The 61079-nt window shown below is 41.6% G+C and overlaps 2 protein-coding genes across 3 annotated transcripts; both read left to right on the top strand.

Moving 5' to 3' along the window:
- The first annotated feature begins 4895 nt into the window (after positions 1 to 4895).
- On the top strand, positions 4896 to 20094 carry rabggta (Rab geranylgeranyltransferase subunit alpha). The gene is made up of 17 exons (XM_033620860.2): positions 4896 to 4991; positions 5579 to 5615; positions 5777 to 5887; positions 8249 to 8373; positions 8489 to 8676; positions 8814 to 9071; positions 9226 to 9309; positions 9453 to 9535; positions 12619 to 12714; positions 14273 to 14378; positions 14470 to 14521; positions 14599 to 14687; positions 14838 to 14926; positions 15006 to 15122; positions 18296 to 18409; positions 18523 to 18610; positions 19359 to 20094. Exons 2-17 carry the CDS (start codon positions 5613 to 5615, stop codon positions 19505 to 19507), a joined length of 1752 nt encoding a protein of 583 aa, XP_033476751.2. The 5' UTR covers positions 4896 to 4991; positions 5579 to 5612; the 3' UTR covers positions 19508 to 20094.
- Positions 20095 to 29510: 9416 nt separating this feature from the next.
- LOC117253543 (protein-glutamine gamma-glutamyltransferase K-like) lies at positions 29511 to 57114 on the top strand. Of its 2 annotated transcripts, XM_078168505.1 has the most exons (15): positions 29546 to 29623; positions 35124 to 35325; positions 38104 to 38393; positions 38500 to 38691; positions 43239 to 43490; positions 47041 to 47159; positions 47254 to 47361; positions 50077 to 50254; positions 50368 to 50506; positions 50600 to 50792; positions 51732 to 51885; positions 52010 to 52294; positions 55978 to 56138; positions 56232 to 56368; positions 56475 to 57114. In XM_078168505.1, exons 2-15 carry the CDS (start codon positions 35315 to 35317, stop codon positions 56632 to 56634), a joined length of 2379 nt encoding a protein of 792 aa, XP_078024631.1. In that variant the 5' UTR covers positions 29546 to 29623; positions 35124 to 35314; the 3' UTR covers positions 56635 to 57114. The 2 variants fall into 2 exon arrangements, with proteins under 2 accessions (XP_033476945.2, XP_078024631.1); XM_033621054.2 differs by lacking the exon at positions 35124 to 35325 and having other exon boundaries at positions 29511 to 29623.
- The last annotated feature ends 3965 nt before the right edge of the window (positions 57115 to 61079 follow it).

The following is a 61079-nucleotide window of genomic DNA, read 5'->3' as shown; positions in this document are numbered from 1 at the left end:
GATCGATGGGCATCTCTAATGCCGCAGTGTGTTCGGTTAATGAGTAGCCTAATTATCCCATTTCAGTGTCAGATGTGTCATGTCTACTTGTGACCGACAGAAAACTTGGCAGGCCAACATTATCAGCCGGTCTGAGCTAATCAGCACACACACACGTAGTCAGATTTGTGGCTCTATGGATGACCGTAGGTTGCACCTGACAGTTCAGGAGGTCTAGCTCTGATTTGGCGGTTAAATATCGGCCACTATTACACCGACTGTGGCCAGTGACACTGTTTGGATTTCAGCATCTCTTCCTAGCGTCTTAGCTCTATGGTCTTTATTAAACAAAATTAAAATTCTGTACTCATCAACCAGACACTCAGGAATGATCAGCCTCACGCGATCACTGATGTAAAAGTGTTTCTTGCTGAGAGACAGACTCTTCCCTACGTTTAATTGTATCAATAAAAAAAAGTTGATGAGGGAAATCTTTCTAATAAATGAAGAATGTTTGGGGTCCTTTTGTCGTTCATATTTTTAAGTAGATGGCGAATTAGAGAACAAATGAAACATAAAACTTGGGAGTGATACACTTGAGTTTGATCTCCTATGTGTCTTCCCTCTGGTATGAAACTCCAGTGGGTGTGTCGGTCGATAAAAGACTTCCGCAAAGGCTGCACTCATGTATCCTCGCTTCCCTCTCTTCTGAAAGCCTCTCTCAACGAGTCCTCCAAGCACATTAAATGAATTGAGATGTCCTTCAAGATGGCGGGTGTCAACCGATTTCTGGGTCAAGTGGTCGAGGATGGAGGACAGAGGAGTTGAGGAAGCATACTGGCATGAACCCTTTGTCTCTGTGTTTGCTGGGCATGGCCTCCTGGTTCCCTCCTCCTGCCAATCCTCCTGAGTGTGCTGAACCTTCACACCTAAACCTCATCTACAATCAAGTCACATGCAGTATAAAACCCCGGCTCTGACATCCAGACTCTGCCGGATTGTTCAGTCTCTTCTGCATCAATTCATACTTTGTTCTGTGGCTCAGTTTCACCACGTCAGCCTCAACCATAACCCGCCACGTCCAGCCTCGTTCTCATCTTCTGCCTCCGGATTTAGACTGCTCTGCCTTTAGCCTTCAGCCCCGCTTCTTTAAACTACAATAAACTGCCTTTAACCATTCCCTGTTTCCTGGTTGTGTTTGCATTTGGGTCCTAAGTTGAGCTGCCACAGCAGACACAGTGAGCGGTGCCATGGTCGGCCACAGTGTGCCCGTCTTTACCTTCAGAATGAACTGCACGTATGGCCTTACAGTGTCCTGTTCTGTCTTTCAACTTCACCATTTGCCTGAGGCCAGCATGTCGTGACACCACAGTGTGCAATGCCATTTTCCTTTGAGATATATTTTGAAGTCTTTTGAAAAAAACAGTGCCACTGTCAGTCACAATGCACTCTGGGATGCCGTGAGTTGCAAATGAACGTTTCAAACAATTTATTATGCTTACTGAAGTGGGCTTCCTGAGAATATCCACAGTCATCCACCTTTAATAGCAGCCAGTGAGCACTACTAAGTGGTGTCCTGATGGGAAAGGGCCACACATGTCAAGAGTGGAGCGTGTTCGCTACCTGTCAGGGTAAGAACTGTCAGGTGGAGGAAGGGGAAGTTGCTGGCAGACTGGTCACAGTGATTGACATCCTGGCTGGCAGATGGACAAAGACGTAGTCTGAGGTCTGTCGCTTCATTTTGTCCTGGTGGTTGTTCACTTGGACCTGAAGTTTAGAGAGGCTCAGCAGGTTGACATGCAGGAGCCTCTTTGAAGCCAGCGTCTGGAAACACACCATGGTTTTGTTCACACACGGAGACAAACTTGCAGATGAGCTCAGAAAACAGACACAAGCTTTTTGGGAAGATGGAAGAAATGGTGGCAGGGAAGCGCTGTTCTGCCCCGAGATGAGCGACGTCTACCTGAGAATTGTTGAAAGGTCGAAAGCGGCAGCTCAAACATGCGATGAAGCAGCGGCTGAGGAGGAACACAGAGGAGACAGCCGAGGTGATGACAGGCTTCAGTTAAAAACTCAGGGGAAATGTGACAGGCACAAATCACTGAGTGAGTATTACTCTGTGATGGGGGGTGGTTAATTAGTTTATTCCATCATAATATCAATATTTTGTCATTTTAACTGTTTTTTATGATAAATCAGTGGGTGACATGACCAAAATCAGGGTTGAGGGTTTTGGTCAGAGGAGGAAAGATGGGAAGGAAAAAGTAGACTCAGAAATTTGGCAGGAAATTGAAAAGCTGGATGAGGACATGATAATGATATCCTCATTTTTCGGAGCAGTGTGACCTTCTTGCTCCCAGACTTTATGTGTGATTAGGTGCATCATTTCTGGCATTCACAGTAGCACTGAGCATCACAGTCCACTTGTGTTTTGTGAAAGCACAGAGTCCTTCACCATCTATCGCTCAGTCTCTGTCAGAGGGGAAAAATCCATTTGATAAAGTACTAGTTTGGATGTCCACAGTGTAGAGAACCAGATGACTCTCAGATACAGATCTGTGCTGCCACATGATGACTTGGACTTGGACAGAGCAGAGTATTCCAGAATGAATCGTCTCAGTGGGCTGATGTGATTAAAAAAAAAATGCATTTTAGCATGGCAGAGTTTTCACTAAACATCAGGGAAGTGTCATTATCATGTAACTATAATATGATACAGCCATGGATGGATTACTGAACAAACTCACTGGGTACACGCCCAGGGGCCCAAAGTGTCGGGGCAGCCCTGGCATCCACCTACAAAATGTCACAATGACTACAAAGAGACACAAACTGACTTTAAAATAGGCAAAACAAACAAAAATGAGACACAAAATGACCTAAAAATGATTAGTGTATCACAATAGGTGTGTTATTTGATGCGTTCAACAGCTGTGATGGACAGAGGTGTCTGACTCTGACTGGAACTGAGACTGTTTTGCTGTTTTATTTCATTTGCCCAACAAAGTAATTTAAGGTGAAGGGCAGGCAATCCATCTTACTGGATTTGTATTCATGTGGAAGCGACAGAATTTCTCCACTGAGATGATAAAATTCAGCATATAATGTAATTCTTTTTCCTCCTCTATTTTGAAAACAAAAGATTACATCTTTGCAAATTAACATCAGAGTGTACTTGGAATTTTCTGTCGAATTAATAAAACAAATGAGGGATGCAGTCAGGCTCAGCGGCGCAAAAGTATAAAGGCTGCATGCAGTATTTATTCTCTTATTTATTTATTTATTTATTCATATTTTGAAATTAAAAACATCACTTGAGTACGTCATGCAGCGTTTTTAGACATGGCCTGCTTCTTTTACTTTTGTTACAGCAAAGAATGTTTTAATTATCATGAATGAAACACTGTTATCATTTTGCGAATACACTTTGCATTGTGTCAGCATTGGCTTATCATACATCGTAAACTGGACAGTAAAAGATGTGATTCAGGCGGCTCTTAATTAAAAGGCTTTTTATTTGAAAAGTAATTGGAGCCTGGACACTGCAGCTGATTTTAATACTTAAACTCCTGACAGGGAATGTTGCACTGCTGTATCTGTCATCTGTCAGAAACAGGATATGCCCTACAGTTAAACATATCAACTCTATCAACAGAAGACTTACTGTGCCCCAGAAAGCGTCTGTTCGTGTCACTGATTTCTTCCGCCAACAAATCATCCATTTCTAAGTTCAGGCTAAAGAACTGTTCTTCCTCTCATTACAAGGTATATAATCAGGTACAGCATTAAAGATACAAAAAAGTTGCATTCAGGGACACCAGAATATTCCATGCTCTGATCAAGTATTGGCACTTAGTGATGTCTGTATTCCTATAGCAAAACAGAAATGTAATATAGGAAGAAACTGATGTGTAAGACAGTAGATAGTATGACATAGGTTAATATGGTACAGTATAGTGTGCGGTATAACAAAGTAAGAAAGTAATAATAATAATGAGAATGTAATGTAATCCAGTATAACAAGGTATAATGTACGGCTATAATACAACATATCATCAGAATCAGAATCTGGTTTATTGCCAAGTAGGTTTTAAAATAAAAAGGAATTTGATTTGGAGCTTTTGTGCATAGACAAAAAAAAAAATCAACATGAAAAAAACAAACAGCAAAAAATAAACAAACAAACAAACAAAAAATAAAAATATATTTAAATATATAATATGTTCAGTGCAACTGTTTAAAATAAAAGATATAGGAAGAATTATGCAGAAATATATTTTAGGGGAAAATAATAAATAAAACAAAAATTAAAAAAAAGATATGCAATATACAATAGTAGTTGTCCAAAGATACTAAATTCTTCTAGAGAATGCAGGCAAAAATAGTAAAAAAAACAAAACAAAAAAAAACTTAAATATAACAGGCAATTGTTATTATTATTATTATTATTATTATTATTATTATTATTATCTTATTATCATTGGATGGAGGATGAAATACTAAGCAGGATTCAAAACCTCTGCCCACAAGCAAATATTATATAGTTTGCAAAGGAGAAAAACAAAAGATGTACAATGTACAATGAAAGTAGTCCAAATAAACTAAATTCTGCCAAACAATGTAGGCAATAATAGTAAAAAAAATGTATATAACAGGCTATAAATAACAATAATAATAATAATAATAATAATAATAATAATAATAATAATAATAATAATAATAACAACAATAATAATAATAATAATAATCTGGATTTAACACTTCCACCCACGAACTAATATCACATATAAATGTCCAGGTGCTTTCAAACTCTGGTCAGTTGAATGTTTCTAAGCCGCAGTTTTCTGTTTTCTCCACTAGAGGGCGACAAAGTGCCGCGATCAGGACTCTCTCCGTGACGTCAGTTTCATGAGACGGAAGTGGGGAATTGTAGTCGTTAGAGATCCTGGTAGTGACATGACAAATCAAACTGCATTCTGAAAAACACACAGCAAGCCGAGTCAAAAGAACAGGTGGGTGTTTTATGAGCTAGACCACGTCGCGTTCATTGAATACTTGTAAATGTAAATATATAATATGTCGCAGGTTGCTGTCATTCTGTTCTGGTTTGAATGAACCCAGCCCAGTGTTGTTTACTGGGGACGGAGCTAATTAGCAAGCTAACTGCAGACTCAGGGCTGTGTGTGTTCAGGGTTTAACATTAATGACGGATAAATGTATGTATGCTAACGATAAGGGAGCGGCTGAGCTCACGATTTAGACTTGTCATAACTTCCATTACATAAACGTCTTCATCTGTATCTGTATGTTACATTAACGTTCATGTATGTGACTCATGTCTCTGTACCTAACACACAGTCTCTTCATCCTCAATGCTGTGAACGTTTACACGTCACCTGGATCATATTTAGCACATTTCTGCACATAGCTACCACTTACAAAAAAACTGTACAGTGCTCTCATTTTAATTTGTCACATTTTTATTGTGCCTACTTGGCATGAACTGGATTCTGATTTCGTGCCAGCCTGTCAGCTCACTGTCTGCCATGTTACTCAGGCCTGACTCTGAATATCACTCCTCATTTTCCATCACAAACAGATTTATTGGGAGGTCTCCTGAACAAACACAAAGGATGGTAAGAGATTCATCATTTATTTACTTTGCTTTCAAATGCTGGTATATCCATTGCTTTGGTACAGTGTTAATATTGCACATGGAGCAATCAAATATAATCCTAATAACCTTTTACCAGCAGAGTGAGCTGTACTGTGCTATCCATTTTTGTTGTTTTGACAGCACGGTCGAGTGAAGATTAAATCTACAGCCCAGCAGGAGGAGGAGAGAAGAAAGGAGCGTGAGAAGAAACTGAAGATATATGTGGCTGCACGAGATGCCATATTTTCTAAGGTCCTTTAGAAATACACATTTATAGTACATTAAAACATATATTTTGATAATAACTATATACATAATATGTAGTACAATTCATGCATAAAATGCAATACAAAGTGCTGAACGTTAAAGACAAAACATTCCTGAAATAAAAGATAAAGTAAGATTCAGTTCAAACTGCAGGCTGAGACAAGATAAAACAACTATCAGTTAAAATACATTTCAGGAGTAAAGCAATGGTAAAAAGACGCACCTTAAGATGACGCTCAGCAGCCCCAAAGACCTTCAGGCAAACTGTTCCAGAGGTTAGAACTTAAAGGTAGGGAGAAGGAGCCCCTAGGTTTGAGACAGAGGATCTCAGGGGCCTAGCAGGTACAGGCATCCTGACCATGTCAGACAGATAAGATGGGGCAAGACCGTTTAGTGATTCAAACACCAATAAAAGAATTTAAAAATTAATTCTGTGACAGACAGGGAACCAATGTAATGATTTTAAGATTGGAGTAATGTCGGCTGTCTGTCTGCTGCATTCTGTACAAGCTGTAGCTTACCAATGGCTTTTTTAGACACACCAGACATAGGAGTGTTACAATAGTTTAGTCGGCTGGAGACAAAAAGCATATATCAGCGTATTTATATCTGCATGGGAGAGAGATGGTCGGACTCTGGCAACATTCCTCAAGTGATAAAGGGACACTTAAGTCATGTGTCTAATGTGATGTTCAAAGTTGAGGGTTTTAAGGGTTTTTACATGTTCAGTGCAAATAATTTTAGGTGGTTAGACAGTTTTGATTGCTGCTTTTGACAAGACAAGAATGACATCAAAAACAAGAATCTTGTTTTGTTTTTTTTTCTTGCCTTAACACATGCAAGACACACATGCAATCAGGTTATTGATAGTCTGAGTGGGCGGAAGTTCGCTGCATAGATCAGCCTCTCATTGGGCGGAACGAGCCACCCGCTGAAGTCCCGCCCTACCACCTCCAGTTGTGTAGCAGTTTTCAACCGTTTTCAACACATCCTTTACTAACTTTTGCAGTGTTTGATCTTGTGGGGATGTAGCCATTTTTCTGCCATGGTTCGCGTCCTGTAGGCGATATTTTTGTGGGCGTTACACCAAAACCTGTTTCCCCCTGGCAATATTTTTGCAAGCGCACTGTTGCTGTGGCACCGCCCAGAACGATTGTGATTGGATGGAAGAAATACAAGCAGCCGGGGCGTTTTTTCTTTCTCCAATCTTAAAGTGAGAGTCGGCCCAGCCAGACCTTTCTTTTCTTGAGAAAGGTCTGGTGAGCGAGACTAGGTTATTGACAGACCTCTAGTCATTTGAATTCACAGAGATATATCGCTGCGTATCGTCTGCGTAATTATGTAAATTGGGTAACACTTTACATGAAGGTATCTACATAAGAGTGACATGACACTGTCATAACTATGACATGACACTGTCGTGAACCTGTCATGAACATTATGTACATGTCATAAACCTTTATGACTGCTGTCATTAAGTGTCATTCGGTTTTTGTAATGACAAGTTGACATTGTTTGGGTTGTCTTGATTATGACAACTTGACATTAATCAAAGTGACATTACCAGAAGTTGTCTTTGTTTGGGATGTCCTTATTATGACAACTTGACATTAACCAGGATGACATTACCAGAAGATGTCTTTGTATCAATCAATCATTATGTCAACTTGTCATAAACACAAAAAGAGGTGCATTTCTTGTTAATGTCAAGTTGTTATGACAAAGACTGGTAATGTCATCCTGGTTAATGTCAGGTTGTCATAATAAGGACATCCCAATCAAAGTCAACTTGTTATGACAAAGAAAACTTCTGGTAATGTCACTTTGATTAATGTCAAGTTGTCATAATCAAGACACCCAAACAAAGTCAACTTGTCATTATAAAAGCCGAATGACACTTAATGACAGCATGACATGTACATAATGGTCATGACAGGTTCCTGACAGTGTCATGTCACTCTTATGTAGACACCTTCAAGTAAAGTGTTACTGTAAATCTTTGTGATTTCTGATATTATTGCCGAGTGGTAGTTTATACAGAGTGAAGAGAATTGGGCCTGAAACAGAGCCCAGTGGGAAATCCCATTAAAGAAAACTAAAACTGAAAATGAATTGACCCTGTTAATAAAGTAAGTATTATGGGGTTAGCTGCAGCCCGATAGAGCTTAGCATCTAACCGTGCACTATGTGGCATGTGTCTTCATTACCATGATCAAACATTTTAGTTTGGTGCATTAAGAGTTGAACCTGTTTATCAGTTTCAGGTTTGTTTTGTCCTTGTGTCGATTTCTCATTTCTGTCTCTGGGTCTGTGTATCTGCCTCCCTCCCTTGAACCTGCATGGCAGAGGAAGGAGGGGATCTGGGATGACGAGGCTCTCCTGCTGACCCAGCAGCTCCTATCATCCAATCCTGACTTTGCAACCCTGTGGAACTACAGAAGAGAGATCCTAATGCACCTGGAGACTGTGAGGTGAGATCATTATCTGTTATCTTGTCACCTGCGTGTTGTCAGCGCAGCCCCTTTTTGAAAATCATGAGAGATATGACGGGAGAGTGATGTTTTTGTTTCTCCATGTCTGCTCCAGGGAGGAGGATGAAGTGCAAAAGATTTATGAGTCTGAACTGGCATTTCTGGAGTCTTGCCTGAAAGTGAATCCAAAGTCCTACGGCAGCTGGCACCACAGAGGGTGGGTCTCATTCCGCTTGCCTCGACCGGACTGGGCCAGAGAGCTGAGCCTGTGTGATCGCTGCCTCAGTCTGGACGACCGCAACTGTGAGTAATGGAGCCGAAAAAGGAAGCAGCAGAAATGAAGGAGGCTGTTGCAACTTCAGTACTCTAGAAATCTGGGTCATTTTCTCACAGCACTATTTCCATCCATGTCTCACACCACATTCTCCCATCTCAACCAGTCCACTGCTGGGATTATCGCCGCATGGTTGTGAAGATGTCTGGTGTTCCTGTGGATCAGGAGTTGGCGTTTACTGATCGTCTTATTGGCTCCAACTTCTCCAACTACTCCAGCTGGCATTACCGTAGCACCCTGCTGCCGCTGCTCCACCCCGAGTCTCCTGAGCCCCCGTCACCGTGCCGCGAGCCTCCCCAGACCTCCCCTCCACCATCTCCGCAAACCCACTCCCATCGCGTCTGTGAAGAGCAGCTCCTCAAAGGTAAACTCAGCAAATGAAAGGACAGGTTGTGTGCAGTCAGCAGTACCTGATCAAAGCAGACAGGGGGCAGTCTGAGGCTTCATTATGCCTGTAAATGCTTGTTCTATCTGCTGTGTAATTTAGCATCTAATTAAACCTTCTTTTTTGTTTTCAGAATATGAACTTGTACAGAATGCTTTCTTCACTGACCCCAATGATCAGAGTGCTTGGTTCTACTATCGTTGGTTGCTAGGCAGAGGTACGTCCATCTGTAATTGTGTCTGTGTGTACAAATGTGTTTGAAAGCACAAAGCACAAAGTTTTCTTGTGCTTGCAAATATCTGCTGTACTCAGTCATTTATGAAACACGAGTTGCATATAGAGTTTTCTGTCTTTTAACAGCGGAACGTGAAGAGATGATCAGCTGTGTGTATGTCAGCCGGAATGAGGAGAGAGTGGCCGTTGCTTTCTCACGGCCTGTTAATGTGAGTATCTTCACTTACTTTCATAAAATAAAACTTTCTCATTGAGACATTTTTAAAAAATGGTTACACACATTGCTCTATACTGCGTCCACTTTTTTTGGGTTGTGCAATGGTTGCATTTCCTTTGTGCAGTAAATTGAACCTTAGTTTTCCTGGGGGATTGTACCTGGTGACAGACAGAGTTGCATAAGCCCTTTTTAAACGGGAATTGTGCACATTTGCAGGAAAGCCCAATCAGTCTTCTTTCAGCATTGGTAGTATAAAAACAAAATTGGGGAGTGCAGCAAAATGCCGCCTACCTACTTTTGTTTTTGTTTATTTTTCGGGGCAATGGGGGGCGTGAGCAAGTAACAAAACGTGTAGCTCAGCGTGTGACGTAAACAGTGACGTGGGAAGGAAGCCGCGGCTGGTCAGTCCTTTGGCGATTCTCTCATAAGTCGGCCCGTTCTTCACCGTCCCCGTCATCTGACGGTTAATGGCCTCTTCGTTTGCGAGGACAAGGAGGGCACACAATTCCTTGTCTTCCCAGTTGCTCATCTTTACAGTGTCTGTCAGGTTTGTGTTTCCCTCTTGCTACTAGCTGCTCGCTAATTCCTGCTATCAGCTGTTTCCTGTTTATCCACCGCCAGTGGGTCACACGTGCTGCGTCATCAACAGCTCCTCCCACAAGTCTTCAACGGCCCCTCCCATTGCAGAAGGCCGCCTCGTTCTGTTTAAACCAAAAAGGTTTCCTCCAATATGTCTACCCTACGAGGTGGAAAATTGGGCACCTCAGATCAACTCGCCAATCCAGCTCTGTGTGTCTAAACGCTCGCAGCTTGCCTCCAAAACGGCCCAACATTCGCGGAAAATCTGGCAGTGTGAAAGGGGCTATAGTGAAAGCAAGACTTGTAGGGAACCAGTCTAAACGCTGATGGTTTTATTATTCTGTAACCATTACATTGTGCTATGAACATTTACCTCATAATGATAAATTAAAGCAATAAAGGTCTTTATTCTCACTTAAACCAACATGCAGCTCAAATCCAAAATGCAACCAAAACACATCCAGTATCAACTCTTGTACCAAAAAAATGTGTCTCCCAACAAGAAAGCTTATTAACTTTCTTATGTGTACTTGGGTTGTATAAGTTGGAAAATGACCAAAATGAGTTCAACAAAACTTAATTTTATCACAGTAACAAGAAAGACACCTCTTCACTACAACTACAGAGGCTGGATGAGTAGGAAGCGTAGTGTGAGCAGCACATTAGCAGAGCAGCAGCTTCAGGCCTCTTGGTCTTCACAGGATGCACTTAGGTGCAGTGTTGAGCGTAGTTCAACCGTGTTTTGGCAGCACTCAGTCTGACAGACTGTCACTGTAGTTAAGGGTTTAAAATGGCAGAAAATAGACTTGAAACGTAAAAATATGCTCCGACCCTCCTGTGCAGACAAGCTGTTGGAAATGAAATGCAACAATATGTTTCAGAAGGCTTATTTTCCTTAACATAAGTCTTTTGAGTGATGCAGTACAAAAAAATAACATGTAAACTATGTATTTACTAAACATACATGTAAATTAGGCTTGGGTGGTATCTGTTTTTTCACCGGGGTATACAGTGTATGATGGTATTCTTGGAAAAACAACAACTGAACTGCTGATGATAGAAGTCATTGTAGCATGTGTGTCATTGTCTAGCCTGCAAGGCTGTGCTTGTAACATGTAATTAGCCGACTTAGATAAGTCTTACTGGGTTTAAATACTTATGGCCCATAGAATAATGAATAGGTGCTCCTCTTGCTGGAGGCACTGATGACACATGTTGCTGCAGCGCATACTGACACATTAGTTGGCTAAATGGAGATAATTAGTCGAATAAAATCATGTGGCTAATAAACTGTTTTTGTAGTCGGGAGGAGTCATCTCAAGATGAAGTTAAATGTGGCAGTACTCCCAAACAAGGTCAGAGACATTTTCTTTTTTACTAGTCCTGTAACGTTGTCCCCACCACTCGCTGTCGTCAGCTTTCTTTGCACGTTCCACCAGTAGAGACTGACCTCTGGTGGCGTGTGCTGTGCAGTACATTGCTGCAATACATCATTTCCGTATCAGTATGATTCAGTAAAGTCATACCTTCGGGCTTTTAAAACCCCCAGTATACTGTAATATCATGATACCGCCCAGGCCTAATGTGAAGTAAGGTTATAGATACAGGCAACAGCAGCGCTTACTAAACTAGTGATTATTTCCTTAACAATTAATCTGCCCATAATCTTGATTATGGTTTTGTCAGTAAAATGTCAGAAACGTGTCCTCTGTGTGATTTCCCAGAGCCCAACGTGACGCCTTCAAATGGTGTCTTTTATCGAACCAACTGTCCAAAAATCCAAAGCTCAGTCAAATTCTCACATTTAAGGAGCATGAAAGCAACATTTTGGGCTTTTTATTAAAAAAAAAAAAGACTAAAACGACTATTCGATGATAAAAACAGTTGTCAATTAATTTTCTGTCCATAGACATATCAATTAAAATGATAGCAGGAGCGCTACTGGTGTCCCTCACACCAATGGTGCTCATGGAAGAGAATGCTTCAATAAAAGAGAGAAAGACTTGTTGCCAAAAAAGGCCTAAATGATCCAGGTCCAGGCACTCAAGATGGTTAAAAAAATATAAAAGGCCTTTATTTCAGTGGTTTAGAAACATTAAAAATACAACAACGCGTATTGACATGCGCCTTCCTCACGGTGTAGTTTTTATTCAGATGTTGCAGAATGAAGCAAATTGTTGTTTAATTTACACCGATTTTGTGTCATGTCAAGTTTTTTAGATTGAATATTAATGTGCAAAATGGATTTAAAATATGCAGATCTGGTTGTGTTTGAGTGAGAAAATAATTCGAGAAATTTATAAAATGAGGACATTGAATTTATTTTGTGTTTAAAGTGATGAAAAGTTCTTCACAGTTTAGTCTGTGCCGGCTCTTCTGTGCAGACTGTGTGAAGAGTTAAAGTGAACTCAGTATTGTGTAAGAAACTGTACTGTAGTGTCTGTATGGTACCCTGTGTTTACTCAGCGACTTCTCTTCCTGTCTCCGCCCCTTCAGGCGCAGTCTGTCGGCCTGCTACTGGTTCTCGACGGTCAGCCCCAGAGAGTGGAGTGGAGGAGCGTCCACCTGCGCTTTAAACACAGCCCTGTCTGGGTATCCTTTTTTCACAGACACAATTATCAACTGTCACTGCTGGTTGAACTGGATACCAGTTTAACATTCTGTTCTCGTCATTCTTAACGCGTCACATGCTGAAAAGATGCTGTGGTATGTGCACGAGAAAGAGAAATGGTTTTATCACAAGACTTTGATAAATCTACTGGAAAGGAATGTCATTGTTACTTGTACCACAGATGTGCAGTGAGGCTTGTGTGGAAGCTTCATGTGGAGGGCAGCCAGCAAAATGTGGTAGTTTAATTCCAAAAATATTTAAAGTTACTAGACAAATTGATTTAAGGATAATTTCCATAATGAACATGGACTAGTAGGTGTTTATATTTTGAACTCAAGGTCCATTTATTAGCCTTTTACGGAGCTTTCTGCCGTATTGCACAGTGGATGCAGTTTGCTCAGTTGTCACAGATCTGTTGACATACGAGCCAAGTAGCTGTTAGGATTTCACCTTTATTCATTCATATCCATATTCAGTCATAATCCCATGTTAATATTATTTTCTTCTGTGGTGAGAGCAGACGCAACTGTGGCCTGACACTTTACATTTGTGGTCACTCACTCAGGGGCTGCACGTATGTTCATCACAACCTGATTATTGTGTCTTTAAATTTGTATTTTAATTCTTTTCTCTCTCAAACTAAATTTAAAAATGCTTAATGCTCACCCAGTCATGGATTGTTTTACTGATCTGTGCAAATCTAAATTAACTACCAAAAGCCAAGTTTTTTTAAATTACTGTTTTTGCTATTCCATCAAGGATATTGTATTTGAGTTACGCTGCCCTGCTCTACCAGTCTGCTGTATTGTCTTGGAAATGAGCCATTGAATTACTATGCACACTCATGCTAAGGGTCTGTAGCTTTTTTTTAGAGCTGGTTACCTTAAAACTTTTACAAAATTAAAAGCAAAGCACAAATTAAACAATGATATCCTGGCAGGGGTCGCGGGGGAGGCTGGAGCCTATCCCAGCTGACACTGGGTGAGAGGCAGGGTTCACCCTGAACAGGTCACCAGACGATCACAGGGCTGACACATAGAGACAGACAACCATTCACACTCACATTCACACCCGGAGAAAACCCACGCTGACACAGGGAGAACATGCAAACACTGCATGGAAAGGCTCCCCACAGTGGGTTGGAATCAGGAACCCTTCTGCTGTGATGCGACAATGCTAAGCACTGCACAACCGTACAATGGTTATAATTCATTCAGATTACCAGCATGGTAAACGGCAGAGTTGGAAAAAAGTGCTGCTTCCCTACTTCTCAAGTGGTCATAAAGAAAAAAACAGTAAACTGAGACTCAAAATCCAGAAAACTCAAGCCAATTGAGTGAAAACAAAGATAGACTAACTAATAAAGGCAACTTACATGATTATATTGTCTATTACAGACACAACTCATTTCATTCTTTCCCCAAACACCAAAGGCACCAGTACACAAAGCAGGCCGTGACCAGTTCAGGGACTCTTCCTTTTGACTTGTGTAGTAAATAATCTCCATTTTGTGCTTTATTAAACTTAACACTGTCTCAGATCTGTGATCTTCCTCCTGGAACAATAAGCGACATCACAAATGAACACAACCTGACTGTACACTGGACTGAAAAACACACTCACAGAGACTGTGCTCTCTACACAGGTGACACATATCGTGCATAATCACATGTTCATGTTCTACAAATGTTCATTTTCTAAAGCAACATAATGCTGTGAACTTTTGACTTCCACAGGTCGAACTGAGAGTTGGTGCCGGGACTCTGCCACAGATCAGGAACTTTTCAGGTATGGTTTTGGCTCAGTAGCAGCACACTGTGTAGTTCTTTTAAGGAGTAAGAACTGAGTGTGTTGTTTCTGTGCAGGAGTGAACTCTCAGTAGAGAAGACCTCAGTGTTACAGTCAGAGCTGCAATCATGCAACCAGCTACAAGAACTGGAGCCGCTCAATAAGTGTAAGTGCTTTTAAATGCATCACATCCACACAGCTCCTTGTTCTTTACACAACCAAATCACCCACTTTACATAATTACACAATACTGAAGTTTGCTCCTGCTGATCGTGGTGTTTTATTGTAGTCATTAAAACTTTGCCTGCCTTTGCAGGGTGCTTACTGACCATTATCCTCCTGATGAGGGCGCTAGACCCACTGGGATATGAAAAGGAGACTCTTGCTCATTTCCAAACATTGAAAGTGAGTACCAACCACAGACGGTCTGTGACACTGACTAGGAAACAGATCACTGACTGAAGGTTCTCATTTTCTCCCTCAGGAAGTGGATTCTATGCGCTCTGCATATTACAGTGATCTGTGCAGCAAGTTTATGATTGAAAACACCATCCTGAAAATGGAGTACGCTGAAGTGCGCGTCTTCAGCATGTCTGACAAGGTTGGTTCGGAATCAGAAAAAAGAACTTCCATTTGCTTAAAATGAAATTACTTTTACTCTTAGAAATAGGGGTTCAAGAAAGGTTCTTTCTGGAGGGCTGATGTTATACCCAAAACCATTTGCTTCTGAAAAAACTCTTTTAAAGAAAGGGTTCTTCATGGGTTCTTTGTAAGTTCAAGGGTCTCAACAAGAACCCTTTTCATTAAAAAAAACTTCATGAGTGTGTGAGAGTCTGAAATAATGATTTCTGAAACACCAGAGATGTCTTTCAATCTTTCAATGCTTTGTGCAAAGGGTCACACACTCATAGAGAGGAGCAGGCAGTCTGCAGAGTGTAGCCAAAAGGTATCCTTGCTGGGACTCCTTTATAGACAAGTTAGGGAGGAAACTGATAAGAATGCACTACCTCTGACTCTGCGTAGCATAGAGTCCACTGAAGGTTTTAAGAGAGAACTAGAAACTTATCTTTTCAGACAGGCTTTTTACTGAAGTTGATGTTTTTGGGCCTCTGTGACTTTATCTGTTTTCTGTGCTGTTGTGTGTTTTCTGTGTTGTCTCTGTCTCTCTTTTATTGCTTTTTATTCTTGCTGTAAAGCACTTTGTGATTTTATCTGTGAAAAGTGCTATAGAAATAAAATTTACTGACTTACTAAGAAGGTACGAGCACCTGCAAGGACGTTAACCAGCTAGGACCGGTTCTGTGGTCAACAAGTCAACTTAGCCTTGAACAGAAAAAACAAAAAAACATACAACAACAAATCCTGTATTGTATTTGATTGTGTAAACATTTTTAAATTACATGGGAAACAGTCATGAGAGAGTTCTATCAGTGAGCAACTTACAAAAGGCATTTGTTCGAGCAAAGTGATGGGTTATACAGTTATACAGTAATTTTCCATTACAGGTTCCATTAAGAACCCCTTTCATCCAAAGAAAACATTTTTGTGAAGAAAGAATTCTTTAAGTGTTCCTTCTAAGAACAAGGGTTTCATTAAAATCATGTTTCAGTCAAACAACCCTTTTGTGGAGATAGGGTTCTTTGAGGGTTCTTTGTAACACTAAGGGTGTCATTAAGAACACTTTTTGTCTAATGAACCATTTTTTTGTAAATAAAGAGTTCTTCAATGTTTTTTTGGAACGTCCAAAGGTTCCCTCAAGAAACCTTTTCATTTAAAGATCCATTTCTGTGAACAAAGAGGTCCTCAAGAGTTCTTTGTAAGGCTAAGGGTTTCATTAAGTGCATTTCCATTAACCCTAGAAATGCGCAAAACCTAAATATCCCAATAAAAAAATGGTAATGAAAAACATTTTGAAAAAACTCTCAAATATCGAGAAAAAGTTTTTACGCTCTCATGAGGTGGTTTTTCAGACATGTCAGTATAAAAGTATATCGCAGAAGTGTAATGGAAACACTTTTTTCGCAAATATACGTCCCTGGACATGACACTGGGGGTCACATGACCAGTTCAGGGTTCACTTATTCAAACTTATAAGGACTTTGCCTTTGGAATACCACTCGCTCTCTTCGTCTTCGGTTGTAGACTACTGCAACAGCAGCAGTGGCAACCGAGATGATTGTTCCAGCTCGCAAGAGATTTGCAATGTCCATCTTACTTCCGCAAACAAAGTGGAGTCTCGCGGGACGAGATCTTACGAGAATTACGGCTCATACGCCAAACACCTTTTAATGGAAACACCTGCAAGTCGCAATTGTACTTTGTCGCAACTTTAGAAATATTGCATTTATTTTGCGCAAAACCATAATGGAATTAACTATTAAGAATCATTTTCATCCAAAGAACCTTTTTTTTATGAAGATAAGGTTCTTCAAAAGTTCTTTGTAAGGCTAGGGGTTCCCTTAAGAACCCTTTCCATCCAAAGAACCATTTCTGTGGAAGAAAGAGTTCTTTAAGTATTGTTGCATGCATTTTAAATGGTATTTTTAAATGTAGATGTATCTAGAACCCCATCAGTCAATGATGATTTCACCTTCATTTCCTGCCATATAATACCACATGGTCTGCTGAATTGTTCTTTTTGTTTTTGGGTACCTGGTACTTGGCATTTTGTCTTCGGCTCTAATTTTGAAACAAATTCTGGTTCCCAGCCCTACGACACCATTGAAATAGTGAAGGCTGTACAACTGATTTAATGAGCTCTCTAACCCCTAAAAACTTTGTGAACTGTGATTGTTCTGGATTGGGCTGGACCACATCTGCCCCGGCCCTTTAGGAGCCTCATGAAGCCCAACACTGTTGGACGAGGTTGCCTAGACCCTAGGCCAGGGGTCTGCAACCTTTGCCATTAAAAGAGACATTTTTGACCAAAAATAATTTGAAAAAATCTGTGTGGAGCCGCAAAACATGTTTGAGCCTTATAATCAAGGTAAATAGCCTATTAAGTCTAAATTAGCTTATACTTATGGTCTAAATAAGCATTTGTTAATATGTTTTACCACAAGGTGGCCACTGTGCAGGGCACTATTATTATTTATCTGGTACTTAATCAATTTTGCAGAGCTGGCAGTGAGAGCAAACAAATCTGTCCACACACTACTACGTTCTCTATTTTATTCAATTTACTTTTTTGGATTTGGCATCCATAGCTAACCAGCCACTGCTATTGAGGTTCAGCAACATTTGGATTCATAGAATCAATTTCCATAGACTTCTTTTCTCAAAGGCTCAAGGAGCCTCTGGACAGGGGCTAAAGAGCCACAGGTTGCCTACCCCTGCCCTAGGCTAACCTCCTGAGAGAGATCTTTGGGTGATGTTGGTGGGTGGGTGGATTCTAGATGAAACCCTCGGAATAGAAAAGGATTCTCGATAAACCCCCTGGTTGGGTTCTTTTTAGCACCCTCAAAAGGTGAAAGGGTTCCAGATGGGACCCCCAGAGAGGGTTCTGGGTGGAACCATTGCGCCATAGAAGGGTTCTCTTTAGAGCTCTCCATGAGGGGTTTTGATTGATGGTTCAAGGTATCACCTGTAAGTTGGCTTCTAGGTAGAACCCTCTGAAAGGGTTTGAGGTGGAAAGGCTCTATCGGAAACCAAAAGGGTTTTCCTGTGGGGACAAGCCACAGAAACCTAGTTCTAGTTCTCTTCACTTCTAAGAGTGTGCCTGCCTGCCACACAGGGGAGCTTTGAAAAATAATATCTCCCATTTCTTTCTTACAGAACCTGACCACTTTATGCCACCTGGACCAGCTGTTATTGGTTACCCATATCAATTTGTCCTCCAATCAGCTTCAGCGGCTGCCTCCTCAGTTCGCCATGTTGCAGTGCCTGGAGGTGATAAAGCTCCAATTCAAATCCAATTATATGTCCTACACGGGCAGTGTTCCTTTTTTATTGTTTACTTCTTTCTCTGCAACATGTTTGATTTAACTTTTTCACGCTTGCAGGTCTTGGAGGCTGATAACAACGCCATAGAAAATCTGGAAGGAGTGTATCACCTTCCCAAACTGGAAGAAGTTCTCTTGAAGAATAACAGTATCCTTAAATCTATCATTCATATTCATTTATTCGTCTCCCAGAGAACGTGCTGTTCTAAATCCGTGTTAATCCTGTAACATCAGTGTCATAGAGATCAATTTATATTATATCTGTACACTCCTCTCACACTGTACAAGTGACTCAAAACATGTGTGAATCAGCGCACTGCTCAACGCTGCAAAACAGCCCTGCTAAAGAGTGCAAGCAGCTGATGGTGTGTGAAGAGTGCAATGTTAAAAACGCACTACACACCCGGATGGTGTTTACAGAGTTCAGAAAATTGCAGCGATATCGAGTCTTCAACTTCAATGCATGAATAATTTGTTTTCACCTGAAACTTTGTTTAGCGGTTGAGTAAATAAAATCAGCGCTGCAATTTCACAGAGCAAACAGCATCATTAAGTAGGGAAGAGACACTTAACACATCATCGCTGCAGGCTCTTTCTCTTTCACGCTTCACTTCCCCCGGTACACTGGAGAAGAATTAACGTGGTGCGCAGGAAATGACACTGAGGCCACCTTCAAGTTTTGTTTTCTTGTAAGGACAGCTGAATTAGATTTTGAGTGCATACCTTCTGATGTAAATTTAGGCCTCTAGGTGTTATATTTAGAAGAATTAATTCATATCACAGCGTCACATTTGACACATGGATCTTATGTTTGCACCCGTGCTTGGAAAATCTGTTCATCACTACTAATGTTACTACAGCACACAGGAAGGCTTTTCATTAACCCAAATGCACAGAAATCTCTAAATTGACAGATCTTCAGCCGCTGGCCTCCTGCCCCAATCTGAAGCGCCTCGATCTCCGCGGCAACCCTGTCACTCAGACGGCCAACATCGAGTCGGAGCTGGCCGAGCTGCTGCCCTCAGTCACAGACCTGCTGCTCTGATGTGACGGAGGGCAGGAATCACTGCCATCATCGTCCCGTCGTTCAATTGTCCGTCTCATTCTCTGGTGTGTTTGTTTGTGAAAGAGCAAGTGGGTGTTTTTCAAGCGTCTCGTGACTCTGTTTGTTCCACTTGTTTGGGAAACTGTCAATCACACCGTCCCTGAGGGCCCGAAGGCCTGATGCCTCAGCGCATATGTCAGAAACCTCTAACACCTTCAGCAAAATGTCTAGATTTGTGAGTGAGTGAGTGAGTGAGTGAGTGCGTAATAACCAATGTTGCATTTTGTGTGTGTGTGTGTGTTTACGGATGTCCTTAATACAACACACCCAAATGCATGCGGAAACCCTGGTAATGAACTAAGTGACTGACGGTTTATGGATTGGCGTGCAGCAATGCTGGCTTATTGCTTAAAACGGTTGAATTTGAAAAATGAGCTTATAACTAATAATCAGAGCATCTCATAGTTCTCATACACATTTTTTTAAAAGGTTATGTAAAGCATTTAATATATGACACTATACTGTTGCACAGTAAGTCACAGATCAAGTAATAAAACAGCACACATTGTGTCACTGCCTTCCAAAAAGATTCTTGTGTGTTTTTCTTATGCCTCCATCGTGGACAGATGTGGTCGGAGGCATTATGTTAACAGGTTGTCTGTCTGTCCGTCTGTCCTATTCTCATGAATGTGAAATCTCAAGAATGCCTTCAGGGAATTTTTTTTTAAATGTTGTACAAACCTTCTCTTGGACTCAACAATGAACTGATTCAGTTTTTGTGATCAAAGGTCACTGTTACCTTGTTCGTCTCATTCTCGTATGCACAATATCTCAAGAACACCTTGAAGGAATTTCTTCAAATTTTGCACAAACGTCCGCTTGAACTCAATGAGAAACTGATTAGATAGTGGTGGTCAAAGGTCAAGGTCACTGTGACCTCACATCCATCTCATTCTACTAAAAGCGATACTTAAGCGAATTTCTTAATATTGTGCACAAACCTCCTCTTGGACTCAACAATGAACCATTTGGATTTTTGTGATCAAAGGTCACTGTGACCTTGTTCGTCTCATTCTCATAAGCACAATATCTCAAGAACACCTTGAGGGAATTTTTTCACATTTAGCACAAATGTCCATTTGGACTCAACGAGAAACTGATTAGATTTTGGTGGTTAAAGGTCACTCTGACCCCACAAAACACTCAAATCACTCAAATTTATACGCTAATTATGACAAAATTTCACACAAATGTCTCAGAGAATCAAATGTTTGATGTTGTGGTCACCCTGGGAACGAATAAAACAATTAGCATGAGTGAATCACATGTAAAGTCAATGTAAAGATGCAAATAGACACAAATTCCTGCAATGGTGCAATGGACACGACATGATTTATGCAAAATACGCAAATTAAGCAGCAGGAATGAAGCAAGAGGTCTGATATTATGTCATAAGCTTATTCGTGAGAGAGGTGAAGAAACTGAACTTAAGCGACCAATTCATGCCCCGATAGCCAATCAGCATTGAGCTCCTGTGGGCAGGTATGACGCCGAGGACGTACCAGCGGACGTTCATTTATCAAATCAGTGATTCAGGTGCGTATGACGGGAGTTATTCGTGCATACGAAGTGAGTCAACAAAAAATATTAGCATTCAAACTCGCCTTTCTGGTCATTACTCAACACTAACTCAGGAACAAAAGGGGAGACATTTGGTCGTATACTGAATTGTTGACTAATCTTGGGCGCCCTCCTTGAAACTGTGCTGATTGTATGGATCTGTGCTGCCGGCTGTAGATGCATGTGAAGAATCTATATTTTAGAATATGTAGCTTTTTAGCAGCAGCATCCATATTTGAAGCATTGTCAGACGTCATAGCTACATATGATACTGGAAAGACGTGAACTTTAACTGCAACTTGACCGGTTTGTGAAGGCATACAACTGGGATGTGGTAGTTCTGCTTTTCTTTTTTGTTGTCAAAGAAAAATATACATCTGATGAACAAGCTTTCCTGAATGCACCTTAATCCCCCCCCTAACCTATTGATGAGGTGGTTAAAGGTGTGTCAGGGTTGGGTCACCAGGAGTGTGTCACCCTATTCAGCTTTCAGTTGCTGTCTTTGTTAGTTTGTTTGCCCTTTTTAAAGTGACAGATGTGACTTTGTGACATATCAAGTCGATGTTTGTTTTTCCTCTGATGTCATGGTGCTAAGAAAGCCTTTCGACAAGCTGAGAAATCTTTTTTGGGAGTGTCAAAACAAGCCAAAACAAGTGAACTGAAACTGAATTTGAAAAATATCACACCTTTTGAACACAAAAGAAAAAAACATCATTAAAATAATTCCATCTTCAGTCAAGTCCAAATAATTTAATGGAGTAGGAAATTCAGATTTGCCACCTGTAGAAAAAACACAGCATAGTGCAGGTCTAAAGTGCATGGCACAGGTGCATTTGGGACACATCCAGCTCCACTTAAACTAGTCAAACTGCTCATGATCTGGGCAAAAAGGCACAAGGGGCAAAGGGGTTGTAATTAGTCCCTTAATTAATCACAGGTGTGTTTTGGGCACCACATGATTTCAACCAATCAGAGTGTCATCTCCCACTCTTTAAAAGCCAGGTGCAGCTTACATGGCAGATTCAGCAAACAGGAGAAGCGAGCGGTAACACAGAGAGAGCAGTTGTGTCATTGCAGCATTTAAAGGACATTTAAGCACCAAAACTAAAAACTCTAGTTCTAAACTTGACAGAAGAATCATAACTAAACTTTTAGCTCCTGAAATAAACAGCTGCAATGGAAAGTTACAATTGCATCATACTGAAACCACCAGTGACAGTTGCAATGTGCTGTACGCCAGGTGTAAAAATATGGCTCCATGAGTGTATGGCCAAACTAGCAGCCCTGTGAGGTTGAAGCCACTCAGGCACAGCAGTACTTTGAACTAAATGCTAACATCAGCATGCTTATGCAGTATCACACATAAGTGAGTACACCCCTCCAATTTTTGCAAATATTTCATTATATCTTTTCATGGGACAACACTATAGAAAAGACACTTTAATATAACTTAAAGTAGTCAGTGTACAGCTTGTACAGTAGTATAGATTTACCTTCCTCTGAAAATTACTCAAAACACAGCCATCAACATCTAAACAGCTGGCAACATAAGTGAGTACACCCCACAGTGAACATGTCCAAATTGTTCCTAAAGTGTCAATATTTTGTGTGCCAACCATTATTATCTAGCACTGCCTTAACCCTTTGGGCATGGAATTCACCAGAGCTCACAGGTTGCTTCAGGAATCCTCTATACTATACTTGACTGTAGGCAAGGGACAGTTGTCTTGGTGCTCTTCACCAAGGTGCCACACATGCTGAAAGAGCACCAAGACAACTGTCCCATGCCTACAGTCAAGTATAGTGGTGGCAGCATCATGGTTTGGGGCTGCATGAGTGCTGCCGGCTCTGGGGAGCTCTGTTCATTTAGGGAAACATGAATTCCAAGCAGAGCATGATCGCCCCTCTTCAGAAACTGGGCTGCAAGTTTTCATTATCAAGTTTTCCAACATGATAATGACCCTAAACACACCTAGTAGATGACAACTGCCTTGCTGAGGAAGCTGAAGGTAAAGGTGACGGACTGGCCAAGTATGTATCCAGCCCTAAACTCACCTGTGCACCTGTGGGGCATCCTCAAGCTGAAGGTGGAGGAGCGCAAGGTGTCTTCGCATCCATCTGCTCCATGATGTCATCATGGAGGAGTGGGAGAGGATTCCTGAAGCAACCTGTGAGCTCTGGTGAATTCCATGCCCAAAAGGGTTAAGGCAGTGCTAGATAATAATGGTTGGCACACAAAATATTGACACTTTAGGCACAATTTGGACATGTTCACTGTGGGGTGTACTCACTTATGTTGCCAGCTGTTTAGATGTTGATGGCTGTGTTTTGAGTAATTTTCAGAGGAAGGTAAATCTATACTACTATACAAGCTGTACACTGACTACTTTAAGTTATATTAAAGTGTCTTTTCTATAGTGTTGTCCCATGAAAAGATATAATGAAATATTTGCAAAAATTGGAGGGGTGTACTCACTTATGTGAGATACTGTATGCTCTGAGTGACAATGCTAACATGTTCATAATAATAATACATTTTATTTATAATGCACTTTACATTCCGGGGGAATCTCAAAGTGCTATAAAACGATGCATCTGCAAGGGTGAGCATGGGACGGAGTTTGGCGATGTTCCGGAGGTGAAAGAAAGGCGTTTTGCACAGGTGTTTGATATGAGTCTCAAAGGTGAGGTGAGGGTCCATTTTAACGCCCAGGTTAATAACGGATGTGGAGAGGGGGGTGTTTTGGCCGGAGAAAGTGATGCTGGTGATGGTGGATGACTGGACCTGGTGCGGTGTGCCAAATTGGATAACTTCTGTCTTTGAACTGTTTAGCTGTAAGAAATTTAGCTTCATCCATACCTCTATCTCCTCCAGGCAGGAAGTCAGTGTGGATAGTGGCAGGGGTGTAGAGGGAGTGGGTGTTGTGCAGAGATACAGCTGTGTGTCATCGGCATAGCAATGGAAGGCGATACCATGCCTACTGATGATATGGCTGACATGTTGAGAGTGAACAGGGTGGGACCCAACACCGAACCTTGGGGGACACCACATGTGACATTATGGGTGAGACATCTTACATTTCCGATTGCAGCATGCTCATTTCTGCAGGTGAGGTATGAAGTGAACCAGCTGTGAGCGGAGTCATGTGTAACAGCTGATACTTTCCTTGTTCACCATCTTAGTTTTCAGTTATAGAATGTTAACATTTGTTGATTAGCACCAAACACAAAGTGTAGCTGAGGCTGATGGGAATGTAATTTGTTTAGCAGGTATTTAGTCATATGCCGAAGTGTTAAAGGAAAAAAAATCAGGAAAAGTGATTACAGTTCATCTTGAGGGGGAAACTGAAATGTGGATCAAGTCTCATGGCAACCTCATGATTGCACTAAAGCAAAGAGTCTGGGTCACCAATGTTATTACAATTCGCCCTGACAGAAAGGTCACTGTCTGTAGCATGCCTTGCATACATACTGATGTGTAATAAATACAAATCAAAGATAAAAATATGCCAAACAGTTCAGTGGAATAAAGGAATCTATTAAGAAAGAATAAATAAAATGTACAGTAAATAGACTGGTCAATAAAAGAGTTTACAAGTTGGTAAAATTCAACGACACCCTGACAGCGTCCGATGCTATTTGGTGACAATCCAAAAACACACGTTAACCTGCTGGTTAGAGGCAAAGTCAAGAGATCACCAAAGTCATTAGGCTTCATCCTCTGGACATTATGAACCTCTGCAGAAAATGTCATGGACCAACCAGCAAACACGCCAAAATTGCCATCCCTAGAGCCGCATTGGTATTGTGGCTTGCAACAGACCAATCAGTCCAAATAATCACAGTAAATTATTTTACAGGTGAACACAGTGAACTCTCTGCTAGAAGGTGACGCACCTGTCTTGCTGATTTTTCCACTTCCGATGGCGTCACAGAAATGTTGTACCTGTGTAATACTCAACTTTACACTTGTTCACTATTCCTGTGGATTATGCAATAGAGTAAGGCTGCTTTTGTTCAGAGTTACACATGACTGAGAAACTCAGTGAAAACTGACTGAACCAGTTAGTGTGAATAACATCCAACTTATGTCATTAAAGTAGATGAAACCCACTCTGTTACAGAATGCCGTGAACAAGGAGTGGACCCTCCCACTCAGTGGGTGAGTAACCTGCTACGTGCAACCTGTTACTTTGATGCATGTAGATAAGACATTTTGTCTTGTCACGGCAGGAGAAAACAGGTGTTAGTGATGAAATCAGTCATGGCTGAATTCCATGTAGTTATTTCAGCACTGGCAGTGTGTGTGTGTGTGTGTGTGTGTGTGTGTGTGTGTGTGCTGGGTCAATGCCACGACTCTGAAACATCTGAATAGAATAAAACTGAAGCACACATACACATACAGAGTTCTGCAGGAATAAGTCCTAAAACCGGGAGATGAGTTTCACATGTTAGCACTCGTGGTCCCTCGTCTCAAAGTCAGTGGGATTTTTAAATGGTTTTAGGATCTGTGGTTAACACAAGCTCAAAAGACTTTCATGTTTTATTCTACAACATAAAATACATCAGTAAATATCCCTCTTGTGAACTGTGAAGTTTTTAAGTGTCTTAAAAAAGATCTTCGCTACCAAGTGGCTAAATGAGGCTACAGAACGTCATCACACTGGACACAGCTTTACAGCCTTGTTGTAGCAGTGACATTAAAACCATGCAACCGTGGTGTAGTTCGGTGGTTCCCAAATGGTCCAGCCATGGCGTCCAGATTTTTCCTTAACATAAGCTGAAGGTCCACAAAGTTTAAAATATCCAGCGTCATACTTGTGTTTGGCCGTGTCATCAAGCCAGTTTGCTGTCTCTGTCAAGTAGCTGTCCATTAGTCACTCATTCTACAGCTGCTGGAAATTCACTGTGCTTAGAAATAAAGTGTGTTTTACTGCAACCCACCAGCTGAGAACCACTGGTGTTGTTCATTTATAGCTTAAGGTTAACTTTTTACCTCTGGCGATTGCAAAACGTGGAAGTATCAAACATTTGCCACAAAGAGTATTTTCTGTGATCGCCTAAATCCAATGAAAATACACAATTGGCTTTCCGTTGAGGATGAGAGACCAGGGTGATGTTAACCTCTATTGGTCTACAAAAAACCATCACCCCTGCACCACTCTTTATTCATAGAGTATTAAATTGTCCCCAATTCTCCTTTGACAAGGCTCAACAATGCACATGATTCACATACAAAACACATTTAAAACCAATATAAAAAGGACTGTTAAAAGAGCAACTGATAAAAGCAGATTAAAGTTCAGTATCTATTTTAGATTGTTCAGGGTGGTTATTGCAGAGGGAATAAAGGATTATTTGTAGATGTTTTTTCCGGGCCAGTGGGACTCTGTGGTGTCTGCCTAATGGCGGTAACTGGAAGGAGTGGTGGAGCTGGTGAGAACGGTGGCTTTTCTGATCACTGAGCGGGGCCTTGTGCTCTGACTTGGCACAAAATAAATGTTATTTCCAAGCACAATGGTGATACTCGAATGCATTTAATGGGAACGCGCTGAGGTTCCAAATCTGGGTTTAAATGAGGGAGAATCTTGTTCGGGTCACAGCTACACCAGATACTAGTTTTGTCAAGGCTGCGAAGGTTTCATATAGTATGCCATAGAAATGTTTAAAACATTTCATAGTACAATAGGTCAAAAAAATGTCATGAAAATTTGTAGAGTAGCAAAAAAGTAAATGAGAGTTTCAACGCACACCAGGATACTCAGATTTGCTCTGTTCACAGCTGTGGTCAGGTGTGCGTTTAGTAAAGAATCCAACAGGTGCACTACAAAATGTCAACAATGAAGGCAATAGCAGCTATAATTCTGCTGTACAAAATTGATTTCAATATAGATATACATAAGATAATGAGATGCAATTAATGTTTGACAGAGGATGAGATCCAGACAGCATACATTTCCATTAGGACACAATAAATGTACAAAATACATAAATATTGCCATAATAAGAGATCAAAACATAGTAGAAAAAAATAGAAAAAAGTAGAAAAATTTAGAAAAGAAAAAACAATACAAAGGTTACCATACAAAATATATAATATCCATCCATCCATCCATCCATCCATTTTCAACCAATTATTTGAAGCTGGGTTGAGGGGGCAGCAGACTGGGCAAAGCATTCCAGATGTCCCTCTCCCCAGCCACGGTTTCCAGCTCCTCCTGGAGGACCCGAGGTGTTCCCAGGCCAGATGAGATTTATAATCCCTCCAGCGTGTTCTGGGTCTGCCCCGGGCCCTCGTACCAGTTGGACCAGCCCAGAACACCTCTAATGGGAGGCACCCAGGAGGATCCTGATCAGCTGTTGTACCACCTCAACTGACCCCTTTCGGCGTGACGGAGCAGCAGCTCAACTCCGAGCTCCCCTCAGATGTCAGCACGCCCGGGTCCCTGCCCCTGCCTGCCGCCTGGCACACAATGCACGCGGCCCTGATGCTGGACCCTTCAGGTGGTGGGCCCACAGGGTGGCAGCTCCATGTTATTCATTCGGGCTGAGCCTGGCCACCAGATACTCATGGAAAAGTGCCCTGGTGTCCCCATACCAGACGAGGTTCTTGTTCATTGTGGTCATCACTGTGGTCTTCTTGAACTGCTCTTAGTTTGGCCCCTCCCCTGGGACCACTTTGCTTTCGGAGACCCTACCAGGGGCTATTATCCTGGACAACACAGCTCCATGGATCACAGGGACACGCAAACCCCTCCACTACGTTGAGGTGGCGATTCTTGGAGGAGAAATACATAATATATAATGACATATATACCATATACAATGTGTTTTATGACAAATAGAGTATAGTATGTGTTGGGAATAGAATGATTTTATATGTTTTACTATAAGTTGTGTTTCACTATATAAGTTTTAGATGTGTGAACTGGAGAAGTACAGGAGAGGAAGAGACATAAAGTCTGAGGAGCACATACCGCAATGCTTAGATAATTAGTTTCATATATGGTAAAAAGAATAGAAAGTGATGTACAGATAGTAAGGTACAGCACGTGTAGGGAGTTGTGTTGTTCTCTTGTCTTTCAAAACAGGAACCACGCCCCCACCGCCAGCGGGAAGGAGTCAGATGAACACGAGGCAGGGGCGTGGTGTGGTGAAGGAGGAAGTGGAACTGCCAATGAGAAGAGGACAACGCCTTGCGTGCACAATGACACTCTGTTACGCTCAAATATACTGGGTCAGGGAAAGGACAGGAGGTCAGACTTCGTGAACTGACACACCTTTGTTGTTCGTCAGGGACGTGAAGTTGAGACCCAGAGCTCTGTAATTTTATTCCTTTACTGCTTAATAAACTACATTAACTGAGACCGAATATCTTCTCCTATTGCTTCATTAAAGAACACGCAGGACTGAGCTCACACATAGCACATTAGAGAGTAGGATGAGCCTCGAGTCCATCATATGTCATAAAACATGACATAAAAACGTCATGGTGTAATATGTCATAAAAATGTCATAGTAGAGGAAAGGCGTGGACCATCTGCAGACGACACGTGTCCTTTTCAGTCGCACCAAGGGGCTAACCTCTGATCTGTCCCAGGTGGCTGGCTCTGCAGCCAGGGTTCAGGATATGCTGACAGCCGTGCTAACATATATCGATGATGTGCTGTCTGGCAAAGTGACAGCACATAACAGTGTGGGCCGCTTCCTGATGGAGCTGGTTAACCAGGTTCCCATTATCTCAGCTGCGGACTTTGAAAACATGCTCAATGCCAACATCAATGACCTGTTGATGGTGAGCTGCCTGGGTAGCCTCACCCCAGCACAGCGTGGGGGATTTCATTGAAGTGATTCATATTTAATTTTGAGCCATGAACAGTCATATTGTGTGAACTTGTTCCTGTGAAGCCCTCAGCCATATGCTGGCTTCATAAAACATGATCATCAAAACTTTGAAAACCCTGATTTTCGGTTTTTGTTTCAAAATGTTAGCTGTTGTGTTTCCTACCTTCTGTTTACAGATATTTACTAGCACTCTTCTACTTTTACATGTAGCTGATTGTATTTTTAACTATGACTCACCTTTATTCGTTCTCTCTCTATTGACAAAAGAAACCCACAGATTTACTGACCCCAATTCCCTGTGAGAGCTACCTTGAGAGCTGTTCTCTCTGAGTGGAGTGTGATAAAGCCTACAGTTTAATGAATGAGTGAATGAATTCAGGACGAGGACGAGGCATGATCATGCCACTACTATTACTGCTCATATTGCGTGTTCATTAGGTTGCTTGGCTCTCTGCCGAAATTGTTTCACTTGTTGTGTTTGGAGACACTTGACTGCTGTCTGTGCAGCAGAAAGGCGTGTCTTCACTGTCTCAGCTCACAAGTATTTAAAGGAGGTCTGAACTCGCAGTCTGTGAAACACAAAGACACAGCGAAGAAAGAAGATTTTTTCCTCCAGTCTGCGTTGTGTCATTTCTTCTGCCGTTGAACTGAGTGAGTTTGAACCAGCTGTTTCACATAGTCAGGCTTTGTTTCATGACTTTATGTTGTTAACTATACTCTCATTAAAACTTTTCTCCTGATCAGAGTATTCTGGGATTTCACGCTCAAGTAATTCACTTGATTTCTCGGAAAAGGATACAGTTCCTAACAAAGTATTGCTGTGTTGCCGCTTTGCTGTCATGCCAGGATTATGCAAATAATAGTCTAAAAGTTCACTGAGTGCCATTTCATGCATGATTAACAAGAGTGTGTTTTTAATGGCGATCTGTTGCCTGAGTGGATTTACATTCTTCGCTCAGAGCTGCACGAGACAGCTATGAAATGTATTATTTATTTGTTTTACATGCCGCTATCTGACTGAAAGGTATCACTCCCTCATAATAATAAGTGATATATTGACTGCCAGCAACACAGAGTTGTCCAACAGCAGCTACATCTCATGTCTAATCAAGTGTAGCAAACCAATATATGAAGGCAGCATCATCAGACTGATGTGAAAGGGAGAAAACATTTCCATGACTTGGCTCAGGGTCAGATATACAGTCAGCGTTTGTGTGTGAAATTGAATCCTGCAATGCTTGAATTCTGATGTCATCAGTGAAGGTCCCTTTGTTTCCCTCGTTGTAACTCCAAATGAGCGTCCCCGAGGCCCCGAGGCAACGGGTCATGAGTGTAGCTGAAAGGATGCTTACTGGATCAGCACCTTCCTGGAGGAAAATATGCAACTTGGATGAATAGCACATGGATATGATGAACAAGTTGGCTGTATCTGCTGACATCATGGGAATGAACTTAGACCCACTGCATTGGACATGTGACCAAATATTCTCGATCTGTATGCATGATTCAGTCGCACATTTGTGCCACGGTCCAGAGGGAGAGTCAGCTCTGAGTAGTTGGAATGTAACACAGCGGATGATGAAGTGATGGGAATCTCATATCATGGCAGGTTCAGCTATGAGGCTTCCTATTACCCACAACATGTCGCTGTCACTGCTGTGCAGCTTGGTGAGCCCTCTGCCTCCTCGTCTCACTGTTAGAGTGTACAGAGCAGCACAAACATTTTATTGTATATTTTATTAACAGATAATTGCATGCAGTGAAAGTGTTTTGTTGTTCTGTGTGGGTGTGTACCTGTTTTGGATCTGAGATACCCTGCAAGCAGACTGTAATCTCAACCATATGGAGGACAGATCACGCAGTCTTTCTCGTCTACTACGTCCTTATATTGTTTTGGCAGCGATGGAGGTGCCGTGGTGGATTTCATTTTCACTTATAAACAGTTTGTGAGGGCCCACCCTGCGGCGAGCTTTCACAACCTACTGAGTCTTCCAAGTTGTAATCACTGTGGGGATTTGCAAATGAAAATATGTTAGGAATACTAATACAGAGCTGTGTTTATTTGAACGTGCAGGCTGGCAGCATGGGATGGAAATGTTGGTCAATTGCTCCACTGTTTTGGTCCAGATTGACATATCTTAAAAACTATTTGATGGAATGCCTGGAAATTTTGAACAGACGTGATTCTCAGAGGATGAAACTCACTGACTTTGGTGATCAATTAACGTTATCTCTAGCAGCACCACAAGGTTCACATCTATATTTTCACATGTACAGATATTCATGTCCACCTCAAGAAAAACTGAGATCACTTTGGTAGTCCTTCAACATTTCAGCTAGCCCTATCATCAGGTCAGAATTTAAAGGAACAGTGTGTAAAAGTTTCTTTATGCTTCTGCGTATACTCGACGCAACGTGCATGCAGTTGCTGTGTGCCTATCATAGTTCTGCGTCCTGTTGGTCTATGTCGCTATGCAATTCCCCGCCAAAGTGCTTGGGGGCGCGGTGTTCTTTTATATACCTACCTAGACTCGGTGACGTCTATGGTCGTTGCTCGTTCATTGTTTGTTTATCTTCCGGCTTTGCTCTAGTCACAGTGAAGATGGCGACCGAGAGAGAAAGACTGTTGCTGGAGCTAGGAATGATCGACATTGAACAACAAATGCTCAAACACTCCGATCACAATGGAGACTTTTGAAAATGGCGGTGTTGTGGTACTGCAGCAGGAAATTAAACCTTGAGAAATGCCGGAAATGATGTAGTTTGAAGAAGCAATCATAGCTCTTGTGGCCTGCATTGGGTCTGCGTTGTCTCGATGCGTGGTTACAATTTTTTGGAGGTGCATGCCGTATCTCTGCGTTGGTCGCAGACGGATGCAACACCTCCGCAAAGCCCTCTGTGTCATAGGTGGGCAGAAGCATAAACCTTGCTTTAGATTTAGGGGCATCTAGTAGTGAGGATTACAGATGAAGGAAAGTCTCTTCCTCTCCAAAACCATTAGACCCGCTGATTTAAGCCAATAAAAAGTGTGTGCTCACCTTTTTCTCTGATGACTTTACATCCTGATGTTCAGGAGGTTTTTACCTGGAGACAAATTATCCTCAGAGGTCTCTTCCTTTCCAAAACAAATGGACTCGGTAATTAGTAAAAACATTGTTTTAAGAGAGAGTTAAGAAAATATAAGACAAATTTAAGAGAATGTTGCGACATGAGGCTCACTGTGTATTCATTTAGGGATCCTTTCCACAAAAAAGGTTAAGAACCGCCCATCCAGTGCACACAGCCTGGTTATCAGGTCATGATGGATTGTTTTATGCGTATAGTCTCATTAAGCTGCTTTCAGCCTCATCTGTCAGCAGTTAATATGACGCACAACCCTGAACTGGGAGGAGGAGGAGGAGGAGGAGGAGGAGGTGTTCCCTCAGTCTGTCTGTAATTTGCTGTATTCACCGTCTCAACTTCTTTAGAATATGAATAAGGAGTGAACTCGCCGTCAGTCTCGCTATTGCTTCATCTGAGCCTGTTTGGTCACCTTATAGTCACTGTTGCCGAGTAACGTAGCTTAAGTGTATGTGTGGGAACATTTTTCAGTGGCTGTGGAGCATTTCTTGAAAGCTGGACCTGCTTAGAAACATCTTCGATTCAGAGTGAGCTGAGCAAAGGTGAGGCGAAGTGAGCAGAGAGGGAAAATGAGAGGGAATATGATGGATTTGAAACATCTGTCCCGCTTGAGTTTTCCAGAGTTCATGTGCATTTTTTACTTTGATTCTCAGAGGGATGTGACTCTAATCTTGGTTTTGATCCTTTCAAGAAATTTGTTTCATCAATCAATCAATCAATCAAACTTTATTTGTATAGCACTTTTCATACATTAAAAATGCAGCACAAAGTGCTTCACAGAATAAAAACAAACAAAAATAATACATACATATTGAAAACCTGCCCCTCCCACCCCCACATATAAACGCACACACACACACACACACACACACACACACACACACACACACACAGTCAATATAGTCAATAACATGGCTGGGCACTGAGGAACCAGGTGAGGAAAGAACCACCTACGGGGAGCCATCCACACTGAGAGGCGCTACAGCCCACAGCCATAGGGAGCGCCGCCACAGAGACCACCCCGACCAGACAGACCGGGGTGGACTCCACACATGGTGTGGAGATTAGGAAAAATTAAAGAGTTAAAGATTAAAATAATATTAATAATAATAATAATAAATAAATAAATAAATTAAGATTTAGAGACTAAAATGCATAAAGATTTAAAAATAAATCATTTAAAAGCATTAGAAAGTAAAAAGAACATATAATAGAAGAATTAAAAGAGTAAAAGAAATCAGTTAAAAGCTAAATTAAAAAGGTGAGTCTTGAGCGTCCTTTTAAAAACATCAACAGTCTCTGCAGTCCTGATGCTCTCCGGCAGGCTGTTCCATAAGTGAGGGCCATAATGGCTGAATGCAGGCTCCCCGTGGGTTTTTGTTCTAACTCTTGGAACAATTAAAAGGCCGGTGCCGGAGGACCTCAGGATCCGCGAGGGTTGATATGATAAAAGCAGGTCAGATAAATAAGATGGCCCAAGACCGTTAAGACATTTAAAAATTAATAAAAGAACCTTAAAATCGATCCTGAAACACACAGGGAGCCAATGCAGCGATTGTAAAACTGGTGAAATGTGCTCCCGCCCTCTGGTCCTCGTCAGCACTCGTGCAGCTGAGTTTTGGAGTAGCTGCAGGTTAGAGATGGTCTTTTTGGGAAGACCAGACAGCAGGGCATTACAGTAATCTAAACGACAAGAGATAAAAGCATGCATCAGTACCTCCGGGTTAGCCTGAGTTTCATAGCACAGTTGTTAATCAGAGTATGTGCTCACCTCCACAGAAAACCTCCTGGATGCTTTCACTGACTCAATAAACCAGATTCTAATTCAGCATCAGTGAATCAGCTCCAGATATGTCCTGATGGTATCACAGAGTGAAGGCAGGCTTCCTGCTCGATGTCACAAGGGATAATTAACTGCATGTGAAGAGCTAAAATGAACAAGTCAAGATAGCTGTATGATTTACTCTCTGTTTAGGACCAATATTGGCGGATCAAATTGTGCTTTGTGTGTTATTCTTCATGCATGAAGAAGCTTTTTATGTAATGAGACACGATCAGTTCCTTTGTTCCTATTGTGATATCATCTATTCCCGGAGGGTGGTAAAAACATAGATTCGGGATCCCCCCTATTGAGTCTAGCGCTGGTGGTGCCAATGGTGGTGATGAGATGAGATGGAGAAGGAGCTGAGGATCTGGATGTGAAGAGGAGTGGGCTTTTCATGAGTCATGGGCTTGAGATGAGGTGACTGGAGGTGAATGAGGTGGAGGAGGGTGCAACGATGCTGCTTAAAACGACAGCTGACAGGAGCAGAGAGAGGAACAGATTTAAAGTTTGGCAGCAGCAACATGAATAGCTGAAGGAGATTGTGGCAAAGATTGATTGGTTAACTGGGAGAGGGGACACCTAAAGTCAGCTGAATGGTGGGAGTGAGAGGGAGAGAATTGCGAGACAGTCTTCCTGAACTTCCGCTGAGCTTCATTTAGCGAAAGGTAATGGGTCGATGGTTGAATCAGGTTGCAAAAGACGCCTACTGAATGGATGCATGGTTAAAATAGATATCTAAAACTAATAAATAAATAACGTCTATCCCAGCTGTCACTGAGTGAGAGGCAGGGTTCACCCTGGAGAGGCTGCCAGACTATCACAGGGCTGACACACACAGACAGAAACCAGTCACACTCACATTCACACCTACGAGCAATTTAGAGTCACCAGTTAACCTGCATGTCTTTGGACTGTGGGAGGAAGCTGGAGATAACCTACACTGATACAGGCATACATGCAGACTCCACACAGAATGGCAGATTCAAACCCACTTGCTGCCAAGACTAAATGAATACATGGTGAAATAGCTAAAAGTAATGAATTTAAAACAGCTAAAAGTAAAAGATAAATGGTTGAATGCATCAATAAACATTTTTAATCATATATATTTTCTGTTACCATAAATCGAGCTAAAAAATAATAATGGTGTAGGATGCCTTTGCAGTCTGTGCTCCAATTGGTGTGTGTATTTTCATCTGCACTCAGGTGATGTCATCATGCTCAGAAGATGAGAAACAATGGTGTCAGGAGCAGGTTGATACACAGAGTGTGCGCTGAGTTCAAGAAATAATGGTGGCAGAAGTTGGGAGTATTGATCAGAAGGCGTAACAACCGGAGGGCTCCACCAACAAGACCTGCAACAGGAGAGAAATGTGAACAGCATACAAGTGAATGTAATGAATGACAGGTCAGTCTGCTGCCAGGACCGGTTCGGCTTGTGTGTGTGATCTTTGAAGACTCACAGTAAACCTTAAACATTAAACAGTAATGGATTGCCTTGTCTTTATTGGAAAAGTAACCAGTGTGGGTAAAGAGCTGATGCAACTGGCCTGAGAATGGATTTTTATCCCACATAATGGCTAAGGTACAGCTACAAATACTGAATAAATGATTAAAATTGATGACTAAAAGTTGGGTGATGTATGTGGCTGAAACTTCGAGCTCCTCTAATGCAAACTTACCGTATATGAAGGCTGCGTCCTTGCCGCAGTGGCCACAGGCTCAATTCTAACTAGGGCTGCCCCTGACTAAGAATTAGTCGACTGGTCGCCCGTGTGTTTACGATATTAATTTAATTATTATATATTTAGTGGTTTGAGTCAGAGCATGTGAGCGGAGTGGACCTGGAGCGGAGTGGAAGGATTTTGTGTTGAGCAAGGAGCGGCTATTTTTTTTTAAAGATGGAGCGAAGCCTTATCTCTCACTCCAATTTTGCTCCGGTCGCTCATACCCCACCCAGAATGCATCTTTGCACCTGCGCACACCCTCACTATTTTCTTTCAAAACTATAGAGTGAACTGTGATTCTGGCTGCTCAGGTCTTTTAGAAGATTGACGACAATTTTGGGAGCTCTAGTTCTGCTCAGTTTTCTCAGTTTTGTCTCTCTTGGTTTAAAAATAAAACATTTTAAATTAATAACCTATGGTCTCACTGTTTTTGTCGGCTTTAAAAAGAAATATTACCTTTATGTCTTAGTTGAGTTGGGTTGTGGTATTTTTTAAATGAAATGAAATTACGTAGCACGGGGAAAGACAGAATCGAATCTACCAAGCTCATGTTTTATTTGTGAATAGAAGATTACAGGTTAGGGTAGTACGACGCAGTTTTTTTGAGCGGAGTGGTGAGCGAGTGGAGTGGGATAAAATTTATGATGGAGTGGACAGGAGCAGAGCGAAGAATGCGCAGAACCAAGCAGAGCGGACGAGCGGCGCAAAGTGACAGGTCTGCGAGCGAGGAGTGGAAATTTTCACCCGGTCCGCTCTGCTCACATGCTCTGGTTTGAGTTGAAGGTCTGAGAGAGAATAGTATCAGTAACATTGTTAACACTGTGCTACATTACAGAGAAATACAAAACCGTACTAATGAACCTTCATTAATATTGGCCTATATTTTATCTCCAAGTGCACGTCACACACTGAGCGAGCCGCCTGTTAATGACGCTGTGGGCTAATGGGCATGTAGCTACTTCCATGTTTCAGATGATACGTCATGTTTGTAGTCGACCAGTGAAGATGAGTTTACATATCACCTTGGGTTCGTCCTTCACCTTCTCAAAATGATCCCACACTTTGGATTTCCTGCCCGACATGTTGTTAACTAGCCTGTGGAATAACCGCAGGTACCAGCCCTGGACATTAGGAGCTGCACACATGCCGCGCCTTTAACCGCCTGGAAAACACGGGGTCAGGCGCTAGGCGTTGTGCCAGCTTTCAAGAGCACGGCAGCAGGTTGTGTCTGAGGTTGCTAAGCAGCCTTAACAAGCATCAAATCATAGCCAATTAACCTGAAATCAGATGTAAAGCTCTGGGTAGCCCTGCACTAACATGATCAACTTTTCCGTGTTTATCAGACTGAATATTTACAGAAGAAGGGAAAGATATCTGTCAGCTGTGATTGGTTTGTGTTGGAATCCTGTCTGACTGCTGAGCGTGGACATTTCCTGTGTCTGTCATTTCAAATTAAAGTCCCACATCAGTTCAGTCATATTGGTCGAGATAGAGTTTCCATGTCTGTTTTTTCCCCCAATGAAATCTTGCCAACTAATGACCTTTCTGGTCGACTAACGTTTGGTCACCTAAATCCAACCCACAGCGCTTTGCTGCATGTCATCACCCCCACCCCCCCTCCCCCTTCACACTCCAGCTGTCCGACCAAACAAAGGCAAGAAGCCCTTCAAAAAAATCTTAAAAAAGAAAAGAAAAACTAACAGTATTGACTTTTTGTGCTGTTTCGGGCATGACTGCTCCTCTTCAGACTGAAGTTGACAGTCGTAGATACACATACAGACGCATGATGCAATCACATGAACTGACTGTCTGAAGTGACAAAAAACAAAGCTTGGCAGAGACAAATAGAAAGAAGCCTTTTCAAGTGGGTTCTGGTGCTGTCAGCTTCAGTTTGATGAAGAGCAGTGGTGCTCGAAACGTCACCTAGGTGTAAAAAATAAGTGAACATTGGAGCCCTGCAGTGTGCAGGCTGTTTATTTTTTTATTTCATGAGTTCATATGACAGGGCTGCCATCTTACAAGGTTAGGAGCCACTGTAATAAATCCATAACTTAAGATTTAAACATTATACACAATCTAATCATTTCTCACTCTCGATGTGGCACTCAGGGATCTTAATTAAGTGTAGACTATCATTTTAACATTACATGTGCTTGGTTTGTGATGTTCATTTCAGTGGACACATGGAGAGAGATGCCTCACTTTCAATCTCAGATTAATTCAGCTCAGGTCTACCATGTAAAAAAAAGCCCATTTCCTCTTTTTCAAAGTAACTGGACAATGAATTAACTTTAATTTTATTCTACTGCAGTAGTTTAATCAGGTTTCTGAGCCACAGCAGTCTTAAGTGTAAAGACAGGGGTGTTAAACTCTATTAAAGAAGTCTTATCTTTTAGGAAACTGGTGCTCAATCAATAAAAAAGCCATTGACTTCTTCATTGTTTTTGCCTTTTTTTCAGGATGCCTGTAGAGACGCGATCAATCAGAGACAGATCTGCAGTGGGTCGGTTTCCAGCTGTCACTCTGGGATTTGGGGATGACTCAGAGGAAGAGAAGGAAGAGCTGGAGGTCATCTATGATGAGAAAGAAAATGCATGTCGGAGGTGGCTGCGTAAGGTCTGCCCGTGCTGCTGTCCCAAGCCAAATAACGATGATGTAACAGACACTTTGATGACAGGGCTTGATGAGCTGGATAAAGATGAAGGGATAAATGGCGAAAAGCCTGAGACCGGTGCCAGCGAGCTCGATGGTAATGTCATCTCAGAGAGCTTACAATTTTGTGATTTATCAAAGTGAGAAGGCGCCAGCAGATGTGATAGACTTTGCCCTCATATATTTGTTTTTGTTTTTCGCAGAGCTCCTCCTGAAAGTGCGATCAATAGACCTGATGAAAAGCAAATCAGGGGAGAACCGCACAGAGCACCACACAGACCTCTACCAAAGTGATGACTTGATTATACGCAGAGGGCAGAATTTCCAGATGTGGATTACACTCTCTCGACCTTTTAACCCCGAAACTGACAAACTTCACCTTGAGCTGAAAACAGGTTCGTCAGAGTCCTTCACAGAAACAGTGTTATCATGTTTTATGATTCTAATCAGACACCAAGGTAACACTATGAAGACTCGCACAACAACTAAACAGACTCCAACAACAGCCAAGGCAACAGTCATGCTTATGAATACTAATTCAATTTATATGAATTTCCCACATGACTGGCCTCTGATCTTAAGAGGCCAAGTGTGAAACTGGATGGACACAATCCAGCCTGACCCTCCGAAACCCTGTGCAAAGCTGCACATGATAATTAAGACTTCCCTCTTTCTAGGCAGACACAGGAAAGAGAGGAAGGTGATGGGTTGAGGGCTGTGGGAGGAAACAAGATGTACCAACAAGAAGTTTGCTTTGTATGTCTGTTTTTAAACTGTTAATGTTGCTGTTTGCGTGTGGGGGATATAGATTTTGTTGCATTTGTGTGTGAGATAAATAGATTTATAGATAGATAGGGTGGGAGAAGGAGAGAGGGGGGAGGAGGGAGGGGGAGAGATTTTAGGTTACTATTGCTATGGAAACAGTTCTGGTTGCTATGCTCCAGGGAGAGCGTTTTACGGATGCCGAGCCCTCAGTCCCACTGTAACTAAAAATCCAGTCTGCCGACAATTCGCCATCTACGCTGCCACTGGTCCCTCTCATTGTGTTGAGCACTGTAAGGCAGAGGGGACACAGACCAGTATAGATCCTACAATTATAGCTGTGTGTGATAACAAGTGAAGCTTGAAGAGAATAATTACTATGTCTCTTTTGTGAAAAGGCTGCGCATCCATATCAGGAATGAAAATTTTACCCAGTGCTTAGCTTAACACTGAGGAAACATGCAGGGTTTAATGAGCAGTTAATAATAGCAGTAATTGTTTGTTTGTTTTTTTCAAATTGTACTCTATGTTTCCTTGAGAGAGAAAAAATATGTCGTTGCAACCTATGAAGTCCACAATGTGACGTAATAACAAAAAATACAGCATTAATCGTGAATAATCATCCAGTTATTAAAAAAAGCCATCTGCCACAGCCGCAGTAAGCAGGAGGACAATGCCAGCTGCAGACAGAGCCAGTTTTTAGAGTAAAAAGAAATCATGCCATCACTCTCCAAATGGTGGCTATTCCATTTTAAAACAGCAAAGTACCATTTCTCAGTTCAAACTGTTTTTTTAACCGTGCCTGTGGTACCCTCCACTCACGCCAAACACTGTATTCTGAGACATGAGCCTCGCGGCATGAAACTAATCACAGCCCAATCTGAAACGATACAAGTGTTGTTTCTAACATTCAAGTGAAAGTAAAAGACAGGTGAATGCTCTAATTTTGTGGTTTCAGAGGGGCTGCAATTTTCATAACACCTCACAGAGTGTAAGAGCCATATTGATATTGGTAAGAATCGTATGGTAGTTTTACTTTAAAGATGTGAAATGCTCCTTTAAGGCATGCCTTTGATGATGTCACAGCCAAACAGCCCTCAGAGATGGTTAAGCAGCCAAAGGAGCAAGACAGTTTTTTGACAGTGTGCCTAGTTGAGCCAATTAAGACTGAATCTTATAACTTTGTTCGATGATTTGATTTTTAAATTAAAGTTTTCAAACGGAGTTACTGCCTTGGAAGATTGATTTCGTGTCAAGCTTATTGTCAACGGACTGCTTAATAGTGGTGGTAATGTGGAGTAGGCCTACTGGATGGATGAAAGATTGCCGCTACACAGAGGCAAATTGTAGGGCAGACTGAACACTGACAATTTTGCTGTTCTTTGAGTCTTACCTGTTGCAAGACTGAGAATGTAAAGTTGTACCCGAGGGGGTACAGACCTTGATGACGGTAGAAACTAAAGGATATATCCCCCTCGGGAGCAAGGATGTATTGCCTCATAGATTATGACATATGTTGTGTGGAAAGTTGACATTTTACAGGGGGGTTATGCGCCTGATCATTGCCAGGAGCACATACTTCCTGGCTGTGTCATGTATTTAGCACAAACAGAAAGCAGAAAAAGCTTATTTCCTAAAATGTCAAACTGTTGCTTTAAGCATGGATTCAGACTGAACACAATGCAGGGGGCTGCCACATGATGTTGCGCTGTTTTGCTGGCGCCCCCTGCCTTGGCACCCTTGTGTTGGCACCCCTGCCGTGTCAACAGACCGGCTCCATCTAAATTCTGAAATGTTCCACGCAGGCCTAAGGGTTCACCCTCTGGGGAGAGTGAATGTGCAGTGTAGATTTCATGGAGATCTGGCTCTTATTATTTATATTTGCTTAGGATTAATATTTCGATAACATCAGCCAGATGTTTGCTTACCTGTCTAGTAGAACACACGCGAGGTCGGCGTCGAATTATAGTCCTAGATTTTCACGAAGCTCTCTCCATCTTGGAAAGGCCACACCAATATTTATCCTTGATTTAGCTCTCTTCTTATCCCAAATTCTTCTGGGATCGCTTGGTTGACCCATACGTTTCCATTTTACCAGCTTGTTTACCGGGGGAGCTTTGGTGTCATAAGGTGCAGCAACCGTCAGTGCATAATCATGATCCATGACGAGTTAGCTTAGCCTAGCAACAGTAACGTTCATTCTCTGACATCTCATCCGGTCTGCTTCTTCTTCTTCTCCTTCATTTAATGGCTATGGTAACTGGAGTTACGTCGCCATTGACATGCGACCTAATGACACGGTCCGTAACTTTTATTAATATCTCATATTTATCTGGGTTTGAAAAATTGTTGGAAACATTTCTGAAAATCAAAGTACACAACTAAACAAAATATATAATATTGGCTTAGTCGTTTTTAGACATTTTTCATGTGGAAAAACTACATATTATACTTTTAAAAGTAGGTGAGTTTCTCCTACCGAGCAGAAAAGTGAACAGGTGAGAGGCCGTGTGCTGCAAACTGCAGTAAAAACCCTGACTGAGACACATATTCCAAATGTGCTGTATACATGTCCAGAGAATGTTATGTCAGTCAGGAGAGACTCATTCTGAGTGAACATAATATTTATTTACATGTGTACATAAGTATGAGAAATGTGAATAGTTTGTTTCCGATTACACCCCATCATGATGTCACATATTTAAGAAGGGTGGCAAAGCCGTAGAATAGGGCGCCCTCCATAGACACCGGTGGTGATGAGGTGAAGAGGGTGCTGAGGATCTGGATGTGAAGAGGAGTGGGCTTTTGTAGAGCTGGACTGGACTCTGGGTATGATGACCGAAGGTGTGTGGGGTGGAGGAGGGGGCAAGAATTCTGCCTAAAATGACAGTTGACAGCAGGAGAAAGGAGAACAGATTTTAAGTTTGACAGTGGCACCAAGATTGGCTGATAGAAATCATTGGCAACATTTGCTTACATTTAGCATTTATATCAGTCTGCGAATAGAAATAAGAACATCATGTATTAATCTGCAGATTCATGTAAAGAAAGTCGCAGCTTCTGAGAAAATGGCAGATAATTAAAACATTACAATAAAGTATTCAACATAACTTCTGCAGTCTGAAAAAAGGTGCAGCTACAGCTTTTAACACCTACCCTTTTAACAGCACATCATATGTAGCAATCAACAACAAAACAAACCATTGATTGATCGGTTAACTGGCAGAGCGAACTCCCAGAAACAGCTGATAGGAGGAAGTGGAGGAGTGAGATAGGGAGCAAAGTGTGAATGAATGAGGCAAGGTCTTCTGATTGATCTCACGCTGAGCTTCTTTAAAACCTGAATACTGTTGGCATGTCCCACATCTTCATCGGAGAAAGACCTAATATGAAACATCCAGAACATGCTGTGTACATGACTCTGATCACTGTCAGATTATCGTCATATTCAGAATAGCAGTGGAATATTAGTGTGCATGTACACTTCGTTATCGTCATACACAACCTGCAGTTAGTCTGTCCAAATAAACATGTCATGGTGTAATCGCAGCCTAGTGACTCAGTTCTGTTGGGACATGAAACTGCAAAAAGAAGACAAGGTCACACCTACTGAGGATGGAGGATGAAAAGCAGGGAGGGCTGTAGTTTTGAACACACACCTCAGGGTGAAAGCTCTTGAATGTGGCTACAAATAGAGCATTTCCCAACAGCTGTAATGTTGGAAATTATAAGTTACTTTATCACAGAAAACACTGGGCATATTAAATATTTTGGTATCTTTTTTATACGGGATACAGTTGCCCTGCAGTCACATTAGACAGCAGCATTGTCCCTGACAGACAGTGCAGTAACTGGCTGAACAGCAACCTGCTGCCAGATTCCTTTTATAGTGCAGCCACACTGAGATCAAATGCTGTCGTGACATGTTTGAATGTGTGTGTGTGTGTGTGTGTGTGTGTGTGCGTGCATATCTTGTCAGGACAGCACATTCTGTATTCTTTCTATTTGGTCTCTGTTTTTATAAACATACTCCAGCAGGTAGGAATGCAGGTGTGGCTTAGACTGAGGTAGGCCAGTTGTGTAGGACTGTGTGAATGAATTGTCTGGTGCCTCTGTGTGGGCATGATGTACGAACACGGTTTCCACATGTTCCTTCACGTGTCTCCTCTCATTTTCTCAGGGCCACAGCCAACAGTGTCAAAGGGAACCCATGTCATCATCCCACTGGTGGAGGACTTGGAGGATGAAGGCTGGGAGGCTGCTGTTGTGAAACAGGATGACAAAAGGATTAAGCTGTCAGTGCGTTCTGCCCCGACGGCGGTCATTGGCCGATATCAGCTCATAGTGGAAACAAACACTGCACACGGCCAGGCTGTCTCAACACATGATCCTGCTAATGACATCTACATGTTGTTCAACCCCTGGTGTGAAGGTAAACACGGGATTGAAAAAAACGTCTTTAACACATTGTGATTCATATAATACAAGACTTAAAATAACAAAAGTCCTACAATACAGTTATATAGCCCTGTTTCCTGTTTTCAGTCTTTATGCTAAGCTAAGCTAACCAGCCACATTCAGAAAGACATGAGACAGACACTGGGCCTCATTCACCACTGTCTTCCTATGTTTTTTCTTAAACTTGTGCTTGAGAGAGCTCCTCAAAAAAGTCTGTCATATTCCCGGGGTGTCCTTAAACCCTAGAAGTGTGTGCACCTGTGCTCTTATAATGATGAATTCCATTGTCTTTGTAAATTGGAAGCACATGCCAGTTGATCCTAATTAGCATAGGTAAATGCCCCGCCGCCAGTCACCATAACAGGGCATGAGACTGCAGCGCCATGCGCACATACTAAAACTGAAAATAAAGGTTTGAAAGAATGAAGTCAAGAACAGAAGTGTGAAGAGGGTGAAGCACCGGACTCCAAACATAAAAATAAAATGTTCAGTAGCTCTGTTTGGGCCTGGTATGAGCACTTCTATACGTACTTTTGCAGAGAGTGAATATGTTGTGGCAGTTCAGCTTTGGACCCAAATGCAAACACAACCAGTAAACTGGGAAATAGTTAATGGCAGTTTATTTTAGTTTGAAGACAGGGCTGAAGGCTGGAGTGGATGTCTGAAGTGGGCTGAGAATGGCAGAGCTGAACAGGCTGAGGGGCTGAAGACATATCGTCCGCTGCGCAGAGGATTGTGGGTCCGCAGACAGGATGTAGTAGAACACCCTGGTATTTTTGGCATCCTGCATTTGACATTCTATGTATTGGGACATACTAAATATTTTTCTGGCATACTCTATACTAAGGTAGTATGGGTACTAGAATGCACAGAGACTGAAAGCAAACATCAGACACTAGGGAGTGGAAACAGGCAACACAAGAGAGAGGCAAAGCTGAAACCCAAACAGAACACCAAACCAGCTGTCATATTTAGTAGAGTCAGTGGTGGACATAAAAAAACGTACAAAAAAATATGCATTGGATGCTATCACTTGTTCAGTGAACAAAGTGATGAATATAAAAAGTCTGAGTCAATTTTTTTTTTATTGTGGGCCTACAAATAGCGTGATCAATTACTGATTACTAGGCATAGTTCCCAATTAACATAAACCACGTGAGCTAAAGTATAAGCGTTGTGTTTATTTATTTTAAAAGACCAGAATGCTTCGTGAAATAATGAACATAATTAAAAAAGAATATTATAAATGATGAAAATATTATTTAAATTTAAATCATATAACAGTATACAACTGTAGAATTGAAGATTTATTTTGCACAAGCATGTCAACGCTCGGATGTGATGTTGAGTGTGCATAGATTCTGTTCTTACCTAAGAAAAAAATCAATTAAGAAAACACTGATGTGTGTCAGAGACTTTGTGAAACTGCATGAGTGGGTTTTGATAAAATACAGTTGGTTACTGAGGCCCAGTAATCTTCTCATCTCTCCCATGAGAGGCACGTCAGTGTGTGTTCCAAAAATGTCTAACTAGTCCTTTGAGAAAAAACAACCTATCAGGACAGCATCACTAACAAGTCCCTTATCAATCTTATGAGGTTTTCCTCTTGACGAGGCCCCAGCAGCATTCACCATCATTTCTGAGAAAGTGTGCTTGAGGCAGAGACGTGCTTAAACGACACTTTGTTTTGCCTGACAAACATTCAACTGAATGTTTTTATCAGAACATGTTTACATGCTTTAGTGTTAAAAAAACAAATTGATTTTCCTCAAACTGTCTGTGCTTGAACACCCTCTGTCTGACACCCTCTATTTTAATGCTTGCTCCTGCTTGCCCCATCCTGAAGAGGCTTAGTCTGCCTTGACTGTACAGCGTTTCTGTGTCTTCCATATCTCGGCATCTCTGCACCATCATTGCAGTCGGGGAAATGTTTGTACCAAAGAATAGTGACACTTTCTAAAGTGAAGATCACCAATGAAAGCTCCTGCACACAATCAGATATGCTCCAGCAGGAATATGATCCGAAATCAGGGAGATATTAACATCAGTGACCAAGATAACATGTTTCCCTGATGTTAGCATACATGTAGCTATGTAGCCCGAGGATGACAGTAACAGAACACAGCAGCGCTTTCTACTTTCACTGTTCTAAAAAAAAAAAAGAAAAAAAAAGAATTCGATATCAGTGAGAAATTAACAGAATCGGCAACCAAGATTACATATTTCCCTGACATTAGCATGTCGCTACATGTAGCCGTGTACTTGCAACCCGAGGATGACAGTAACAGAACACTGCAGCACTTTCTACTTTCACTTTTCTAAAAAAAACAAAAAAAAAGTTTCGGATATCAGGGAGAAATGAACAGAATCGGCAACCAAGATTACATATTTCCCTGACGTTAGCATGTAGCTACATGTAGCCGTGTACTTGCAACCCGAGGATGACAGTAACAGAACACAGCAGCACTTTCTACTTTCACTGTTCTAAAAAAAAAAAAAAAGAAAAAAAAAAAGAATTCGATATCAGTGAGAAATTAACAGAATCGGCAACCAAGATTACATATTTCCCTGACGTTAGCATGTCGCTACATGTAGCCATGTACTTGCAACCCGAGGATGACAGTAACAGAACGCAGCAGCACTTTCTACTTTCACTTTTCTAAAAAAAAAAAAAAAAAACTTTTCCGATATCAGGGAGAAATTAACAGGATCGGCAACCAAGATTACATGTTTCCCTGACGTTAGCATGTAGCTACATGTAGCTGTGTACTTGCAACCCGAGGATGACAGTAACAGAACACAGCAGCACTTTCTACTTTCATTATTCTAAAAACAAACAAAAAAAACTTTTCCGATATCAGGGAAAAATTAAAAGAATCGGCAACTAAGATTACATGTTTCCCTGATGTTAGCATGTAGCTACATGTAGCAGCGTATGTTATGTAAACACTTGCAATAGCGTGCCTGTAGCAGGTGACCATATAAAGACATTAATCATGAGCTTGTCTCAAAAGTAGAAACATTTTTCAACAGAAACAGTATTCAGAACACATTTAGACCGGTCTGAAGCCTCAGGTATTAACTTTCTACCACATGACATTAGGTCCCTTTAATGCAGGACTTTGTATTGTGTCGAGTCTTGTTTTACTGGTTTTGATGTAAGCACTGTGAGGCTAATTATATACTGCAGGCAGCTGTGGCTCAGGAGGTAATAACTAATCAAATGGGCGGCAGTTCAAGTCTTTGCTCCTTCAGACCGCATGTTAAAGTATCCTTGGGCAAGATACAGAATCCCATATTGCTCCATCAATATGTGAGTGTGTTTAATGGTTATAAAAGTGAGTAGCAGGTGGCACCTTGTATCTTAGCTTCAGCCACCAGTGTATGAACGGGTAAATGTGAAAGTGGTCGACCAGAAAGGCGCTATATGAGGGCGAGTCCATTTACCATCGACAATCTGATATTTGCCTATAAAAATCCCATAAAATTGTGGTGAAATAAAATAAAAAGTTGTTCTCTGTCAGATGACTCAGTGTTCATGGATTCTGAAGACGAGAGGCAGGAATATGTCATGAATGATATTGGACGAATCTACTACGGCACACAGGATCAAATTGGAGTGCGGACATGGAACTATGGACAGGTGAGTGATGCTTCGGTGTTTGGTGAATAGACTTAGCTGTAAAATCTGACTGGCTCTCTCAACCCTCCCTGTGTTTTCTCTGTTCTGGTTTCAGTTTGATGACGGGATTCTTGCTGTCTGTGTGTTTGTCCTGGAAAAGAGTGGAACTCCTCCGTCTGGTTGGGGAGACCCGGTTAATGTGGTGCGAGTCATCTCAGCCATGGTGAGACTGCACTATGTATTTTTCTACAACCTCTGTATTTCTCTTCACAATGTGTTGCATTGACCAGTACAATATGAACCCAGCTCAGTGCTGTGGTCATGGTGACAGCTTTCACTCAGCACAGCAGTGGTTCAGCAGGACACCAGTAACATCACAGGGCCCAGAGCTGATGGATTTTCAGCCCTTTTTGAGAACCAGTGCAAAATGGTACATTTAGACAGAAAGGCCTTTGCAATGCTTGTATAAAATACTGCAGAGAAACTTTGCACAGACATTCACCAGAGAATGAATACTTTTGATTTTGTTGATCTCCTCATCCTCTCTGTAGTTACAACATGAAGTTGACCTTTGCGTTTTTTAGCTAGAAGGTGTCTCGACAAGTACAGGAAGTATTGCCATGATTTGTGCACTCAAAGAAATAATTTGGTCTGTTTTGTCAGGTTTATGTGTTTTGATTACATAAAAAATTTCCATCCAACTGAGTTAAGTAATTCTAATGTAAACCAAAATATAATTTATCTGTTAATTCAAATAAACATGAGATGAATAGAGTGAGGATGTGTGTAACCGTAGCTCATAGAATTGACTTTTTTTACTTTAATAATATTTATGTAACATTTTACTTTAATAAAATATATGTACTTACTGTTTAAGTCTACATACTTCAAATGAGCTATGGTCACATAAATTCTCATATTCGATTCATCTCAGTTTTATTTGATTAAACTACATAAATTCTACTGTTTTTTTGTTTATGTTAGAAATACTTGGCTCAGATTGATGGACATTCTACATGTTACTGAAATACTTAAAGGGACAGTGCACCCAAAAATGAAAATTCAGCCATTATCTACTCACGCTCATGCCGAGGGAGGCTCAGGTGAAGTTTTAGAGTCCTCACAACACTTGTGGAGATCCAAGGGGAGAGGAGGTAGCAACACAACTCCACCTAATGGAGGCTGACGGCGCCCCAGATTCAAACGTCCAAAAACATATAATTGAAACCACAAAATATCTCCATACTGCTCGTCCGTAGCGATCCAAGTGTCCTGAAGCCCCGACATAAAAAGTTGTTTGGAAAAACGTCGTTTGAACTCTGTTTTTAGCCTCATTGTAACCTGTAGCTCTGACTGCCTCTCTGTGCACCGCGCTCACGTGTGTGCACTTGTGCGAGACCGTGAGACATGGGCACCACGTTCATGTGTGTTTACGCTTTCGCTGGTCTCGTGCGCAAATGCACACACGTGAGTGCGGTGCACAGAGAGGACATTAAAGCTACAGGCTACAGTGAGGCTAAAAACAGAGTTCAAATGATGTTTTTCCAAACAACTTTTTTTTCAGGGCTTCAGGACACTTGGATCACTATGGACGAGCAGTATGGAGATATTTTGTGGTTTCAGTTATGTGTTTTTGGACGTTTTAATCTGGGGCGCCGTCAGCCTCCATTAGGTGGAGTTGTGTTGCTACCTCCTCTCCCCTTGGATCTCCACAAGTGTTGTGAGGACTCTAAAACTTCACCTGAGCCTCCCTCGGCATATGGGTGAGTAGATAATGGCTGAATTTTCATTTTTGGGTGGACTATCCCTTTAAAACTGGAATTAGACCAAATAATTTGGTGGTAGTGGTGGTAATTTATTTCTGTCCTTGTTAATAATTTTCCAAGAGGAAATGCACATAATAAAGAATAAATAACGTCAAGGCATTAAATTAAAAAGAATAATAGAAAAACAACAACAGGGAAACAAAGAATATAGACCGAAAAGGTGCGAGCTTAAGCTTATTTTACCTTCCTACTTAGTTTAAGACCAAAAAACAAACAAACAAACAAAAAGAACAAGAACAGAATTAGCAGCAGAAAGACAATAAATAAACCAACAAAATTCCAAAACAATAATCATAACTTTTATATTTTTTTTACCACCATTTTTTTGAAACATTTTTTAATCTGCAGAGTGAATGTCAGATCTCTTATCACAACCATTACAGACGTTAACCACTTTGACAGATACACATCTTTTCTTTTTGTTTGTCCTCGCCCTTGTTTTTTCAAACGCACCAATTTCCCTAAATTCATACTTGATCTCCCTAATTTCAAACAGCCTCTGAATGCAGTTGAGAAGCAAATTATTTTTTCTTTGTACATTGTCTTTGTAGTTTCATAATCAACTAGATCACAACATTTGATTGCATGTCAATTAATACACAGAGCGTTTGTTTCTTTGTAATGAAACATGACTTTGGTGCAAACAATTACTGAGCAAAAGTGAAATTAAAGGCCAACCCCAGATTCACTTTTGTTTGGCGATTTGATTTGCCTCACTGTATTTGTGTAATTTTGATATTGTGTCTCTTGGATGCCTGCTGCTTACAGTCTGGCACCTGGTCACTACCTTTTTATAGAGCCTCAACTTCACCTGAGAGCTGTGGCGGTACACACACACACACACACACACACACACACACACACACACACACAGAAAATAAGAAAATACAGGCTGATGGCAGAGGGCTCTGCAGGAAAATACACACTTCCAGTCGCACACTGACAGTGGGTCATACGTGATGACTGGAAGGGATTATTCTGTCAGAGTCTATACGTTGTTGTTTAGGAAGATCCTATATCTTTAACATCAGCATGTTAGCATGTTATATATCGAGAGATTGCCTATATTTGTATTGGAAAAGACACAACAACAACACTTTTCATTTCTTCAGATCAACTCCCCTGATGACCGTGGTGTAGTTCAGGGAGACTGGTCAGGAGACTATTCAGCTGGAACTAGTCCACACGTTTGGAGCGGAAGTGTGGAAATCCTGAAGGAATACCATAAAAACACAGGACACCCCGTTAAGTACGGCCAGTGCTGGGTCTTTGCTGGCGTATTTACCACAGGTCAGCTGATTGTTTGGTTCCTCTCCGTTCAGACGTGTGCTTTGATAGGTGTGTGACAGGTAAATGTCACATAGATAGTGACCACTGACGCCTTATCGCTCTGTTCTTTTCAGTTTTACGGTGTTTAGGCATTCCCAGTCGAACTGTGACCAACTACAGCTCAGCTCACGACACAGACGTCTCCTTGACGACAGATGTTTACCTGGATGAGAACCTGGAGCCTATAGATCACCTCAATTCTGACTCTATCTGGTATGCCCTGTCACCATCATCGTGATACTGCCAGATCATGACATGTTCTCCGCTCTAGTTTATTAAGTCTGACCTTCGAGTCTTCCCCTGAAGGAATTTCCATGTGTGGAACGACTGCTGGATGGCTCGTCCTGACTTGCCCCCAGGCAACGGAGGCTGGCAAGCTGTCGACGCCACACCTCAAGAGACCAGTCAGGGCACCTTCCGCTGTGGCCCTGCTTCTCTGGCTGCTGTTCGAAATGGCCAGGTCTACCTCAAACATGACACCCCGTTTGTGTTTGCAGAGGTATGTGGAATAGTTTACCCTAAATTAAAAGAAGTCATTTTTGCTCCTTCTGTATCACTATTTATCAGTCTAGAAAAACTCAACAACAATGTCTCTCTCCAAAAATCATGACATGGTTACTCAAGATAATCCAAAGACCTTGTTGTGAGCAGTTTCACGCAGGAAGTGTTTTCCTTCTCATAAACTACACCCACCAACCACACCACAGAGCAGGGAAGTGTGCGTCTACTATTAGCTCACTACTACTAGCTACTCACTACTAGCTACTGAGCTAGCTAACATTACAGCTCACGCCATCTCTTACATCTCACTAACACGAGCCACTTGTCCATGAGTAAATGCACGCTTCCGTTGACGCGTTAGTTCAGAAGAAAGAAAACAGTTCCTACAATCACAGGTCTGTGGATTATGTTGAGTCACCATCTTTCTGGAAAAGAGACACTGCTGTTGAGTTTTTAAAACGTATTTATTTTGGCAATTTGTGCACCACAAGCCGAGTGCCATCTAGGTCCATTATATTCAAGGCAGACATCTCTATGGCCGATATCTCTTGGCAACTCACACCAAAACAATCCACATTGACGTATAGCACTACAGGTAAGAAGAAAAGTATGGGGGGTTTTTTATTTTAGGGTGAACTGCCCCTTTAAGAGCACTCTTAATATTCTTTACTGCACTTCCATAAAGTTGCAGAACTTGCAAAAAATGATTAAAATTGATGATGTGGGAGGAAAATACTCTAAAATTCAATTTTTTCCTTGCATACTTGACCTATAAGAGTGAACAACTGATTTTCCAGTTGTTGTTTTGACATATTATGCATGCACGGTGCACTAATCCCGAGCCATATGCCATACGTCAAACGATGCATGACATTTCCCATCTGTTAGGGATTTATTTTCTAACTCCCTCTCTTGCTCCCCATCTGCACACTTTCAGGTGAACAGTGATAAAATATACTGGCAGAGGAACATAGATGGGACCTTCAGTCAAATCTACAGCGAGAAAAAGACGGTGGGCCACTACATCAGCACGAAGGCTGTTGGCTCTGACGAACGCAACGATATCACACACCTTTACAAACACCCTGAAGGTATCATCAAACAAAAGGCACATGCAGAAATGCTTGAGACAGCAAGAATTCAGAATATAGGACACAAAGCAAAATGTAGTTGTGCTGCATTATCTATTAAATTAACATTTCTGGTCATTCTCAGGCTCAGAGGAGGAGCGCATTGCTGTGGAAACAGCATGTAGCTATGGCTCCAAAGCAGAGGCCTACTCCTCCCCCACAGCAGAGGATGTCTCTATAGAAGTGACCATGGAAGGTGAAGGTCCTACAATGGGGAAAGATGCAGAGCTGACTATCATTTTGCGAAATAGCAGCTCAGAGGAACGCAAGCTCGTCCTGCACAGCCAGGTGGCAGTCATGTACTACACCGGTGTCCACAAAGCCACAGTCAGAAAGGACAAGACGGACCTGGACCTGCTGCCCAATGAGGGTGAGTGGAGCTGCTTGGTCAGGGTGGGCTGCAGAAGGAACATGGAGGTGTCAACAGAGGGGTTTTCTCATAATAAAAAAAGATAAAAGTGCATCCGTGATTGTATTTCCTCGGTGGAAACATCTGGAAACTGAGAGGAATATTAACAACTACGGCTACACCTAGCAAGTATTCTAGTAATCAAGTATTCTACCAATTAATCCATTAATAAATTGAGTAATCAGTTAAGAAATGCTTTTGCTTTGTTAAAGAGCAGTAGTACACATACAAGAAAAAAGCAGAGAAAATAAGACGGATCTTTTAAATAAACAATTAACTGGATTCCTTTTTAGGAAAATAACCATTTTCATTGCTTATCTTGCATACAATAATTAGGCTTTAATTGCTACTTACACTACCTGATATTTTGCTCTCGGTGGTATTTTATGCATCACTGTGAGAGGAGTAGGTCTGTGTGTGTTTCTCTGTGTATGTGACTATCATTATAATAATATGAATGAAGTTCAGGCTTTCATAAAGTGACTACAGCTTATTATATTCAATTCAATTCAATTCAATTCAATTTTATTTATAAAGCCCAATATCACAAATCACAATTTGCCTCACAGGGCTTTACAGCATACGACATCCCTCTGTCCTTAAGACCCTCACAGCGGATAAGGAAAAACTCCCCAAAAAAAAACCCTTTAACGGGGAAAAAAAAAACGGTAGAAACCTCAGGAAGAGCAACTGAGGAGGGATCCCTCTTCCAGGACGGACAGACGTGCAATAGATGTCGTACAGAACAGATCAGCATAATAAATTAACAGTAATCCATATGACACAATGAGACAGAGAGAGAGAGAGAGAGAGAGAGAGAGAGAGAGATGCAGGTAATGACAGTAGCTTACAACAACATTAATGAAAGTAATAATATTATAGTTATAGTTCTGGCTACTGTGGTACAATATGTTGAAAGTATGTATTAGTATCAGACAGTATACTTGTGTGACAATAGTCATATGTGTATAATAACAGTAGAAGTATGACTAATGACTAATGATGGCAGCAGCAGCAGGAGGCATCTGGCAGGACCACGGCAGCAGCACAACCACACACGTCACACTGTCCAGGCACCGCTGCGGTATGAGTTAACCTGAGAGACAGTGGAGCACAAAGGCTCCGGAGAAGAAGCCGAGTTAGTGACATCCAGAATGGCCGAGTTAGCAAGATGCAGTAATAGGATGAGAGTGAGAGAGAGAGAGAGAGAGAGAGAGAGAGAGAGAGAGAGAGGGAGAGAGAGGGAGCCCGGTGTATTATAGGGGGTCCTCCGGCAGACTAGGCCTAAGTCAGCCTAACTAGGGGCTGGTACAGGGCAAGCCTGAGCCAGCCCTAACTATAAGCTTATGTCCCTAAGTTGGCTAAATTTTGCTCAAGAAAATAAACACAGAAAATAACATGCTGCTGTCAGTTTGTGAAATTCTGACCAGCTAGCGTGTTGATTTACGTTCTTTAAAGGGAAACTCAATTTTTGCAGATGAACAGTGTTTTGCTTCCCTTCGTACTGCCCGGAGCTTCCTGCTCATCTGCTAGCAGAGGTATGGCAGACTTTTACTGGTGGATAAGTGAGAAGCTCCAGGCGCTGGCAGCCCGGAGGGAGGCTGGGTGTTGTATATTTGCATTTAAAGTTATTGTCCACTTTGCAAAGACAGAGAGCTGATTGAAAACAGCATAATTAGCCATGATTAACATATATTTTTTAACGTCTTCATCTCGACTAGCGATCATACTGATTTACGTTAAATGCTAATGTTAATGTTACCTTTTGGCGGTTCCACTACATGGACTGGATACACAGACACAATGCTTTCTGTTGAGATGCTCAAGCACTGATACTATAGAGCAGTGGTTCCAAAGTGGTCCAGCCACAGGGTCCAGATTTCTCCTTAGTCACTAATTCAACAGTTTAATATATTCAACATTATACTTTTGTCTGGCCATGTTGTCCACTAGTTTGCTGTCTCTGTAAAGTAAGTGTCTGTTATTCACTCACTCTACAGCAGAAAACCACTTCAAAATAAAAGCTCTGTGCCAGAAATGTACTCTACTTCGCAATAAAGTGTGTTTTTTACAAACTTGACAAGTTTGAGAGTCACTTGCGGCCCATTAAGAATGGACCCACAACCCACCAGTTGGGAACCACACTTTTTTTTAACGGTGGCCTGCTTAGATAATGTGAAAATACCAGAGGGCCAGCTGCTTCTTGCATCATATGGATTACTTGGGGAAAAAGTTACATAAAAATGAGACATACACAACTGTTTTCGTCTCTCAGTGAAAAAGTATTCAACTTCCTACCACCTCTTAAAGCGCTGTCCCTCGCTTTCAACTTCACATTTCTTTGCTGTGGTCATGTCTGCTACCAAGCCAACCCAGCCTCATTCAAAGTTGTCAAAATCCAATGCTTGGACAGTGACTTGCAGCGTCAGACACCGACGAACAAAGCCGTCCCGTTCTGTTATAGCTTAACAGTGTTTGGCAGTGTAAGGGGAAAATGCAACGGGACAAGAACAAAAGTTAGGGCGCGAAAGTCTTAGTGGGGTGGATGGGGCGTTAGAAAAAAAATGTCAATTCACGGAGTTGTACAGACGTGGTGCATTTCTCTGAAAGAGACTGCATGTAAACAGTAAATTTCCTGTGAAAATGGAAGTGTATTTTGAAAGAAGACATTGCATGTGACAGGCATAACTTGACATGGCGTCCACGAACGTCAACAACCAACACACCCAGGGCACCTTGCACGTCGTATCTGGAGGTGGAAAGTCCATGACCCAATGTAGATATGTGACGATGTCGGAGTGAGAATGTGTTGACCGAGCAGGAAATGTCTGCTGTTAGTTAACCCTTTGTTTGTTTGTTCATCGTCTGTTTATGAAAACACATTTATTCAGCCTGCATAGGTTCCATTGGGTGCATATCTACAAGCAGGGTAATAGTCCTGAGGTCCACAGTGAGATGAACGGAAAAAATGTCAAATTATCTTAATTGATTAACCAATATTATGTGGTGGGCCACATAGAATATATTTAAAGACAAGCCAGGGGCTGTTTAAAAGAAGTCCACAGGCCACAACTGGCCCCAGGGCCAGACCTTGGATATGCCTATGCTGTTATGTTAAACTCGTGTGGTTTTACAATAGACACACTGTGCAGAGGCCTGTCACTTCTCTCCCCTCCTTCATTTCGGAACCTGTGGCATCAGTCACATCTGATATTTTGAGATGTCTTCTTCACATCTCCTGTCCATAGCATATGTCATTGTGCAACAGTAATAATTACCCATGCAAAACACAGTGCTGTATGTAGTTATATGGATCAAACAAATCTTTTCGAGCTATTTGATTATCTTGAATCCTTTGTGTCTTAGTTACAAAGAAAATGTTTCTATCCTGCTTAGAGAAACAGTTCGGCATTTTTGGATTATTTGCTTTCTTGCTGAGAGTTAGATGAGAATACTAATACCACTCTTATATCTGAGAGTGGCATCTAACTCTCAGCAAGAAAGTGAAAAAATCAAACTTTGTCCAACAGTTTAATCAAAAAGTTTTACTTCATACGAATCTATTAAGTTTAAAAAGCAATGAGGTAGGTAACAACGATGGAAATGAACTTTTAACATACTTAACCCACATCTCCCATCTACAGAAAAGAATTTGGAGTGGACTCTGGAGTACCAAGACTACAAGGACCAACTGGTCGACCAGGCCGCTCTGATGCTGACACTGTCAGGCAGGGTCAAAGAAACACAGCAGGTCGTGGCCACTCAGTTCAGTTTCCGGCTCAGGACACCACAACTAGACATAAAGGTAAGCCAAACAAATCATCAGGATATAAAACTGGCCAGAAGATTAAAACATGAATTCTAATCTGATTTCTTGCCTCGTTGTCCTGTCTCACAGCCGATCGGGAAGGCTGTGGTAGGAGAGAAGATGGCAGTAGAGATTTTATTTACCAACCCACTACCACAGGTGCTAAAAGCCGTGATATTCCACGTGGAAGGACTGGGCCTCCTAACTGCTCGAAAGATTCATTATGGGTAAGGGGGGGAAATATATTTTATATTGTGCTCAGTTTTTTTTAAAACTACCTTGTCTATCTTTCTCTTTTATGATTGCCACTGTCATTTCCTGTCCTACCCTCAGAGATATTGGCAGTCGTGCCTCGGTGTCTCTGACTGAGCACCTCGTCCCCACCCTGCCTGGTCCAAGGAAATTACTGGCTTCATTGGACTGCAAGCAGCTCACACAGGTTCACGGTGTGACCGACATCATTGTGGAGGAGAAAAGCAATGGTGCTCTATAACCACTGAAAATGGAGACACTTTGACACTAAATCTTTCTTAGGTCTTTTTCATGTAATCTATATGGAAAACTACAGTATACATTGACAAAAGTGTGACACAACAGAGCTGCTTTATTCTGCAAGAGAATTTCAAAATGATCAATGGCCAAAGAGAGATAATTAACTATGAAAGAGATAAGAAAAATGGGGTGTTTGTGGGACAGAGCTTTTTATGTTCTATGAAAACCAGTATTATCATAACTTACACCAAGCTGATTACATTTAATGTAATCCCACAGGTTGGACAGTGTGGCAGCTTGAATGAAAGATGTGTGCTTCTGCAAAACAGGCTGTACATTGAGATAATGTTCTGTGTTTATATATGCAATATATTTATTTTGTCAATTTGCCATGTGTCGACAGTAAGAAGAGTTTTATTTAACAATCTAAATACTGCAGCAAATGCTCTGCATTATTAAAATAAATAAAAGTCCAAATGGAGTGTAGTGATTTATTGTGAAGTTACAAAATGTTTCTGGTGTCTTGTGTCACAAAATGTTTGGTTGCCATGGATTCATGTGGGTTGTTAATAGTTACAGGGTTGTGCTGCAGTGTTTCAGGACCAACAGCAAAACAATAAGAAGGTACTGTAAAGATAAACGGTTAAAAATGTTGTGCAGTGGTGGGGTGCTGAAATCGTTGTGGGGGAGGGGACAAAAATTTATCTTACAGGACTACAAAACAAAAAAGTTTACTGATCCGGCAGGGAGTCGTCAGTTTCTTCTGGCTGAATTCAAGTTGCCACAGCTTCTTAAGGTCTGTCCTCCTGATATATAACAGCCACAGAAGTTTGGAAAATAACGATATAGGTGGCGAAACGTTGCTAATTTTCAACCAGCTCTGGGTCAGTGCAGTGTCTGTAGATGAATGCTGGCAGCACAGGGGGAAGCCGAACACTGTCTATCTGCTCACACTGCACACACTGCAATGACAGAGCTGGTTGAAACTGGCAAAGTTTCCCTTCAGCAGCGACTGTTAGTAAAAATGGATTAACACAGGGGAGGCGTACACATGTAAACAAGACACATGGATAAATAAAAGAGGAAGACGGGCATTGAAACCCAACACCCTGCCCTTAAGGAGAGGGATGAGAGGGGGTAGAGTTCCTCAGTGTTTTGTGGCAAGGCTAATGTTCAGAGCCGCTGATAAACTCAAGCTGTGTAGTTTTATAGGGTGCTCAGCTATAAGATGTAAGCATCCAAAGTCCTGCGTTCCACAGCAGTGGGCTGACAGCCAATCATTGGGCACTGACATCTGGCATGCAGAAGTGTGCTGGAAAAACACAAGAAAAGGTCATTTGGGAGGACAAATATCCTGAAATCTGGTGAATTTTTAGTTGTGCATTTTCTGCATCAATACATGGTTTAAATGTTTTTAATTTTGTCAAAATAAGTTGCTAGGTTAGCATTAGCATAAGTAACAAGATGTAGGCATCCCATTACCTGTACCCTAACCTTAACCATAACCACCTTTCTTTTAACAAAATACTTCACAGCTAGCTAATCACTAACTTAGCAATTTCGTTGGGACTTATGCGACTGGGCCAAGGAGCTAAGGGGGCTGGAGGGCAGGTCACGTAGCTGCTCCAGTAGCAGTTATATTCTGTGTGTTACCCTACGATTTTTTATTTGATGGACAATTAACTGACGTCACAATTGTCACACGTGCTGTATACTGTCAAAAGACAGGTTTTGTTTTGGCTCTTTGGTCTTGTCAGAAATATGAGTACAAAGCTGTAAAGTGATTTAATGACATTAAGATTACATGACCTTTACTATTAAGACACATGGCAGGCAGACAATGGAGGGTTTCCACAATCTCATGCTGCATTCATGAAGTGGAATCTGGGAGAGCTCTTCTCAGATTTTCCCTATTCTGTACTCACCTGAAATGTGATTAAGATGGGAAGGAACTCAGCACCCAAAAATGATTGAATTTGTCTGACTGCTTTTGATGATTACCTGATAGTGGCAGGGCTACAGAGCTGCAGTGTTTCATCACACAGGTGCATACAGTGCCTACAAAGAACACTCCAACATTATGAAAAAGGTTTTACAGTTCCTCACTAACGAAGAAACAAAACAGACAGAAATTTGAGTTCCTGACAGGTCAAAATATTTTCACAAAGCATCCAGATTTCTGTGTCTTTTTTATTCTATTTACCCTCTTTCCTCCCAAAAACAGTGAACAGGCTGTTCTGACTGCAGAAGAGCAAATGAGCCCAAGAAAAAATATTTTTGTTTACAGATATTCGCACTGTTGGATTTTTTGACAAATGATGTTTGAGTGGTGTCAGTTTGTTTTTCCTACTCTGCAGTGGGAAACATCATGTTGCCTCTTTCCACAAACACATCATAATGCCAAACAGAGATGGTACAAACCCATTTAATCACTCCAGCTAGCAGCCACTCCAAAACTCTGCCCACTTTCCAAGAAAGCCTTCAGTCCACTAAGGTTTTTTATGTATTTATTCTGTGCACACAGACGACTTATTTCTCTCAACATTGTGCACAAATGTATTAAAATCCATGTTAGTGAGCACTTCTCCTTTGCCAAGATAATCCATCCAGCTGACAGGTGCTGCATAGCAAGACGCTGATTAAACAGTTTCATTACCACACAGGTGTGACTTGTGCTGGCCACATTAAAAAGGAGACTCTAAAAAGTGCAGTTGTATGTTGAAAAAATATATTGATTCTGCACTCTGAACGGTGGTTTTCACATATAGAGCTACAGGACATTTTTTAATTGTCACATAGGATTCATCAGTGAAGAGAAGGCTTCTAGAAATCGTCAGACGTGATCGCAGGTGAGCATTTGCACACTTAAGTCTTTTATGGTGACAAACTGCAGTAAGGCCACAAGCACGCAGATTAACTTCCTTGAGATGGTTTGTGCAGAATTTCTTGGTTGCGCAAACCAACTGTTGCATCAGCTGCGCAGGTTGCTGTTCTCAGAGAATCTTTCAGGGGAGGATGCTGGATGTCCTGAGCTGGTGTCATTATACGTGGTCTATGGTCGTGTGGCTGGTTGGATGTACAGCCAAATCTGGAAACAACATCGGTGACAGTTTATGGGTGTGAAATAAACATTGTCTTTGAGGGCTCAGCTCCAGTGGGCGTTCGTGCAGTCAGCATGCCTAACCCTGTCTTGTAAAAATTACATCTGTATGGTACTAAACTGCTTTCTTAATCACGTTGTCGGAACATAACCATTGTCTGGATTTTGTGTAAAGACAATATTTCATTCAGATAACAAAACACTACATCTATGTATGTGTAGGCTTTGGAATGAGGTGGTTGGATGGCAGGTGTGCAAAGTGCCGGACCTTGACACCACAACTTTGGGTAAGCATCCACACTCCTGACATAGGTTAGGCAACAAATGCACTTAGTTAAGGTTCGGGAAAGATTGAGATTTTGATCAGCTGTTTTTAAAAAAAGTAATAAAAAATATTGTGTTTTCACTTTGGGTAGATAATGTATTGCAAGTTGCCTATTTTTGTTCAAAACGACTGAAATACATCGTCAGTGAACATTTTGCTGAATAAAATAGCAACATTTCCTCAATATGTAAATAGAAATTGGAATTTGCTTCAACCCGGTGTCACTCTGAAGTCGTCAAAATCCAGTGCTTGGGGAGCGACTGCCGGCATCAGACACCAACAAAAAACCCCGTCTTTTATCACTGGTATGATGCGCAGCCAATCACCATTATAATTTAATGGCAACCGGCTGACAAACACCAACTTTCACCCCGGAGAGCGGTTTTCACGTCCCGTAAGATTACAAACCCTAACTGTACATTCAAACCAGAAGCTTCGGAAGAGGCAAAGTCTGTCGCGGACGCCCAAGAAGCACGACTGTCAAAAAGATTTGTGGCAGCTTTGGTCGCTTTAGTCGCTCATCATGTGAATCATTGAACGTTCGATTGTGCTCGTCAATTTAAAGGAGCCGCAAAGCGAACTACTGGCTTGAAAGCAGCGTAGTTGCTGCTTGCTGTTGTCCAGTCAAAAAGCTCATAGTTGGCCCACAGAAAGTTATGTTATTGTGACCCGCACAAGGCACACCTGTGCAGTAATGATGTTGTTTAATCAACATCTCGATAGGCTGCACGTGTCAGGTGGATGGATTATTTTGTAAAAAAAAAAAAAAAAAAAAAAGACAAAGTGCTGACTAACACAGATTTGCGCACAAAATCTGAGAGAAATCAGCCATTAAAAAGTCTGAGGTCTTTTATTTTAACTCGTGATAAATTGGAGCAAAACCAGAATCACTGCATTATAATTGTGTCGCGCGTAGAAGGTTACGTTCATCTTTTCTGCTTGATAGTTTGCTGGGCCAAGATAAATGGGCATCTGCATGGGTAAACAAGACTTTGACAGCACACCTACATGTGATGTCAAA

This window comes from Epinephelus lanceolatus, chromosome 6, assembly GCF_041903045.1.
Source record: "Epinephelus lanceolatus isolate andai-2023 chromosome 6, ASM4190304v1, whole genome shotgun sequence".
Lineage (NCBI taxonomy): Eukaryota > Metazoa > Chordata > Actinopteri > Perciformes > Serranidae > Epinephelus > Epinephelus lanceolatus.
The sequence above is the reverse complement of the archived record's forward strand: the minus strand, read 5'-3'. Positions and strand labels throughout refer to the sequence as shown.

Bases quoted from the DNA above. Each gene is read 5' to 3' on its own strand.
- rabggta (XM_033620860.2), top strand. The intron at 9,072-9,225 runs GTAAACTCAGCA...TTTTGTTTTCAG, and splicing joins TGAAGAGCAGCTCCTCAAAG to AATATGAACTTGTACAGAAT. The intron at 14,522-14,598 runs GTATGGTTTTGG...GTTTCTGTGCAG, and splicing joins ACAGATCAGGAACTTTTCAG to GAGTGAACTCTCAGTAGAGA.
- LOC117253543 (XM_078168505.1), top strand. The intron at 50,255-50,367 runs GTCAGCTGATTG...TGTTCTTTTCAG, and splicing joins TGCTGGCGTATTTACCACAG to TTTTACGGTGTTTAGGCATT. The intron at 50,793-51,731 runs GTATGTGGAATA...GCACACTTTCAG, and splicing joins CCCCGTTTGTGTTTGCAGAG to GTGAACAGTGATAAAATATA.